This window comes from Vicia villosa, unplaced genomic scaffold (assembly GCF_029867415.1).
Source record: "Vicia villosa cultivar HV-30 ecotype Madison, WI unplaced genomic scaffold, Vvil1.0 ctg.000423F_1_1_3, whole genome shotgun sequence".
NCBI lineage: Eukaryota > Viridiplantae > Streptophyta > Magnoliopsida > Fabales > Fabaceae > Vicia > Vicia villosa.
This window is the reverse complement of record NW_026705202.1, coordinates 122,051-194,139: the sequence shown is the minus strand read 5'-3', so window position 1 is coordinate 194,139 and position 72,089 is coordinate 122,051. Positions and strand designations below refer to the sequence as shown.

General features: G+C 37.0%; 2 protein-coding genes across 2 annotated transcripts; one reads left to right on the top strand and one right to left on the bottom strand.

Moving 5' to 3' along the window:
- Positions 1-3,354: 3,354 nt before the first annotated feature.
- On the bottom strand, positions 3,355-4,233 carry LOC131628145 (protein BIC1-like). The gene has a single exon (XM_058899012.1). It carries the CDS (start codon positions 3,959-3,961, stop codon positions 3,566-3,568), a length of 396 nt encoding a protein of 131 aa, XP_058754995.1. The 5' UTR covers positions 3,962-4,233; the 3' UTR covers positions 3,355-3,565.
- A 30,112-nt stretch (positions 4,234-34,345) lies between these two features.
- On the top strand, positions 34,346-35,800 carry LOC131628147 (uncharacterized). Its single transcript, XM_058899015.1, has 3 exons — positions 34,346-34,879; positions 34,976-35,390; positions 35,502-35,800. The coding sequence occupies exons 1-3, from the start codon at positions 34,346-34,348 to the stop codon at positions 35,798-35,800; spliced, it is 1,248 nt and encodes a 415-aa protein (XP_058754998.1).
- The last annotated feature ends 36,289 nt before the right edge of the window (positions 35,801-72,089 follow it).

Below are 72,089 nucleotides of genomic sequence, written 5' to 3'. Positions count from 1 at the left end.
TACCACATCCTTTGATATTATAGGACAAATTTTCATGGAACTCCATTGATCTCCCTTTTCCCCAATGTTCTTCCTTTTTTTGTCTTTGTCATCCATAACTTTGATTCCTTTGATGTACACTTTATCTTCATCCACTCTTTTAAGTCCCAATTCCTTAGCCTTCTTCCATGTTTTAGTCGCCACTCCTTCTTCTCTACTGTCTCAATACCTTCAATTGTCTTGCATAACGTCTGAATCAATTGTTGATTCAGAACACATCTATGAACCCTTTGAGAAATTTTCTTTCAAATAACATGAATAGCTATATGAACAGTCTGGAACCCTGAATTGATTCTTTTGCTTAGGGATTTTTATAGGGACCAAAGTTAAAAAATATGAGGCTTTGAAAACTTTACACTCCTTACGTAGACCCCAATTTGAAATTGACTTCTGATTGGATTAATTGACTTGGGTTGTGACAAGTTGAGAACCTGACCCATCCATGACTACCTGGACTTTTTTTGTTGCATGTGCATTTCCTTGAACATATTAGTTGTATTACCACATCCTATGATATTATAGGACAAAATTTTCATGGAACTCCATTGATCTCCCTTTCCCCCAAACTTCTGCCTTTTTTGTCTTTGTCAACTGTAACTTTGATTCCTTCGATGTACATTTAATCTTCACCCATTCCTTTAATTCCCAATTCCTTTGCCTTTTTCCATCTTTTTGTCGCCACTCCTTCTTTTCTATTATTTCAAAACCTTCAATTGGCTTGCATAACATCTGAATCAATTGTTGATTCACAGTACAACGATGAACCCCTTGAAAAAATTTCCTTCGAAGAACCTGAATGGTTAGATGAACAATCTGAAACTCTAAATTGATTATTTTTCTTAGGGATTTTTATAGGGGCCAGAGCTGAAAAATATGAGGTTTTTAAAACTTTACACTCCTTACGTAGACCCCAACTTGAAATTAACTTCTAACTGGATTGATAAACTTGTGTTGTGACAAGTTGAGAACCAGACCCATCAATAACTACCTGGACTTTATTTTTTGTTGCACGTGCCTTTCCTTAAACATATTAATTGTATTACCACATCCTTTGATATTATAGGACAAAATTTTCATAGCACTCCATTGATCTTCTTTCCCCAATCTTCTCCCTTTTTTCTATTTGTCATCTATAACTTTGATTCCTTTGATGTACACTTTATCTTCATCCACTCCTTTAAGTCTCAATTCCTTCGCCTTCTTCCATGTTTTTGTCTCCACTCCTTCTTTTCTACTATTTTCAAAACCTTCAATTGTTTTTCATAACGTCTGAATCAATTGTTGATTCACAACACAACGATGAACCCCTTGAGAAATTTTCCTTCGAAGAACCTGAATGGTTAGATGAACAATCTGAAACCCTAAATTGATTGTTTTGCTTGGAGATTTTTATAGGGACCAATGCTGAAAAATAGGAGGCTTTGAAAACTTTACACTCCTTACGTAGCCCCTAACTTGAAATTGACTTATGACTGAATTGATGACTTGGGTTGTGACATGTTGAGAACCTGACCCATCAAGGACTACTTGGACTTTTTTTGTGTCATGTGCTTTTCCTTAAACATCAAATGGGTTTTCTGAGTGAGCCCAACTACCAACCCCTTCATGATTGTTCAAATGGTTGGCATCTATTTGAAGCACCATGTAACCAATCACTTCATATAAAGCCTTTTATGAATTTATTTTCCTTTGTCCCTTCTTGTCTCCTTTTGACTTTTACCTTTCCGAACACACCTCGTACATATTGGATGTTGTTTATATTCTCACCCTTTTGGATGACACCTATTTGATTTTGAGGATAGCTTTTTCCTTTGTCGTCTGACCATAAAGAATTATCACCCAATTTGACAATGCATTCTTCATCGATTCATGATTTCCGACCTATCTTCTAGTCAAACATCATTATCTTCATTCTCAATTTTTGCGCCTTCATCTTCTCCACACCACTCACCAGAAAAATTTTCTGACTCTAATGACTCCTAAGTCTTCTTTTTTTGATATGCTAACTCGTACAGGTCCATGAAAATGTTCTACCACTTTTAATCTAAAGACATCTCAGTTGATCTGCTCATTGAACGCTTCATTTAAAACCATTAGAGTTTTTTGTTCTTACAAGAATGTGAGCAACATCCATGAAGGTTTTGTTCCTAGTATTATCATCAGAACCTATGAAGTGCCAACACGCCATTCAGAAGGCGTGTCGCCAAGTCGGACACGGATACTCGTACGACACAAGTACGACACATATCTGACACATTTTTGCAGTGTCCAACGAAAAATAATAATTTAATTGCAGCGGACGCGGCTACGACACCTTCTTTCAAATAAAGAACACACCAAATTAAAAAAAAAAAATTTAAAAAAAAAAAAACCCAACTCAATAATTATCAGATTTTTATTTATAAAAATAATAGGATTTTTTTACCTTTAATATTTCACTTGGTCATTATAAAAATGACACAATTAGAGTTTCTTATTTTTTTTTTTCTTACTCCACGGTTTAGAGGTTGGTTTTATCAATATGATATGATATGATTCGTTTCTACAAAACTCAATTCTCTCAAGATCAATTCTGACCACCGTCAATCCAAACACACCTGGAATTAAAAACTTCGGGTTCCAAACATGAGATGATATGGAACACCATAGCAACATAACCATGTCACTCTTTCGTCATCCTCATCTGAAGGTCTCTCATTCCCGAATTTCCTTAAACCATTGTTTCATCAAATCACCTCCTTTTACCAATAACACTTCTAATTCATCCTCTTCCCTATCTTCAAGCAGCGCGCTCAATGGGGTTACTCTAATCACGAAGTAACCCTTAGTGCTGAAAATATCTTGTATATTGTAAACTATGTTTGGATTCTCAACAATCCCAACATACGCCCTTCTAAACCTTGCAACCCCACTCTCTTAGCATTGGGTCTCAGGTGCACGTTATTGTCTTGAACCACACGCACATATGATCTTGAGTCCTTACCCCGACCTTCTAATCCATTGCTTTCCAGTTTGCTTTCTAACTTAATTTACTTCCTGTATCTGACCTGCAGCTCTACTTTCGACTCCTCTACATCCAACTTCATGATATTGTTCTTCATTTTGATGGAATCCTTAATAGACCCCTCTCTTACCTTGTTATGTTCAAGGAAATTTTCCATCCATCTAAGAAGATGTTGTCAAGCTTTGTTGCTAAGAACTCCACATCCTTCACATTAAAGAATCTCACAAAATAATACCTAATTTAACTATTCTCTCATTAATTTAACCATTCTATAATCAAATATCAACTTATATATAGATCTTCTATCCAAATAGTTAAAACAAAATTACTTAAAAAATCTTAGTATTACAATATATTCTTGTGATGCATCAATAGCCTCCAAAGTCTAAATCCATACATGGAACATATAATATATGCAAAATAAAACAAAAACAAAGCAAAAAATAATGATGCATAAACCATCCACAATCAATATATGATAGTAACTAATCAACAACAAAAAAAATCATAGAAATACCAAAACTAACACCTAGCTGTAGCAGCAGTGGCTTCTTGAACCAAAGCTGTTCTTGCTGTCACAATTTTGGCAGAAGAAATCAAAGGAGGATCAAACGTTGTACAATCTATCCAATCCTTCAAAAACTCCTCCTGTCCCCACATATCTGGAATCCACACTCTCCCTGCCATTTCAACTCTATGCCTCTTCAACTTCTCTCTTCCACTTTCCTCTTCTGCCTCAACAGTTAATGTCCCTTCTGTTACATCCATGTTTGCGTGCTCCTTAAGATTGTTGTCTTTGAGTTGATGAGGTTTCTTGAACTCAAGATCCATTTGGTCATGTGGTTTAGTAGAGGATTGGTGAGTCATGGTGTTTGTGTTTGAGTTTGAGTTGTTCTCTTTCATGCAAAACAAAACCATATTGAAGAGAGTATATCTATATATCTATATATAAATATATAATTGCTAGTTGATGATGTTTTTCTGTGTGCTGTGTATATAGTTTGAGAATCTGAAACTTTTCTGTGGAAACTAGAATTGAAGAGTGGTTTTGGGTGATTCTGTGTGTGAGGGAGAGTAAATATTAAAGCATGATCTTAAGGAAAATGAGTGGGAAATTAGTTGACACGTCACTCCATAAGACAAGACTGCGAAAGTTTATTTTGTATGGTATGTGACAAGGGTACGTGTCATGTTTGATATGTGGCTTGGATTTTAGTTTCAACTTGCAGAAATAAGAAATTTTTTAGGAAAGTAAAGAGAAATTAAAGAGAAAATGAAAGAGAGTGGAGGGGGATGGTCGATTCATTGGGTGGATTTTTTTTAGGATTGTGAGGTTGATGTTGATCTATTGTGTTTCATGTATTCTTGGCCTCTATTTCAATCAATTGGAATTCAGAATTTGATTTTTGGTAGGGTAATTAATAAATTGATGTGGTCCATATTGTCTTTAAAGTGTGAATAATTTATCCTTAAAAGAATAGATACCAATAAAAAGAGTCATAAATATTTCTTTTTGTAAATGAAGATTGATTTTGTCATCTAAAAATTGGTTGCGGCGCATAGCTGAATTTCATGCAAATGGAAGAATGGTTAAGGGGGAAAACTGCTCCTTTGTAGTGCTGATCCCAAAGAAGAAAAATCCAACAAAAATATCGGAGTACCGCCATATATCTTTGATAGGATGCATTTACAAAGTGATTTCAAAGGTGCTGGCAAATAGATTAAAAAAAGTGATCGGAACAGTAATAGCAGAAACTCAATCAACATTTATTTCAGGAAGACAAATCCTTGACGGGATCTTGGTCGCCAATGAAATAGTGGACGAGGCTAAGAAAAGGAAGAAACAAGTCATGTTGTTCAAGGTGGATTTTGAAAAGACATATGATTCAGTTGAGTGGAATTTTTTGGACGTTGTGATGGCAAAGATGGGGTTTCAAGATAAATGGAGGAGGTGGATTTCAGAATGCCTAAGATCTTCAGCGGTGTCAGTTCTGGTAAACGGCAGTCCCACAAAGGAATTCATGATGAGGCGAGGTTTAAGACAAGGAGACCCATTGTCTCCATTCTTATTTCTTATAGTAGCAGAAGGATTTAATATGCTGATGAAAAGATCGTCAGAATTGGGGAAGTTTAATGGATTCAAATTTGACAAGGGCGAAGACCGATTCACTCATCTTCAGTACACTAACGATACCATCATCATTGGCGAAAAAGGGTGGTCCAATATCTGGATGATAAAAGCAAACTTGTTATTATTTGAATTGATGTCTGGTCTAAAGGTTAATTTTAACAAGAGTCTGTTAGTGGGGGTTAACATAGCTCAAAGGTGGCTTGAGGAAGCAGCAAATGTGTTACACTGTAAGCTGGGAAACAGTCCTTTCAAGTACCTTGGTTTACCAATTGGTGCGAATCCAAACAGAATTGAAACTTGGCATCCAATAGTTGAGGCAGTGAAATCAAGGTTATCAAGATGGAAGAATAAACTTTTGTCAATTGGTGGCGAGTGGTAATAGTAAAATCAGTCTTGCAAGCACTTCCAGTTTACGTTCTCTCCTTTTTCAAAGCTCCGACAGGTAAAAATATCAAAACTTGAATCTCTTTTTAAACAGTTCCTTTGGGGAGGGAGTGAGAATGAGAGAAAAATAAATTGGATTCATTGGGAAAAGGTGTATAGACCTCTTGAAGAAGGAGGATTGGGGATTAGAAATTTGAAGGTTTTTAATCTTGCTCTACTAGGTAAATGGCAGTGGAAAATAAGTTGTGAGAGGAGTGGAATTTGGTATAGGTCTTTGGTAAATAGATACGGGATGAGTGGTGATTCTATTACAATAGGGGATAGAGACAGTTCTAATTGGTGGAACACCATTAGTCATCTAAATAACGGGGAATGGTATTCTTCTAGCACATACTCTGTTAGAGAAGCGTATAAGGTGCTTTTGTCTCAAAAGTTTCGTGCTTAGCTTGGAGGTTATTCCAAAATAGGATAGCGACTAGAGATAATCTTATTCGGAGAGGAGCTATTGGGCAAGGATCCACCCAATGTGTTGGAGAGTGTGGATATGAAGAAACGGTGTCTCATTTATTTTTCGAGTGCCCGATTTTTGAAGGGGTCTGGTATGCTATTTTCCGCTGGTTAAACATTTCTTCGGTTCTGCACAATGACTGTATTTCGCAGATGGAACAGTTTGGAGGTCTGCTTGGTGGAGGTAACAAGGTATCACATCAGGCGATAGTAATCTGGTTCGCGTGTGTATGGTGTATATGGAAAGCAAGGAACGAAAAAATATTCCAAAACAAAGACTTTGAGGTTGAATCTTTGATAGAGGACGTGAAAATGTATGCATGGAATTGGCTGAAATTTAAAGCAATGAGCATGGAGTATAGCATAACTCTATGGTGCTTGAATCCGAGGGCCAGCCTTGGCGTCTTAGAGACGTAACTTGGCAGCTGCTAGTTTCTTCAAGTTTTGTAATTGGGTTGCAGGTGGCCGGTTGAATTCGTAGGCTTCGGAGCTCGTCTTCCATTGCTCTGCAGTTTGGTTTGTTGGATTCCTGAATATGGTGTTGTTTTTTTCTGGTGCTTCAAAAGAAATATTGTTAATGCTATTTATGACAGCTCTCTAGTTTTTGCTGAGAAGATGGGTGTGATTAGAGATTGACATAAGGAATTTCTCTTTTTTCTATTAGATGCTTTAGTAGTCGGTATTTACAGCATTACTCTAACTTTTCTCTAGTTGGTAATTATAGTAGTTTTTTTGGCTGGTGGCCTTTGTTATGTTGTTGGGTTTGTATTGTGAATGGGGTATAGGGTTATAAATATTGGCTGCACTTTATATTGTGCTTTGTACTGTTTATGGGCATGTCTTATGCCGATAAATATTGAATTTTATTTGGGCTTTTAAAAAAAAAGTTTGTTATCAGTTTGCCTGCTTATCTTAGATTTATCCTCATCATTTGCCTATATAATTTTGGTCTCTTATTATGATTGATCTTTTCGTCTCTTCGTTAAAATGATGTCCTTCATACATTTCTGTTAGTTCTCTGTTTTTAGGGTTGACTTAATTTTTGAAAAACAAATAAAAGGATTAGTTTGTATAATGTAGAAGAACAACAGGTACAGCAAAGAGTCTCATTGAAATGATAGAACATGTTATGTTAGAGTAATTCAACATCTGGAATAACATGTCACGTGGGATGTTACGATATCATGCCTGGGCTGAAGTAAAGAGTTCTAATTAAATCTGTGTGATTTAATTACTATAGTAGAATGCAGAATATTCAGGGATATTATGCAAATCAAATAAAGGCGTGATGTATTATTTAACATATCTGAAGAATCAATAAGAAGATTTGAGGGATCAATCAGAAGAATCAAATCAGAGTATTTGAAGATTATATAGTTTCTAAATATGGAGATATTCTTGGAAACTAACAGATTGAAGACCTTGTTTGTAGCAGAAGTTACTGCGATATTGTAACAGGAATTTAGATGTGATTGAAGGTCCAAATCAAGTTGGGTATATGTTATAATTAGAAGACTTTGTAACCTAGAAGAGTATCCAGCCAAGAATAAAAAAGATGTAATAATTAGGGCTAGGTTAAGTGAACCTCCCGGGTTGTGGGAAGGTCACCGTAATCCTTGAAGCCTGTAGGTAAGAGGAGTACGTACTGTTCTTGGAGGAAGCTTTGAAGTAACTCCAAGGTTGTGTTCATAGTCAAGAGTCTTAGCTAGGGATTATCATGGAAGTATGTCTTCCAAACTGTTTATCTGTGGGATCAGAATGCGTTGGGTATTAGGTCGTTGCTATAACTCCTGGGATTGGAGAACAGTATAACATTATTGTGGTAATAGGAAGTGGGATGGGGATATGCCGTATCTAGAGAGTATCTAGGTAGAAGGGTCATTGGGTAGGGATTAAGTGAGTGGTTGTAAACATAGGATTAGTTTAACTCTAAATTAATACTGCTAATAGTGGACTTCATTCCTGGCTTGGTATGCCCCTAGAGTAGGTGTGTTTGTCACCGAACTGGGTCAACAATTACTGGTGTCATTTATCTTCAGTTTGGCATAAGTCTGTGTATATACCTTGCTTATGTTTCTTGACAGATCACATGTCTCGACATCTTTCAATACATCTGTTACACCAGAATTTCAATTTCCTTTTGTTCTTCCTTGAGTTCAGGCGAATCAATAATATGTTCATCAGTCTCTTTTTCTTATGGTTATTTACTCAACGTCTCGTTCGTCTCCACCTTTACAATTTCCTCGAGATAATATTTTTCTCTTCAATTTTTTATTTATGTTCTCATTAATTTCTTTAACCATGGCTAACTTATGAAACCCAGACTCAAAATTTATGGACTTTTCTAGTGGGGATGATATAAGCAATGTTTCTTGATGCACATGAATGATTGATATTGAGGTATTGGAAGTTGTTCCTCTAGCGATGATACCTCCTCATATGAATTTTGCAGAGAATAGTTGTATCTATGATTCTATTGGGAGTTCTAATTTATAGAGATTAACATATATTTCCCTCTAAAGGGTAAAATTCTTCCTTGATGGAGTGGCATGTTCTCCCTTTTTATGGAGTGGTCGTTCTCTAGCTAAGCTCTCCTATTTCGATTGGGATGACGACCTCGTTCTTGTAAGTAAGCCTAAACGAAGTTTTTTTGTTGTTGAATGAGGTGTAGTTCGATATGACCAAATGATGTAAGGGGGTTCTGAAGGGAAATCGGGATATAAAACATAGAGGAAAATATAAATTTATCTTAAGTCGATCCTTATGAATGAGAATGATCAATGATAGATTGATTACCTCTTATGATGATTAACTGTTGGTGGAGAATCATAAGAGTAATCATGAGCAAAGAATAGCAATGCTTCTACTCAGTCCATACGAACAAAGTTCCTTCAATCTTAGTGCTAATTGCTACATTGAAGACGGAGAGAGAGAGAGAGAGAGAGAGAGAGAGAGAGAGAGAGAGAGAGAGAGAGAGAGAGAGAGAGAGAGAGAGAGAGAGAGAGAGAGAGAGAGAGAGAGAGAGAGAGAGAGAGAGAGAGAGAGAGAGAGAGAGAGAGAGAGAGAGAGAGAGAGAGAGAGAATAGATAGATAGATAGATAGATAGATAGATAGATAGATAGATAGATAGATAGATAGATAGATAGATAGATAGATAGATTGATAGATAGATAGATAGATAGATAGAGATAAATAGATAGATAGATAGATAAAGAGAAAGATAATATGGCTAGGATTTCATAAACCAAATTTCATAAAGTAAGAAATCTTCAACATAAAGGTTCTATTTATATAACCGCTTATGTGTGGTACAAGTTGAACAATCCCATTTAAGTGCATTGAACCTTACGATGTATTGTATTCCACTTAAGTACTATGTACCTTACGGTGTCATGTATTAAACTTAAATGCATTGTATCTTACGGTGTTTCGTATTCCACTTAAGAGCGTTGTACCTTACGGTTCTCCGTATTGCACTTAAGTACAACGTACCATACGGTGTATCATGTTTCTTTAGTTAATGATAGTAGTTTACAAGACTGAATAATCAAACAAGCTTCACTTATTCATTTTATCTTTCATCAATATGTCCTTATGTGTATGAATCTGTAGGTTCTCATGACATTGAAAAATATACTAAATCATGCATTTAATATAATAAACAGTGAGCGACATCTACCAATACAACATTATTACCCATGTCACGAAAATATAACATGATCTAACAAAATATTTTTTATGATAATGCTTATGTGTATAATTACCCTTTTCTCTCATATTTATATTGAAACAAGTCATAAGTGTTGTCACCCGTGTCTAGTTCAATATTAGGCCTTAGACATTTATCATGTTATGCAAGACGACTAGATGCGTAAATTCCATCTAGGTTACTCATGTCCCACAACATGATTTTTGGAGTACTCATTAACTATCTTTATAATAATCCTATTATGGACAATGTTTGATTTGAAATAAAATACTTGACTCCACGTCTAGGGTCTATAGTGGTTTCAGGTTGAGAATGACTTACGCCACTTGCATAACATTCTATGTAGTATATCATGGTTGGTCAATCAAGTATAAATGTTACTCCTAATATTGGTACCTATGTAAAGGCTTAATAATTCTTTACTTGTGACCCGTGAGATGTGACCATCAGCTCTTCTCCTAATAGTCATAATGTTTTAATGTTATCCCACTTCACAATATAACATGCTTAACGAGATCTCACGATTAAGTCACACTTAATGCTTTATCAAACAAAATAGTTATTCTATGGACTTTATTACTTTGGAAAAACAAACATAATAAAGAAATATCATATTATTAATAAATAATTCGGTATAAGTATCAAATTCTAATAAAACTATTGGCCTCTAGGTCTTACACCAATAATTTTTTCTACACAATTCCTTTAGATCCTTCAAGTCTCCTTTTCAAACCTCTCAACAGGACCAGGTTGGCGGCCTCTGCTTGTCCTTTAGTCTTAGAGGCGTTAAAACAGGCTAACTGGCCTTAAATAGGCCAACCCTAGTAGGCTTTGGGCTTTTAGATCCTGGCCAAAAAAAGGTTGTAAATGGGCTAAAAATATATTATTTGGTTCTGGCACTAGCGGAGTTGCGGGTTACCCGGTCCTAAACGCGTATTTTAATTATTATTTTTTATAAATAAATAAAATCAAAATTTCGTAATATTAATTATATACAGTTTTAATATAATATAGTTTTAAGTAGTGACTTATTTTTGTAAATAGTCTTTAATTTTTTAAATACAATATAAGTTTAAAATTGTTCAAAATAATATACATTTATTCATCATAACACAAATTAATAGAATACGAGAAAATTATAAAGTGAAACGTGAAATAATTAAATATTACTTCTATTATATCAGCGTATAATATTTAACAAAGAAAAATTGAATATTATTTAAGAGATAATTTTAGTGAAGTGTAATAATTTAATGTGTCTTATTTGAGTGAGACAACATAAACATTAGTATAATTTTTAATTATGCGGGCCAACGAGCTACCAGTGGCCCATACGGGCTAGTCCTAATGGGTAGCTATTTTTTTAGGGTCGGGCTAAAAAACCCTTAAAAATTTTGACTCTAATTTTAAGACTCAGGCCCTATGTTTTAGCGGGTTTTTCAGACTGCCCATATGGGTTATCCCATTTTGACGGTTGTAGTTAGTTTGAGGATGTTCTACCGAAGTGAAGTGATGCCTGGTCTTTAAACCTTTAAAGAACTTTCTCATATTCTTACCTGTGAGTTGTGTCTTGTTAACGATAATAACAAATTACGGAATCCCATACCTTGTCGAGATGCTCCGCTTGAAGAACTTCTATATGTTCGCTATGGTGATCTTTGCTAAGGGTTCTGCTTCTACCCACTTGGTAAAATCTATCATGATAATTAGAAACTTCAACTTCCTATGGGCCAAAGGAAAAGGACCGAGAATGTCCATGCCTCACTGGGAGAAAGGCCATGGTCTTATCAATAAACTAATCTCAAATAGAAGGACGACATGGGCATATCCTCCCTTCTAGTATGACTCACATTTTTTTACGCGTGCTTTTGCATCTTTGACCATGGATAACCAATAGTACGTAGATGTAAGAAATTTCTTGGCTATGGCTATATCCCTGAGGTTTTGTTCGGAGATACCCTCATGTTCTTCGGCGAGCATATATATGGCTTCCTCTACCTCAAGGCATTTCACCATAGGGGATAGACAAACCTTTTCTGTATACTGTCCCTCTTAAGATTGAGTACGAGTTATCCCTTCTCTTCACAAGACTAGCATAAATGGGGTTTGTGGGTAGTGCACCAAGTTAAATGTATTCCATAATTTGCGATATACAAAAATATTGCAAGATACCCTTTGTGATTGCCACCATAACTTTGGAGACTACTAGTACTTTAGAGTTGCGATGATGTAATCCTATGTTTTGTTAAAGGTCATGATATAATTCGATTCATTATAGAAATAATCTTAGGAATTATCACATCTAGGGATAGATGATTCAAAATGGGAGTTTAATCATTTTATTATATTTGACAATTTTAGTCAGCAATATTGTAGTTACTATAGATATAGAAACCAATCAATTACCCTCATCACACACACCCCAGTTATGTTACTCATACACCATTTTATCATCACAAATGTATTCACCTTGTTCTTGTGTGAGGATATACAAAATACTTGTGGATACGATAATTACACTCACCACATTGTGGTTTTTTGCTGGCACAATTACTACGACATTGTTTTTAGTCCAACAATTGTATAACAAAAATATTGGATGTATTGCATTCAATGTTTTTGGAAGCTGACATGTTTACATTATAGCTTACAATAAAGTATCCACAAGACAATGGGCAGGTAAGGGTCTTTAAAAGACATCAAGAGGTATCCATGAAGTGTTATTAGTATAGTCTCAAAATAAATAGGGTGGTAAGGACTATCAACTCACCACCTAAACCAAGTGTCTATAGTGTCAACTTTATAGACATGGGATTAAGTAAAGAATACTTGGAGGATAGGTTTCTCCCCATTGGATCTTAAATAAGTATAAATTTGACCCCCAAAGTTTCCAAACCAAAAATCTAGGCACCTCCAAAATGGAGGGCAAAGAGGAATAATTAGTTCGCCTACTCTAGGAAAATATGGGTCTATTCTCCTGAGGTCCTTTGATATACTTGAAGTAGATACAATTTTCATAAGTCGTTGTCTCTCCCTAGACACTACCATACAACAAGTCATACATACGAAACAAAAATTGGGAGAGGAGAGGATAATGGTTGTTGATGAGGAAGTGAATAAGTTTAAGGAGGCGCAGTTTATATGCGAGATTAAGTATCACAAATGGGTTTCTAATATCGTTATGGTGAAAAGTCCCCAGGAAAATGAATGATGTGATTAGATTTCAGTAATCTCAAATTTTTGTCTTCCAATGACTCATACCATCTTCCTAGCATAAATAGATTGATTTATGGAGCTTTGCACTGCAAAATGCTTAGTTTTAGGGGCGAATACTTAGGTTACAACCAAATCAAGATGAACCAACAAGATGTGCCTAAGACTTACTTCATGACCAACACTTATTATAAGGTGATACCATTTAGCCTCAATAAAGTCTACACTACCTACCAGAGATTAATGCACGCGGTGTTTGCATATCAGATATAGAGAAACTTAGAAGTATACATAGATGATATGGTGGTGAAGACACCTTACTATAAAAGTCACTATGATGACTTAGAATATGTCTTACAATTTGTTAGGAGGTTCAAAATGTGCCTAAATCCCATTAAATACTCATTTGGGTCCAATGGGGGAATATTTTGGGATCATGTTAACTATAAGAGGAATTTAAGATAACCCATACAATTTTCAAGCTATAATAAACATGTGAAGTACAACGGCAGTCATAGAAGTTCAACAGTTGACTGGACGGAGAGCTGCCATATCTCGCTTCCTAATACACGCACATGACAAGACCTTCAACTTCTATGCCACATTGAAGAAGAGCGATAAGTTTTAGTGGATGGAAGAATGTGAGTAGTCTTTCATAAAGTAGAGTAACTTTATAGATTAACCCCATATCCTAACTCTTTAGAAAGAAAATATGTTATTGTATCTATAACTCTGATTAATAGATAAGCATGTGAGTTATGTGTTGGTCCTCTAATAGTATGGCAATCAAAGACTAAACTATTTTGTAAGCAATGTATTCAAAGAAGCCAAACTAATTTATTTAAATATAAAAAACAACCTATAATTTATTTAAATATATACACTAATTTATTTACATATAGAAACAAACTAATTCAGTAGTAGTCATGACAGAGAGGATGCAGAGGCTATATTTCCAAGGCCATATAATACTTAAAATAAACTACCTAGCTCTACACGTCCTAAAGAAGCCCAACCTATAACGGAGAATAATTTCTTGGTCAATAAGGCAATATAAGTATGATATTAAATTTAATGCACATAGGAGCATTAAATCTCAGGTCTTAGCCAACTTTTTGGTGGAATTAGTTTGCTCGTTGGTGAAGACACTCTTTACGTGTAGATCTTGTTCATTGATAGAGCTTCAAATATAAAAAAGAGCGAAGTTAAGGTAATGTTGGAAGGCCTATGAAAGATATTGATTGAATAATTGATGCAATATAATTTTAAGGAAAAAAACTAGGCTTAATATGAAGTTATTATAGCAAGAATGACCTTAGCAAGGGAGATGGGTGTGTCTAACTTAAAATCAAGAAATTATTCAATAATAACCAATCAAGTCATTGGCGAGTACAAAACAAAACAAAAAAACTCAGTTGATAAAATATATGCAGAAGGCTTAGAAGTTGGCTAGGCGTTTTAAATTTTTTGAGGTAACATATGTGTGGATCGATGTGCTTATAGGTATGAAGTTGATGATCCTGCCGACATCCTTTCTAAGTTTTATGATGATGAAAACTCTAACAATTGTTGAAATGTGAGACTTAGAGTTGAGGTGCTTATGTAATCGATGTATCTAGAAAAAGAACTTTAAAGCCTCAGAGTGTGAAAAAAATGAAGTGTGAAAGCTCGTTTAATCGTGTATGTCGGAGTGACCAGAGTCTTGTAAAAATGAGAGAGTAACTCCTAAGATATTAAGGAAACTCACACACACTCAAAAAAAATTTAAAACCTCATTTTGCTTAACAAAACATCTAAAAATGTTTTTAAGCCCTAACTAGTTGATTAAGAAATTGTCGGGTTCATTAAATGAAACTTTTGAACTACCTAATTGATTAGATCATAAGGCTAAGTGATTATATGAAGCAAAATTGGTAATATAATCGATTATGATAGTGCCTTAATGATTGGTAACGATTTTATATCCAAACAATCTAAACTGGGCACAAATAATTGATTATTTGAGGTACCTAATCAATTTGTTAAGTGGTCCATGTCCATGGATAATTTCATTTTTTAGATAAATCTTCTCCTATATAAAGGGGTGCCTCTTCACTTCATTTCACACTAGAATTCGGGATTTCTTTAATTCTTTGCATTTTATATCTCTTCTCTCTCTCTCTCTCTAATTATTTTATTTTCACCAAATTACCTTAGTGCCTTGTGAGGAAAGAATTGTACTGGTGTCGTGCCATTGTTGATACTTTCAAGAGTACGATACTTTTGAAGAATAGAGTTTGGTTCTTGAGATTAATCAGTCTTAAAATTTATGTTTGGTTCTAGAACATAGCCTAGAAAATTTTTGTTTGGTTATTGAGATTTGCCTGTAAAATCTCTAATTAGTTCGTTAAATGGCCAGTGGAAAAGCTTTCTTTTGGTTGGAGATAAGCTAGTGTAAAATCTCTAGATTTGCTTGTATCAAAGATTTGTGGGCATAACTTGTAAAAGCTCAATATTATAGTCAAATCTCAATAAGATCTCTTGGGGATCAAAGTAGGCCAACGTTCGGCCGAAACTGGATAATTCTCCGGCGCCATTTTCTAACCCTTATCTCTTATTTTATGCTATTTACGTTATTGCTTTTACTTTCTACTATTCTTTATTTTTATCTTAGAAATACTAACACAGTTTGTTTCTTAAGTAACAAAAACTTGAAATTAATCATAAATTTTGAATACCACAATTCACCCTCCCCCCCATCTGGTGCTTGGAGTCACTTGTTCAACAAGTGATATTAGAGCATAACTCATGTTAAATGCTAATCGTCCCAAGAGGAAAAATGATTTCAATCTATTCACTAAACAAACCCACATCTTTTAATGGAGAAGGACGTAGTTTGTGGAAAGAGAAAAATGAAATTTTTCATAGAAGGAATGGATCGTTGTATTTGGAAAGCTGTGAAGTAAGGTCCATTTGTTCCTACACGTGATTTCGATGGTGTTGTAGTGATCAAACCTGAAAATTATTGGACCAAAGATGACAAATAAAATGTGTAGCATGGTTTGAAATCAAAAACTGTCATCACTACCATTCTTGGTCTTGATGAATTTTTGTGAGTTTTCCATTGCGAGACTTCAAAAGAAATGTGAGACATCCTCCAAGTTACCCATGAAGGAACTAATAAGGTAAAGAGGGCAAGTTTGGACACATAATCTCGTGAGTATGAACTTTTCAAAATGAAGTCTGAAGAGAACATTAATCAAATGGAAACATTATTTACCGATATCACGAGTCATATGAGAACTCTTGGAAAAACATTTTCAAATGAGGAACTGTAACGCCCGGAAAAATAATTATTTGCTTAATTTAGACATTTGTGATGTTTATTGAAATTTTCGCATTTTGGGACGATTTAGTCGGTATTAGTTCGGGATAGCGGGTCGAGAGTTAATCGAGAATTTTAATATTTTTAGTATTAGAAATATTCTTAGAATAATATTTGAAGTTTTAGGATTTTTCCGAGTAATTAAGATTAGACCAGAAATTTGAGACTAAGAGTAATAGGAGAGTATACTGTGAGTATCTTAAGTGGGCTTGTGAGAGTTATGTTACACGTAAGGTTTATAGGCCCAATTTGGAATAATGTGAAGTGAGGGATACACCTAGGTTTTGGAATACTCAGTAACGTGACATTGGAGGAAAAAAATAGAAGAATAGAAAAGGAGAAGGAAATAAGGGTTTTGAGAGCTTATGAGGAATGTGTAGAAATTGCAGCAAAGGAGAGGAAAAAGAGATACGAGAGATCTGCCGTGAAGAGGAAAACGGAGGAATTACGTGAAGCCGGAAATTGGAATTCAACTGGAAGTTGTAGAGCGGACTACGAATATAAGGTAACGGGTGGGGTTCTAACTCTATAACTGGATTTTATGATGGATGATATGTGGGAATTAGATTCGTATAAAATTATCTCGGTTTATTTGTGTGTGATTCATGTTGCAAAACGATGAATTTTATATGTTGTTGTGTCGAATCTTGTTGTTGTTAAATCGACAGTGTAATTGAATTTGTGCTGCAAAATAATTATTGGAATACTTGGAGACTGAAATTGGTGATTAATTGTGTAATAATGGAGAAGAGAAACTGAATCGGTTATGTAAACGGTCTAGAAAACACATCGAAAAGATAACAATTTACAGGTACCTAGGTGAAGGGGCCACACGTGGTGGCCATGAATTTTGGTGGAGGGACCCACCTGGTGAAAGGGCGGGCGCCTCAAGGGCTTGTGGGGAGGGGGCGGATGCCCTTCATATTGAATGAGGAAGGGGACGAATGTCCCTTGGCAATGTGGGCCATGCTACGTTCTTTTAATTTCTATATGTTCTTTTATTTGTGTGTTCCAATGAGTGATAATAGATATTAATATAACACTTGGTTTTAATAGGATAGTAACTTATGAAGGCTTTAGTTAATATTGGTAGTGGAATTAATTGGTAGCAGTGGCATATTACTTAGTTCCACGTGGAATGCTAATATATCTTTTGATAGATTAAAATGGACTTATTGCAGTAGAATTTGGAAATAATAAGTAGCAGTACTTCCTAGTGGCAGTGTATACATATGAATTAGCAGGAGGTTTTAAGTAGCACAATTTAGTAGCAGGTTCCAATTTGGTACAGGAATTAATATATATTGTAATAGTAGAATAAATTAGTGAAGAGGTAGTAATAGATTCAAATAGATAGTGAATTAACAGATTTTATTTAATAGTGGAAGAATAAATAAGGGACTAATATATAATAATTTTAACAGTTTGCTTTGTAATAATTTAATAATTGTGTTGTTCGACTGTGAAGTTGTTGTTATTGTGTTGTTGCTATATTCTGTTGTTTATTGTGAAGTTGCAAGAAATTGGCGACGATGTTTACCTCTAATTATTGGTAAAGTTTGTGATATATGCTTATGTCTGGCGACGTGGATTTGTGTTGTTGTTTAAGTGGTTTATATGTTGATGAGTTTGTAGGCTTATGGCCATTGTTGAAGTGACGATGAATACCTCTGTTTATTGGTACAGCGACGATATAGGTCGGTGCCTTTGTGACGATGATTGTTGTTGTTGTTGTTGTATGTGATTGTTGCATTCATACATATGCATTTTAGCGATGGCCTGGATTGGCAAATTATCGGCGAAGGCTTATGCCTTGATGCCTCTAGTAATTGGTAATTGGCGATGGGGGCTGAAGCCCTGGGTACCACATGCATATGCACTGTTGTGTCTCATTTGAATTGGCATAAGTTGATTTGTTTTTATTTTGAATAAGTTGTTATGCTAATGACTTGTTGTGACAGGTACTTTCTGGAAGATGTGAAATAGTTGTTATAACTACTAATATGTTGTTGTTGGCTTTTGTTATTATAACTGTTAATGTTAATTGTTGTTATAATTGTTGTCTGAAAGCTGTGACGTGATAATTTTGTATGATTTAATTCTAATATATTGTTTATCATACTTTTGTTTATATTGGAAGATATCTCACCCTTTCTTTTGTTTCGCCGTTACCTTTATACTGGTAACGTGTAGGTGATAGCTTGATGAAGATTTATACACTGTGAGTTGAGTCAGTGGTCGCTCTGATACGTAGCACTCGGGGGAATTAACGATTGTTTTAATTATTGTTTTATTTGCTTAACTTTATATGGTTTTGGTTTAAATTATAACTTAAAGTTACCGTGCAAGGATGCTACAACGTTAATTTTGGTTTAAATCATGAAGTTTGTTGATTTCGCTGCGAGTTAATTGTTTAATTTGAACAAGGTGATTTTTGATTAATGATTTAATTTCCGTTTTAAATTCCTGTGCTATGTATCTATGTGAGGGCAATTAAGCCGTAATTTTTTTGAATGACGAATGTGTGATATCCCAAATGATTGTATGTTTTAAATTTTATACTCTGATTTTCCGTATAATTATTGGGTAGATTTGGGGTGTTACAGGAACTATTTGTGAAAATTCTTAGATTCAAAAACTGTAGTTGGCAACCTAAAGTCATTGTGATTTGCAAAACTAGGTATTTAGCAACCATGGACACACACACACACACACACACACACACACACACTCACACACACACATTCTGGTAAGTTGCACGAACAAGAGATGGAGCTAAAGACATTTGTTGATGACGAAGAAATTTACATGAAGAGGAAAAGTATTGCACTAAAAGCTACTAACATTAAAGATATGGAATAAGAAGATGAATACTGTTAAAGTGAGATTAATAAATATATGAAACTTATGTTTGAAAAATTCAAGCATTTCCTAAGATACGAAAAAACAAAGTTCAAGTGTCCAAGAGCAAAATGAAGAAAGATACTCTTTCGTTCCCATATGTCACCAATGCATAAAGGAATGGTACATAAGACCAAATTGCTCTCAAAATCAGAGAAGATCCAAGAAATTAGAGAAGTCAAAATGGGATGAGAATGATGTGGATCCTTTGACAAAGAAGAAGCAAACATGCGTCTCATGAGAAATCATGAAGAAGATGAGGCAACCTCTTATTTTTCTTATCAAGACTTGTTTCTCATATGTAAAAAGCTAACTAAGAAACAAGTAAATTATAACAAATTGTCTTTATCTCCAAAGACATTATTTCTTCCCTCGAATTGAAAAATAAAAACTTATTGGAAGAAATAGAAAGTCTTAAAGAGAGACAAGACAATCTAATTCAAAACTCCTCTTCTCACAAAGTCTTAGATGAATCTGTCAAGTGTGATCAATGTGACATTTTTAAAAGTAAAATTGATGGTCTTAAAAACACACTTGATAGATTCACTAAAGGAAGAGACAACTTGAATCTTTTGTAAGGAAAACCAAAGGGTGTCTTACAATAAGGTCAGTCTTGGTTATGAACCTAAGAACAACAGTAAAAGCATTAGTAATATTTCCAATTCCCAACCAACGTCTAGATTCAAAACCCTAAATGAAATTACTATAATAAGGATGGTCATATTGATATGTTCCGTTTTATCAAAAAGAGTCATGAAAATAAACAAGGGTATCCTCCCTCACATTTTAATAAAGATCATTGTAATGTAGACGTGCTTGTCGACTTGATTCAAAAGATGATATCAATAGTTGTTCTTTAAGTTATACAATTCAAAAAATAAACATGTTTTATTGTTTCACTCCTACAAGAAGATAAATCATTTGGTAAGATCCATGATCTTACCTTTAAGTTGTTCTTTTGACTAAAGTTTTATAGCATAATTTACTTTTAAGTAAGTTATGTGACAAAGGTAATAATGTATCTTTTATATTTATGGTCTTTAAAAACCTTGAAATAAAATCCTTTTAAAACTTCTTCTTGGGAAGACCATGGCTGTAGAAGAACTCATACATATTACCTTTGGTGAACTAAGCCCTAGTAGGTAGAAGTTGAGGTTGTTAATTGTGCAGATATCTTTGAAAAATATCCTTGGAAGATGATAATAATGGAAAAGAAAAATATCAAAGACAAGAGGAAGTCTAAGTTCCAAAAGGAGAGACTCGAGTTAAAGAATTTAAATTAGACAATAAAATTCTATTCAAAGAATGGAGGACCACTAAGGATCATCCCAGTGAGAATGTTAATGGATAAATTTCTAATGGAATTACATCTAAACACTTCCTTAACAAGGTATGTAACCTTTTGGATTTGTTTCACAAGTTATCACAGGGAATTGATGAGCTATCATAAAATAACATTATTCTCTTGTTATGCTGGAAATGTTAAATCAAATTGAGTGAAACAATGTTCGGGAATTCGTTACCACAGTTTTAGCTAATATAGTGTTTGGTTCCTAAGTAGGTCTTTCGCAACAAGTTCGTTGCATATGGAATGCTTTGATAAATAAATCAAGACTTGTTGCAAAAGAATACAATTAACAAGAAGACATAATTTTTTTATGAAATGTATTCCCATGTAGCTCTATTAGAATCCATAAGAAGGCTTCTACCTCATGCACTAAACTCTTCCAAATGGATGTAAAGAGTGTTTTCTTAAACCACTACATCCAGAAGGAAATTTATTTTGATTATCCATCCATTTTCGTGAAACCTTTCTCACCCATGTTCTTAAAATGAAAAAGGCTCCCTACAGTCAGAAACAAGCTCCTAGGGCTTGGTTTGATAGTCTGAGTAAGGTTCTACTTGAAAACAAGTTTCTAATAAGGAAGGATGACATAATGCTTTTTCAAACTGAACATATTTTTTCTTTTGCAAGTGTTTGTCAATTCGGTGCTACTAAGAAATCCTAGTACAAGGACATTTGTGAAGTGATGCCAAACGAAATCGAGATGTCAATGATGGGGGAGATTTATGCTTCCTAGGACTTCAAATTCATCAAACTAAGGAAGGAAATTTTCTCAATCAATGTAAATATGGAAAAGAACTACTAAAGTGATTTAACATAAAGTTCAAAGTAATAGCAACCCCAATGTCAACATCATGCAAACTTTACAAGGAAGAAAATGGAAAACATGTTGAAAAAAACATATACTAAGGTATGATAGGCTTTCGTCTCTATCTCATTGCATCTCATCCTGATATCATGTTTATTGTATCTTTATATGATCGCTCTTAAACATCCCCTAAAGAATCACATATCTGTAACGAATCATGAGATATCTCATTAGCACACAACAAATGGGTCTATGATATCCCAAGGGAGTAGATTGTGACTTAATTGGGTACATCATTTTTAATTTTGATTGGTGCATATTGGATAGGAAATGTACCATCCGTACATGTCATTTACTTTGAAACTCTCTTGTCTCATGGCATAGCAAGAAATAAGCAAGTGACGTGTTGTCCACAACTGAGGAAGAATATGTTGTTGCGGGTAGTTGTTGCTTTCAAATCTTCTGGATGACAACAACTCAGTGATTAATGTGATAACTCGATAAGATGTGACAACACTAGCGCCATAAACCTCATTAAAAGCATGATACTTCACTCTCGGGAAAAATACCTCGAGGTTAGGAACCATTTTATTAGGGATCATGTTGAAATAGGGGAACACATACTTGAATTTGTGAGCTCATATAATCAACTCGCATATACTTTTACAAAACCTCTTCCTAAATAAAGTTTCTTCTTCATAAGAACTAAACTAGGAATCTTAAATAAATCATATATGGACTAGTATGCTTATGTGCCTTTTCTCCTCCTTCTTCTTCTTCCCTTTCTTTATATGATGTTTTACAATCTATGTGATATGTTTGTTTCCCTCCTTTTTGCTTATGACAAAGGAAGAGAAGTATACTCTCAGGGGGAGTAGAGTATACTCTTTACTCATGTGATAGGGAATTTAACAACCCCTAAACTTTATCTACCGTTTTTCTTTCTTTTAGCACCTCCTTAAGGGATGTATTGTAATACTAATAAAGGAGAAGAATATGGATCTATGTGCTTGCATGTATGAAGATGATGATCATATCGACAACCTTCCTAAGTTTTTTGATGATGACAACCCTAAGGATTTCTGAAGTGGGTGGTAGTATATTTCCAACTCTTTGAAGATGGTGATAGAATGAAAGACACCTCAACCCTCATAAAGTAGGAGACTAAAGATTCCATTTAAGTGCTTATATGATCGGTGTATCTGGAAAAGGAACTTGAAATCCTCATATTTATGGAAGAGAGGAAGTATGAAAGTTTGCTTAGTCGTGTCTGTCCCAGTGGCTAGAGTCTTTGTAAAAGTGGGAGAGTAACTCCTAAGATACTAAGGAAATTCACACACACACACACACACACACACACACACACACACACTTAAAACATTTTTAAAACCTATTTTGGCCTAAAAAACACCTAAAAATGTTTTTGAGCCCTAACTAATTGATTAGGAAAGTTCCACCCTCATTAGAAGAGAATTTTGAACTACCTAATCGATTAGATGAAACAAAATAAATTATATAATCAATTATGACAATCTCTTAATGATTGGTAACGATTCTCTATCCAAACTTTCCTAATTGGGCAGTAATAATCCATTATTTGTGATTATTTGTGGCACCTAATCAATTAGACTTAGGACCTAATCAATTAGGTGAGTTAATTGTCCCATGGATCTTTTCCTCTTTTATTCAAATATTCTCCTATATTAAGGAGGTGTCTCGTCATTTCATTTCATACAAGAATTCAGGATTTCTCTAATTCTTTGCATTTTATCTCTTCTCTCTCTCTCTCTCTCTCTCTCTCTCTCTCTCTCTCTCTCTCTCTCTCTCTCTCTCTCTCTCTCTCTTCTCTCTCTCTCTCTCTCTCTTAAAATATTTTCTTTTCTCCAAAGTTGCCTTATTGCCTTGTGAGTGAAAACCACTTGTGAGGAAAAAGTTGTACTAGTGTCGTGCCATTATTGATAATTTCAAGAGTGTGATACTCTTGAAGAATAGATTTCGGTTCATGAGATTAAGCAGTCTTAAAATCTTGGTTTGGTTCTATAACTTAGCCTAGAAAAGTTTTGTTTGGTTATTGAGACCAATCTATAAAATCTCTACTTGGTTCGTTAGCTCAACCCATGGAAAATATTTATTTTGGTTGGAGATAATCTAATGTAAAATCTCTTGATATTCTTGTATCAAAGACTCGTGGGCATAATATGTAAAAGCTAAATAGTATAGTCAAATCTCAAGAAGATTTCTTGGGGACAGGAGTAGGTCAACGCTAGGCCAAACCTAGATAATTCTCTGATGCCATATCTCTACCCCTTATCTCTTTTTTTTCTTTTTAATTTTCTACTTTTATTTTCCACAATTTTTTATTTTGATCTACAACATTTGAAAGTGCCTAGATTGCCTTGCGAGGGGCCCGGGATGTTACAGAGTCAAATATCACTACAGAAATAGTTAGGCACGTTTCTTGGAAGCGGGACATTTGATGGTTTGGGTTATCAAAGTGAATTGTTTCAAACAATGAAACTCAGATACCATAGTCAATATTTATTTTGAAGTGTGAAAACATTAAAGCATTGGGATTATTATGTGGTGGATGGTGATCACATTCCATGTATTAAGAGTTATCAAGTCTTCACATAGGTAGGAATATTATGAGTAATATTTATACTAGATTGATCCAGGGTGAGAATACTACTTAAAATATTATGTAAGTATCATAAGTTATTCTCAATGTGATAGTGGTATATACCACCCATTGACTTGAAACCACTATGGACCCTATATGTGGGGTCGAGTACTTTATTATCAATAAAACAGTGTCCATAACAAGATAACCATAAAAATGGTTGATGGGTACTCCACAAATCATGATGATGGACATGAGTGCGTAAATGGAATTTCCCCATCATGCGTAACTAGATATATGTTTAAGATCCAATATTAAATTAGACAAGGGTGATACGGTCTATGTCCTGTGTTTAATATAAAAAGGTTTTGTCATATCACATGACATTTTTGTGACTTGGCTAGCAGTAATGTTTTACTAGACACCACTTACTGTTCATTATATTAAATATGTGATTTAATATAATTGTTACCGTCACAATAACCTATAGGTACATACACATAAGGACATATTGGTGAGAGAGTGAAATACGGAACACGATAAGTATGGTGTACTTAAGAGAATCATAGAACACCATAAGGTAAAATGCGCTTGAGTGAATTTTAGAACACTGTAAAGTATTGTACACTAAATTAAAATACGAAATATCGTAAGATATGGTGCACTTAAGTGAAATACAGTACACCATAATATACGGTGTATTTAAGTGGAAATTTTTAACTTGCAACCCATACAAGCGGTTCTATAAATAGAACCCTTGTGTAGAAGCCTTCACACGATGAAATTTGGTTTTGAATCCTAGCCGTATTCTCTCTCCGAAGGTGTCATACCCCAAAATTTGCCCACCTCATTTCACCTTTCAAAACTCATACCAAGGTTCAAGACTCGGGGACATACTCTCCTGAACAATGACCTCCTAAACTAGGGTTTTGATTTCTCTGAAGAAATTAATAAATCAAGGTCTCCAATGGATTTCAGAGGGTTCATGATGTTTCAAATTATCTCTATGACAAAATTCAGGCTTCAATTCCAAGGATTGCTCAGTCAATTGCTCAGAAAGTCAACAGTCGACTAGTTTGACCTAAAAGTCAACTATGGTCAAAGTACAGTCAAAATTCCTGATTTTTTGTCAACATCCTTATTTTGAAGTATTATTCATCATTTGATCAAGGATTAATCATGATTCATCAAGGAAAGTTCAGAAATCAACAAAACCTAAAGTTTCTAAATTAGGGTTTTTTGACCTAAAGTCAACTGAACTTTGACTAGCCATAACTTTCACATGGAACATCAGAAATTTCACATCCAAAGTGCAATTTTAATTAAATTGAATTTTCTACAACTTTGTCTCTCACATGCCAAGTCTAAAAATGCTTCATTTGAGAGATATGGATCAAAATATTATAGGTCATTTTTGAAGGTCAACCAAAAGCAGTTTTTTGTCAAAGCCCATATCATCAAGATAAAATCTTCAAATGAAAAAAAGTTTCCAAAGTGGCTTGTAGTGGACATCTTGAGGTTTCCAAAAAGTCCTAGAACTCCTCCATATCTTAAAAATTGAGGGAGATATGCCTTGTCAAAGTTGGACTATTTTAAGGGGAAACATGTGAAATAAAAGGCCTCAAAATGAATTTCTTTGCAAATAGGCCCAAGTTTTTAAGATCCAATCTTTGTCCTCATGACAGTTAAGGCCCATATCCAATGCCACAAATTTTTGGTTTAGTATTCATATTTTTATTGAATTTAATTCATGAAAAAATATAATATAAATCAAATAATGTGAAAAATATTAAGAGGATTTGTTTCGATTCTATTTCCACTTGATTCCAATCATCAATTATACCATATAATCATTCAAAATTCGTGCAAATTGGAATTGGAGTGATTGAATCAAATATTGGCCAAAATTAAAAAGATTTCATGAACCATATTTGCAAGATTTCCAATCAATGATCTTTCAAGATTCTTTCTGAAATTATTTAACCTAATCCTTCTACTATATAAACACAATCATTCGAAACTTCTAGGGCACGAATTTTCTGGCCAGAAGAACCCTAATTGAGTTCTTAAAAATCCAAGGAAAAGTCAAACTCGAATTCAAGGTTGCAGGCCAAGGCAAGAAGTTTTGTTGATTCAATCACGTTCCTCAAGTCTCCCTGAAACTATTTGGATCATCATGCACGAGCAGCACCCCCAGAACCACCTCCAAACAACCCACGGTTTGCGTTTTTAAAAAACCCTTCGATTTCAATAATTCATGCATCATTTACATGTTTTAATTCTATATTTGTGTTTTATATGATGTTATGAGTGTTTCTGGAGATTGAATTGCATTTATAAGACTGTATGAACAAGATGCCATTGTTAGGGTTTAGACCTTCAAATTAGGGCTTCATGTTCTAGGCAAAATTAGGGTTAAAGATAGGTATCATTGAACTCGTGGCACCTGGACGATCGTATCCATGGGGGTGCGCCAAATTTTTGCTTCGTTTTGTGGGGTTTATGATTTAGCAGGTGTAGAAGATATGGCCTTTTTACAGCGTCTCTATAAAAAGCGCTGAAAAAGCGCATTCTGAAAGTCTTCAATAAAGAAGACGATGGCGTGTCACGCCATCATTGGTCCGTTTGAAACAAAAAGGGCGCACTGGTTTTTGGTTGCTGAGGGATTCATGTGCCACCGGTCCATGCACTCACGATGCAGCCACGATTCTCCACCCTCAGATCTCATTCGTTCCAGATCTGACGTTCCAGGAGCTTGTGACCACATCATGCTCCCTCAGCCATGTTACACTGGATCAGAGCTAAGTATTTTCTAATTTTTTTATTTTTAATTATACAACTCCTTATTTATTTTCATTCTTTTTTTATTTTATTGATTATCATAGTTTTTTTATTCTTATTAAAACTTATCACATAAAATTATATAATAATTTTATAATTATTTATTTTTTATCGAAAACTCGATTTTTTTAAATTCTACCAATAATTGTTTTTTTGTTGTTTTTTTAAACATTTAAATTTCCACATATACTTTTAATTAATTAAATAATTAGGATTTAATCCAATAATTATTTAATTATCATATTTAATCGAACTTTCGATTTTCTTAACCTTTAATGGTTATTTAAAATATTGAATTATTTACTTTCATATTTTATTTAAACCAGTTGTTTAACCCTGATTTATCCTGATAAATTAGGGTTGTCGATCTTCAATGCACTAACTTTTCTCTTCTTTTTCAGGGTTGATCAAGGATTTGATGAAGGCTCGAGACGTTTGAATTAATCATTTTGCGTCTTATTTTTCTTGCCTTTATTCTTTTTCTGCCTTTATTTCCCCTTCCCCGCAGGTGTTTATTGTAATAGCGTAGAACCATTAAACTGTTTTATTTTTCTGCGTGGTTAGTAATCCTAGGGAGTGCAAGCCTGTTAAATAAATTAGAATAACTAATTACAAGATAAAATATCTGAATTTACCATGTGATTATGCCACACACACACCTTTAGGGTAACCTCTCTTGTTGCCTTGTTGCCTGCTGCCTTATTATCTGTTGCCTTTAATTATGATTCTGAATAGTCAAGTCCCTCGATTCCGAGGATACCTAAAGCAAAACAAATGTTGCTCTCAGTTCATTCATCATCAATTTTGTCCCTCGAGGTTGCCTTATAAACGATGATTGTCCCCATTGCTAAGGTATCCTCGCCTGTTGCCTAAAAGATTAAATGACTATTATATCCTTCCCTTAGACTACCTGCCCTCTTTATGGCAGGGTCAGTCTTATGGCGAACGATAACTCCGATGACCCTTTACATCCAATGAAAAAACTACCTACCCTCTTATAGTATGGATAGTCTTCTTAAACTGAAAAGCTAGAAGAACAATTTTTCTAACTTAGGGTAGGTGCTCCTGATTGCTTGCTCTATTCAAATTCAAATTCAAAATTCCAATCTCTTTTTTCACACTCTCTTTTACAAAATACTTTCAAAACAAGGCTACGCTTATTTACAAGCTAAAGTCCTTAAAGAAAGTCTTTTCCTATTCACACACTACACTTCAAACATTTTTGAAAACCAAGTGAGCTAAGCAATTAAGAGCCCATGGATAACCATGGATACAAAGGGTGCTTACACCTTCCCTTTGTATAACCTACCCCCCAAACTCAAAATCTTTTTAAAAGCTCTTTTCCTGTTCTTTTAGCCTTTCTATATATTGGATAAAATAAAAGTCGGTGGCGACTCTTGCTATCCGCAACATTTCAAAAAAGTCAGTTCTCCCACCGTATTACAGAACTGGCGACTCTGCTGGGGATGCTTTCGAATTAAAAGAGGGGTTACCTTAAAGTTTAGGATTCACTTAAATGTTTTCAATTGTTTGTATTATTTGCTTTATATTTGTGGGCCTGTTTGGATTTACTTGTGTGAAAGATCCTAACCCGGATCTGAGTACCTTAGGTAAATGGCATGAGACCAAGGAGACTGCACAACGTATACTGATGTGGTTGGTATGGTGGCCATCGTTAGTGTGACACATCGGTGTGTCCTGGTGTTCCTTGGGATCCGGCTTGAGGAGAAACTTGGCAGTTGCGTGGTGTCATTAAGCACTAATTTGCCCTTAGAACCCTAGTTGAACTTGACTTTAGCCTATTAGAAAGTAGCGAGATGGCTGGCTTTGGTTCCGACTGATGTTGGTTGATACTCGAAGCTACACTCATATGGACTAGACTTTCAGAACATTTTCGGTCGGTGATTCGATTGCTGAATTGAAAATAAGTGCCTTCGAGAAAGGTCAATGATATGAGCTCCATAGAACCCGATCTTTATATAGGACAGGTTGAACCAACTAAATTTCAGTGGGAGGGTATGCACCTTGGGACTACATGCAAGCCTAACCTTAAGGCAATTGTGTGACTTGTTTGTGTTCGTTATCTACCTGACATCATAACATCATAAGCATCATGACATCATATCATTTTACTAACCGTTTCAAGGACCAAGGAATTCATCTTTGTTCTATTTTGTAGGTCATGAAGACTAGAAACACCATTCGAGTTAACTTTGTGAAGATACCTTCCGAGCTGAAAGAATTGGTATTAGAGATTCCTGGAGGTTCCCGCTTCACTGAAAGACATGGTCACTTGCCCAGTTTGGTTACATCAGGTTTCAAAGAAGAAATGATGAGTGTATTGTTTCAATTCTTTGATCCCGAGCACCATTGTTTTACTTTCCCAAATTATCAGCTAGTACCTACTATGGAGGAGTTTTCGGACATACTTGGCCTCCCTATCCGAGATCAAATTCCGTTCACTGTTTTGGAAGAGACTCCGAAACTGGAAATCATTGTCGCTGCTTTGCATCTCAAGAAATCTGAAATTGAAGGTCATTGGGAAACGAGAAGTGGAGTCAAGGGTTTCCTCGCTAAGTTCTTATTCGGAAAAGCTCGTATGTTTTTGAAAACCATGAGTTATCAAGCCTTCGAAGACATATTAGCTTTACTCATTTATGGTTTGGTGCTATTTCCTAATCCTGATCAGTTTATAGATGTGCATGCCATAAAGATATTTCTGACACGTAACCTAGTGCCTACTTTGCTTGGAGACATCTTACACTCTCTTCACACTCGTACTATGAAGAAACAAGGGACTCTTATGTGTTGTATACCTTTGCTATCTAAGTGGTTTATTTCACATATTCCTCGCTCAGTAATGAGGAATGACCAAGGGCTGAAATGGCATAAAAGAGTAATGTCACTTTCTCATTCTGATATCCGTTGGCTTTCCTTATCCAAGAAGAATGTTACTATAATCGACCGTTGTGGACAATATCCTAATGTGCCTTGCTTGGCATAAGAGGGGGTATTACTTATAACCCTTGCTTGGCCTTACGTCAGTTTGGTTATGCTCGAAGAGATGGTCCTCATCAGATGCTCATACAAGGGGTTGTGTTTGATTATGAAGATGATGCTCAAGGTCACCGCCGGAACTTTGTACGTGTGTGGGATATGGTAAACAGAATTGATAGCAAGAACTTGGGGCAAAGGAATTCCATTCCTTTAGGGCCTTACCTCAGATAGGTACGCACTCGTGCTCAACGTTTCATCATGCCTTATCCATATGTCAAACTTGTAATTGTGGAACCCGAGTGCGAAGAAAAGGTTCTTCAAGTTATTTCTCATCCAGACATGCCAACTGACATCGAGGAACTAAAAAGATCATGGATTCAGCTGAAAGAAGAAAGAGATACTTTTGAAGCTCAATTCCGCGCTAAAGAGAAGAAAGTGTTGGAGCTTACAAGGAAACTTCAAGACGAACAGAAGGTTAACGCTTACATTGGTGCAAAAAGGAAGCGTCCATGGGATACTTGAAGACTTTGTGTTATCTTTATTGTTTTATTTTTATTCCTATTTTAATTCTTTCCTTTTTGTAAAAGATGATAATAAAACAATTTACATTTTTTCTTTAAGCATTATTAATAAAGTTTCTTTCTTGTTTGGTTTAAACGAATTTGAATTCCATGGTCCTTGAAAACATTGCATACGCATAAACATATCATTCATAAACATTACATCACATGTTTCTATAAGCAGGTCTCTCATCTTTCCACTGTTTATTTCAGTAAGGAAATGGATCTTGAACAATCCGTCAAGAATCTCCAAGCTCAGAATGCTGAGTTCCAAGCTTTGATCCTGAATTTGTCCAAGGGGCAAGATGAGCTGAAATCTCTTCTAACTAAGAAGGAGAAGAAGGCCAAGAAGCAGGTAGGTGTCTTCAGCTTGGGAAGAAGGTTCAGAGGCCCTCTCACAAGGGCCAAAGAAGTTGAAATCCACGAAAACGACGAACATGAGGATAGTGTTAGTGTCAAAACTGACGTAAAAAGTAATCATGATTCTGTCAAGCCCTCTGAGGAAGAAGGAGACTACTGTCGCACGCTCGCGAAAATGAACAGAGTCGCCACTAATATATTTATCCCAAAGAGGGAAAGGAATATCAGAAAACCTGGAATAAAGAAAGGATAAGAAAAGGTCTTTCGACCAGAGATAGGGTACGGGAGTCGGTTACGCGAGGGGAAGGTACTAGCACCCCTCACGCCCATCGTACTCGATGGTATCCACCTATGTTTGTTGCTATCTAAAGGGTGTGTAAATCTATAGCTTAATGCAAAGGGAATGCATGCAAAGGAAAGAAGAAGAAACACGGGGAAAATAAGGTTATAAATAGTTGTGCTCGCTTAGGCCCCGCGACCTAATGCCTACGTATCCTTTTCAGGAATCAGAGCGTCGTAGTTCGGCTCTTTAGTTTTTGTTTGTTTTTGTGTTTTTTAGTGGACGAAGTTACATTCGCAATCTAGCGTCAGGATAGCGGCTCGTTGAGTGGAGTCTTATGCGTTACCAGTCTGCGATCGAAAGGAAGCAACATGTCCGATTAAGGGAAAGAATGCCTCGGAGGCGAGATGAAGAGGAGATTTTGAGCGTTTCGAGCGGAACCCTAAAGCAAGGGAGACTCGAGTTGCTCTTTGGTTTGTGTTTTTTAAAAATTGGGAACTTACGCTCGAATGGTTCCCTTAAGCAAGGGAGATCCAAGCACTCGAATGATTCCCTTAAGCAAGGGAGATTCAAGCTTCCATTCCCTATTTAATGATTTTCACTTTTTTATTAATGTTTTTTAATATTTTCTTGGTATTTTTTATGGGGATTTAATTTGGATATTGTTAGGTGTTTTAAAGTTGAAAAGGATAAGAAACTAGCCTAAGTATGAAGGAAATTTCTACCTAATGTTATCATGGTTTCTACCTAAGGTTAGGAATAAAAGAAAATGAAAATAAAGATCACAATTAGAAGTCAACAAGTAGGATACATGAAAATAGTACAAGAGCATGAAATAGAACAAGTCAAAATATAGCACAAAAGTGAATTAAAAGTACTATTATTTTTATGTTGATTTTTATGAGAGAAATTGAATTACAAGTCAAGTAAAAAGACTAAAAAACAAATAGCCTAAAAACTAATATTTTTTATGGTTATTTTTATATGCCACAAATTGAATTAAAGTCTAAGAAAATAATAGGAAAAAATGTCATTTTTATTACTAACAGAAATGATAAAAAATCTAGTTAAAACCTAAATTCAAGTGATTAAAAAAAGAGGAAACAGGGGGGTGTAAGTTGAAAATGAAGGTGTAGGTAGCAATATGGGCGCAAGGCCCAGTCAGATCAAGGTCCATGAATGTTTGTTTTGATTTTTGTAGTGAAAGAAAACGGTACGTGGGCCAGTGGGGGTGTGACTTAGCAATTTCGTGGCCCAATATTTCATGTTCAGGTTCTTAATCCAATTATTATTATCAGAATTATTATCAGAATTTATTAAGAGTAAAAAAATTAACAATTAATTAATAAAAATAAAAATAAAAAAAGGAGCAATTGAGATTGGGAATTAGGGTTAACCTGGTGTGACTCCTGAGCTACTCAGACTTGTTCTTCTTCACGCCAATTCTCTCTTGCACTCAGACGAACGACGACGACGGCGATGAACCATCCACCACCTCAATTCCGATCGCTTCCGTTCCATGGCGCCACCGTGATTGAACGAGGTATCATCGCTATGGATCTCTCTTACCTCTCATCACTCATCTCTCGGCTCAATCTTTCTCGCTTCCGTCTCAGACATTCTCTTTATCGTTCTCAAACGGCGCCTTCTTCTTCTTCTTCTTCACTCGTGGTCGAAGACGGTGGCTTATCTTCAGCTTCTCCGACGCAAATCCCTGGCCATCGTTGTAGACATGACCGGAATGGATTCAACCTCGCCTCAGTTCCCTTTCTCTCATCACTCCTCTCTAACACGGTGTTGTTGTTGCGGTTTGATACGATGATGAGGCGATGAAGATATCAAAGTAAGTTCTTGATCCCTTGGCTTCTTCTTCTTTTCGTTTTCGGATCCGTTCTTCTTGATTGATGGCGCTGCGCCTTTGATGTGATGATTACGGATGTTATTTGTTGAAGTTGCTGGATCAGTGAGAGTGGATGATGCCGAAGGATGAAGTGAAGATTACAGTGATTGAAGAATTGTTCTGGAAGCAGAGATGGTTTTGAAGATGATCAATGAAGTGTGAACTCGAAGAGTGAAGAAGATGAAGAGGGTGAAGAGTTGGAGATGAAGATGATGCTGAGGTATGAAGGGTGAAGGTCGAAGTGAAGAGGTGGAGATGGAGGTTTAGGAAGAGAAGGAAAATGGAAGATGAATGGGAGCAGAGAAGAGTGAAGAGGATGAGAGGGTGAATGTGATGAATGATGAAGATGGAAAATGGTGGAGGAACTTGATGAAGGTGATGAGAAGCTTGATGAATGGCTAAGGGCCTCAATGAAGAAGGGATCAATCTGTTATATAGAGTTCTCAGGTAACTAATCTCTGAAGTTTCTGTTAGATTTCTGTTGAATTCTGTTAGAGGTTAGACTTCTGTTGAGAATTGGTTATAGGCTTTAGAAGTTGTTATGAATTGGTTAGGATTGGTTAGAGAAATCAGTTAGGTGGTTGAAAGTTAGTTAGAAATTGGTTAGAAGTTAGTACTAGGTTGTTGGATGTTAGAAGTTTCTGTTATGGTTAGTTTGGTTTAGAAATAATGATGAGGGTTTTGTTATGTATATAGCTAAACTAGTTAACAAATATAATTAGGGGATTGTTAGAGGTTTGGAAATGTTTGAGATCTGTTATTGGTTTTCTTTGACTGAATTTGGTTTTTATGTATTATGCAGGGTATTGGCAGCATGTTGTTTTTACAGCATTTGGATGCATTGGAGACTACATGAAAGTTTGGGGTGGTGATGCATATGGTGAGGACCTGGTGGAATGAAGATGACACAAGCAAGATGAATTTTGGATGACATTTGAAAGTAAACTATGATGGGAACAATGAGCTTTAGGAAGTAGGAATCTAATACACTTTTGTGTAACTTTTCTCCTTTGCATTTACATTTGGAATTTGTAATGAATTTGTAATCTTTTAATGGAATTTGCATAAATGTGAATGATGTTGCCTTTGTATCTTGAATCTTCTTTTCGAATTTACTAAGAGTCGAGTTTTAGTATCACGACCAAGCACATGTCTATGGATAATTAGATTCACGAAATTGATTGAACAACCATGAATCAAGTAGCTTTGATAAAGAAATTTGAATAAATGCCCCAAATTCAACTTTAAATCAATAGGATCTCAATTCTTCAAATTAGGTTAACTTGCTTGATAAGCAACATATGATTGAAAGAATGATTATCAATTCCATAGCAATACTTTGAAGAACAGACAGACCTAGAAGACAGTTTACCCCGATCAACATGCCTTTGTCTCAAGTCCTGCAACATCTATTGAAGGCTAACTTGATCACCACGAAAGATCCTCCAAAGATTGTCAACACTGCAAATCCAACTTATGATCCTAAGGTTACATGTGCTTATCATTCCAATGCTCCTGGACACCATGCGGACAATTGTTGGGCACTGGGAAACAAAGTCCAGGATATGATACAAGCTGGTGAAATCGAATTCAACGCTCTAGAGACTCCTAATGTCATCACTGCTCCTATGCCAAAACATAATACGACTATTAATGCTATCATGGATGTAGTCTATGTCCATGATGTGAGAGATCTGTCAACTCCTCTCCCGGTCATCAAAAGAAAGTTGTTGCAAGCCGGTTTATTTCCGGGTTGCGATGTGGGTTGTTATTATTGTGCGTCCCAACCCAATGGTTGTGAGAATCTGAAAAGAGGAATTCAAGGTTGGAGGGATCGTCGCACTATCATGTTTGAAAAGATCCCTTCTGTAGAGAATTTGTGCGAAGGTTTCTCCCGTGGCTTGAAGATTGAAGACGTATCAGCAACTTCCAAAACTCCGTTGAAGATCCCTACTAAGGCTCCATTCAAGATTTCTGCTGAACCCCGTGTGGCTCCTGTGATCGTCCCTAAGCCTGGCCCAATTTCGTATTCTTCTGATAAGGCTATCCCTTGGAACTATGGTGCCGAGGTCTATATTCAAGGAGTTAAACAAGAACTTGTAGCTGATAAGGTTGCTGAAGACACTAATCCTGACGTGGGTAATATTTCCGGAACTAGTAAAGTAACAAGAAGCGGAAGAGTGTTTTCTCCAGAAATCTCTCCAAACACTGCTGCACCTACTGGTACCCCTATTCCTAATCAGGATGCTGATACCAGAGGTAAAGGGCCGTTGCTTGAACCCATCCAGACACCGGTCGAGATTGTTACTGAAAATCCATCTCCTGAAGAAGAAAATGAGTTCTTGAAGATCATTCGCAAGAGTGATTATGACATTTTTGAACAGATGGGGCATACTCCCTCCAAGATCTATATGCTGTCACTCCTAAGTTGTTCCAAGACTCACGCTAAAGCTATGATGAAGTTTCTAGAGGCTGCCCATGTGCCACAAGAGATTTCTGTCACTCAACTTGAGAATTGTATTGCCAATCTAACAACAGACAATTACCTTGGGTTTTCCGATGCTGATCTAAGTCCCAGTAGAAGGAATCATAACAAGGCTCTTCACATCTCCATTGAATGTGGGGGCACCACTCTAGCCCATGTATTAGTTGACAATGGTTCATCCCTGAATGTGCTACCCAAGATGGTATTAGACAAACTCAACCCCAGAGGAATCGTGCTGAAATCCAGTGATGTGATAGTAAAAGCTTTCGATGGTTCGATGAGTACGGTATATGGCGAAGTTGAGCTCCCAATCAGAGTAGGTTCTCAGAATTTCAACACTTGTTCTATGTGATGGACATCCATCCCGCTTATTCTTGCCTGCTTGGACGCCCTTGGATACATGAGGCAAATGCCGTGACTTCAACTCTGCATCAAAAACTGAAATACCCGGCGAAAGGCAAGATCGTCACTGTGTATGGTGAGGAAGAATGCGTGGTGAGCTTCATAGATGAGACCAAGTATGTTGAGTTTACTGGAGAAGCCTTTGAATCTCCCCGTCAGGCGTTTGAGTTGGTCCCTCAAGTGGTTCCTGAGGCTAAGGCTGCCCACACTGTTCCTAAAGTTACCAGAATTCCTCCTACAATGGCTTCTCTGAAAGATGCTAGGGCTGTGGTTGAAGAAGGTGGTTGTACTATCTGGGGGCAACTCCCTGATATTCCTTAAAAATCCAACAAATGGGGTGTAGGATGCACTATCAAAGAACAGAATGGAGAACAACACTCTCGTCAAGAAGGTTTGAAATATCGTTTCATAAGCAAAGGGGTCAATGCCATAGGAGAAGATGAAGATGATTACAACTTGGACAAGTGGATCTTTCCTACATCCGACAAAGGGCTGGACAACTGGAAGACTGAAGACATTGTCTCTACCTCTTATAGTCAGGAGTAATTGCCATTTCTAGTTTTTGTTTTGCTTTCCCTTATGTTTTCCTAGTTTTGTTTTCTGTATTTCAATAAACAATAAACTTTAACGCCATGTGTCTTACCCGGGGCACAACGGTCTGTTTGTTAGGGCTTGTCATTTCATAAGCATATTTTCATTCAATAAAGCATTGAACATTTCATATTTGAAATTTTCTCTTTCTTTCACTTTTATTATTTTCAAAATAGCTATGTGTTCTTATACACACCCACATAATACACTGCAGATCCATATCCACTCTGGATTCCATTGATAACGAATCTGCTATTGCCAACTATGACTTTAAAAATCCGATCTACCAAGGTGAGGTAGATTGTGAAGTGCCTAGAGAACTTGCTAGATTACTAGAGCAAGAAGAAAAGACTATACAGCCGCATGAAGAGCCAATTGAGGTTGTGAATATAGGTGCTGACAAAGAAAAGAAAGAAATCAAGATAGGGGCTGAGCTAGAAGAGGGTGTCAAACAGAGATTGATTCAGATACCACAGGACAATGTTGAGATATTTGCTTGGTCTTACGAAGACATGCCTGGGCTCGATACTGATATTGTGGTACACCGTCTACCTATCAAAGAAAACAGTCCTCCGGTTAAGCAGAAATTACGAAGAAGCAGGCCTGGCATGGCTCAGAAAATCAAGGAAGAGGTTGAGAAATAGTTCAATGTCGGTTTCCTGAAGGTTGTGAGCTATCCACCATGGATTGCTAATATATTCCCGGTACCTAAGAAAGACGGAAAGGTCAAAATGTGTGTAGACTACAGAGATCTAAATCGAGAAAGTCCCAAGGATGATTTTCCCCTATCACATATTGATATCCTAGTTGATAGTACTGCGCAATGCAAAGTGTTTTCCTTCATGGATGGTTTCTCAGGCTATAACCAGATTAAGATGGCACCCGAAGATATGGAAAAGACAACCTTCACTACTCCTTGGGGCACCTTTTGTTACAAAGTCATGCCGTTTGGGTTAAAGAATGCAGGGGCAACGTATCAGCGTGCAATGGTAGCTCTATTCCATGATATGATTCACAAAGAAATAGAGGTCTATGTTGATGATATGATTGCAAAATCCAACACTGAAGAAGAACATCTGGTCCACCTGCAGAAATTGTTTGATAGGTTGAAGAAATACAAGTTGAGACTGAATCCAAACAAGTGTACTTTTGGAGTGAGGTGTGGTAAGCTACTAGGGTTCGTTGTTAGCAGTAAAGGTATTGAAGTCGACCCTGCAAAAGTAAAAGCCATATACGAGAGATGCCTGCTCCACGGAATGAGAAAGAAGTTAGAGGGTTCTTGGGACGTTTGAATTACACTGCCAGGTTTATTTCCCATCTCACCGCTACTTGTGAGCCAATATTCAAGTTACTGAGGAAAGATCAAGCAGTGAAATGGAATGACCAATGTCAAGAAGCTTTTGACAAGATCAAGAAGTACCTTCAGGAACCTCCGGTTATGATACCACCCGTTGAAGGAAGACCTCTAATTATGTACTTAATAGTGTTGGAGAATTCAATGGGGTGTGTACTGGGGCAACATGACGAGTCTGGTCGAAAAGAGAATGCAATATACTACCTTAGCAAAAAGTTTACCAACTGTGAAACAAGATACTCACTGCTCGAGAAAACTTGTTGTGCTTTGGCATGGGCTGCTCGCCGACTGAGACAGTATATGTTGAACCATACCACTTTATTGATCTCTAAAATGGATTATATCAATTATGTGTTTGAGAAACCCGCTCTCTCTGGACGAATAGCAAGATGGCAAATGATACTAACATAATATGACATTCAATACACAACACAAAAAGCAATCAAAGGAAGTGTGGTGGCAGACCACTTAGCTCAGCAAGCTGTAGACGACTATCAATCTATGAGCTTTGAATTTCCAGATGAGGATGTTATGCTTGTTACTGATTGTGAACAACCTAGTCCGGATGAAGGACCTGAACCAGGATCCCGATGGACCATGGTTTTTTATGGAGCTTCGAATGCACTCGGTAATGGTATTGGCGCTGTGATTATCTCTCCAGCAGGTGGACACACTCCATTTACAGCAAGACTGTGTTTCGATTGTACCAACAATATGGCTGAGTATGAAGCATGTATCTTAGGTCTCAGATCTGCTATTGACTTAAGAATCAAGTCCTTGGAAGTATATGGGGATTCTGCCCTAGTGATTAGTCATATCAAAGGAGAATGGGACACAAAGCATCTTAATCTCATGCCTTACAAGGATTTGGTGTTATCTTTGATTCCTTACTTCGAAGAGATTACTTTCGAACACATTCCCCGAGAAGAGAATCAATTGGCAGATGCATTAGCCACTATGTCATCCATGTTCAAGGTCAGATGGGACAATGAGGCTCCTATAGTTATTATTGAAAGGCATGATGAACCGGCATACTATTACGAGATAGCTACTGAAGAGGTTGAGGAAAAACCATGGTTTTACAAAGTAAAAAGATATCTCAAAGCTCAGGAATACCCCGAAGAGGCATCCATCAACGACAAGAAGTTCTTAAGAAGGTTTGCTTCCAAATTCTTCCTGAGCAATGGAACCCTATACAAGCGCAATCATGATTCAACTCTGCTTCGTTGTGTGAACAAGAAGGAAGCAGAAGAGATTATGGAAGACATGCATGACGGTATCTTTGGAACTCATTCTAGTGGACACACTATGGCTAAAAAGATTCTGAGAGCGGGTTACTACTGGTCCACTATGGAAACTGACTGCCATCAGCATTCCAAGACTTGTCACAAGTGCCAAATCTACGCCGACAAAGTACATGTACCTCCAGTTCCGCTGAATGTCCTGACTGCTCCTTGGCCTTTTGCAATGTGGGGCACTGATATGATTAGGGAAATCAAATCTACTGCTTCCAACGGACATCGCTTCATCCTCGTGGCCACTGATTACTTCACCAAATGGGTAGAAGCTGCTTCATTTGCTTCCGTTACCAAGAATGTGGTGGCCCGATTCATTAAGCACAACCTCATCTGTCGGTATAGCATCCCCGAAAGGATCATCACAGACAATGGTACCAACCTGAACAACAAGATGATTACTGAGCTCTGCACACAGTTCAAGATCAAGCACCACAATTCTTCTCCCTATAGACCAAAGATGAATGGTGCAGTGGAAGCCGCCAACAAGAACATAAAGAAGATAGTGCAGAAGATGATAGTGACTTACAAGGATTGGAATGAGATGTTACCATTGTTAGAACAAGATTTGTTCTGATCAATATTCTTAGTTTTGAAGATAACAAGGATATGAATTTTGTGTGAGATAATGTGGTACTCTAATACATTGCAATTTCCATTTCAGGAAATATATAAAGAGTATGCACAAATCAGCGCTCAGAAGCTTTGTCTCAGAAGGTTCAGCATGCAACATCAGAACATGGTCTGGCAAGACATCAGAAGATGGTCAAGGCAGAATCAGAACATGGGTCTATGAAAGCATCAGAAGAACTTGAGATCAGAAGCAGAAGCACTGAAGTTCTCATGGTATCACGCTCAGAAGCACTTCAAGGTCAGAAGACAAGAAGATGCTATGCACCAAGCTGTTTGACTCTGATGATATTCAAATATTATATTCACAAACATCAGATCAGAAGAAAGTACAGGTGGCAGGCTACGCTGACTGACAAAAGGAACGTTGGAAGCTATTAAAGGCAACGTCAGTAGACACAGCGTGAACAAGGCTCGAGGTAGTTGACAAAAGCGTAAAACATTAAATGCAATGCTGTACGGAACACGCAAAGCATTAAATGCTCCCAACGGTCATCTTCTCAAACGCCTATAAATATGAAGTTCTGATGAGAAGCAAGGTTAACAATTCTGAACCAAATTCTGTGAATATTAACTTGCTGAAACGCTGTTCAATTCAAAGCTCAGAAACTTCATCTTCATCAAAGCTCACTACATTGCTGTTGTAATATATTAGTGAGATTAAGCTTAAACATTAAGAGAAATATCACTGTTGTGATTATAGCTTTTCAGAAGCAATTGTAATACTCTTAGAATTGATTACATTAATTTGTAAGTAACTAGAGTGATCAAGTGTTGATCAGGATACTCTAGGAAGTCTTAGCTTGTGTCTAAGCAGTTGTAATTAGAGTGATCACGTGGTGGTCAGGATACTCTAAGAAAGTCTTAGCTTGTGTCTAAGCAGTTGTTCCTGGAGTGATCAGGTTGTGATCAGGATACTCTAGAAGACTTAGTCGCGGACTAAGTGGAAAACCATTATAATCTGTTGCGATTAGTGGATTAAATCCTCAGGTGAGGTAAATCACTCCGTGGGGGTGGACTGGAGTAGTTTAGTTAACAACGAACCAGGATAAAAATAACTGTGCATATTGTTTTTATCGTTCAAGTTTTTAGACTACACTTATTCAAACCCCCCCTTTCTAAGTGTTTTTCTATCCTTCAATTGACATCAGAGCGCCGGTTCTAAGGTGCAAGCACTTAACCGTGTTTAGAAAAGATTCAAGAAGAGAAAAACGCTTCAGTAAAAGATGGCTGGTGAAATTCCAACAAATCCAGCTGCATCTACATCTGGCTCTGCTGAGCAATACAATGGTAACAATGGTTATACTAGACCACCAGTATTTGATGGTGAAAACTTTGAATACTGGAAAGATAAACTGGAAAGTTACTTTCTTGGTCTAGATGCTGATCTATGGGATCTTCTGCTGGATGGTTACAAACATCATGTTAAAGCTACTGGTGTAAGGCTCACGAGAAGCGAAATGAATGATGATCAAAAGAAAGATTTCAAGAATCATCACAAATGCAGGACTATTTTGCTGAATGCTATCTCTCATGCTGAGTATGAGAAGATATCTAACAGGGAAACGGCCCATGACATATATGAGTCCTTGAAGATGACTCATGAAGGAAATGCTCAAGTCAAGGAGACCAAAGCTCTTGCTCTAATCCAGAAATATGAAGCCTTCAAGATGGAGGATGATGAAGACATTGAGAAGATGTTTTCAAGATTTCAAACTCTGACTGCTGGATTGAGAGTTCTCGATAAAGGTTACACCAAGGCTGATCATGTAAAGAAGATTATCAGAAGCTTACCCAGAAGATGGGGTCCAATGGTAACAGCATTCAAGATTGCCAAGAATCTGAATGAAGTTTCTTTGGAAGAGCTTATCAGTGCCTTGAGAAGCCATGAAATAGAGCTGGACGCAAACGAGCCTCAGAAGAAAGGTAAGTCTATTGCATTAAAATCTAATATTAAAAAATGCACTAACGCTTTTCAGGCTAGAGAAGAAGATCCTGAAGAATCAGAATCTGAAGAAGAAGATGAACTGTCCATGATCTCCAGAAGGGTGAACCAACTCTGGAAGAGCAAGCAAAGGAAGTTCAGAGGCTTTAGAAGTTCAAAGAGATTTGAACGTGGAGAATCTTCTGGTGACAGAAGATCTGACAAGAAGAAGGCTGTCTGCTATGAGTTCAATGAGCCTGGACATTACAAGAATGAGTGTCCAAAACTTCAGAAGGAGAATCCCTAGAAGAAGTTTCATAAGAAGAAAGGTCTTATGGCAACATGGGATGATTCTGAATCAGAATCAGGATCAGACTCTAAAGGAGAGCAGGCAAACTTTGCGCTGATGGCGACAGAAGATGATGGATCAGAATCTACATCAGAATCAGATTCTGAAGAGGTATTTTCAGAACTATCTAGAGAAGAGTTAGTTTCCAGTCTAACAGAGCTTCTTGAATTAAAAGCTCATCTTAGTATCAAATACAAAAAGCTGAAAAAGCAATTTGAATTTGAAACTAAGAAGCTTGAGTTGGAAAATTCTGAATTAAAAGAAAAAGTTTTAAAATTATCCAATAATGTTGGATCTCCTTCTGATTCAGAAAAATCCACTCCCAGTCTGAATCATATTCTGAAAGAATATGATTTAAGTTTCAGGAAGTTCTTATCTAGAAGTATTGGCAGAAGTCAGCTAGCTTCTATGATATATGCTGTGTCTGGGAACAAGAGAGTTGGCATTGGTTATGAGGGTGAAATCCCATACAAGCTTGAATCTGTGGATGATATGAAAATATCATACAAGCCTCTGTATAACCAATTTAAATTTGGCCACTCCCATGATATTAAGCACACATCACATGCACAAATTTTTCACTTAACACACACCAAGAAGCATGTGACACAACCTAAGAAATATCATGGAACTCAGAATAAGAAGTATCATACTGTTCCTCCTGCTAAATATTTTGCTAAACCCAAGTTCAATCAGAACTTGAGGAGAACTAACAAGAAAGGACCCAAGAAATTGTGGGTACCTAAGGAGAAGATAATTTCTGTTGCAGATATCCTTGGCGGCAAAGAGGACAGAAAGCAAAATGTCATGGTACCTGGACTCTGGGTGCTCGCGACACATGACGGGAAGAAGGTCTACATTCCAAAACCTGGTGCTTAAACCAGGTGGAGAAGTCAAGTTTGGAGGAGATCAGAAAGGCAAAATCATTGGCTCTGGAACCATAAGTCTTGGTAACTCTCCTTCCATAACTAATGTACTTCTTGTTGATGGATTAGCTCATAACTTATTGTCCATAAGTCAATTAAGTGACAATGGTTATGACATAATCTTTAATCAAAAGTCTTGCAAGGCTGTAAGTCAGAAGGATGGCTCAATCCTATTTACAGGCAAGAGGAAGAACAACATTTATAAGATTGATCTTTCTGATCTTGAGAAGCAGAAGGTGACTTGTCTTATGTCTGTTTCTGAAGAGCAATGGGTCTGGCACAGAAGATTAGGACATGCTAGTTTGAGAAAGATTTCTCAGATTAACAAACTAAATCTAGTCAGAGGACTCCCAAATCTGAAATACAAATCAGATGCTCTTTGTGAAGCATGTCAGAAGGGCAAGTTCTCCAGAACTGCATTCAAGTCTAAGAATGTTGTTTCTACCTCAAGGCCATTAGAACTCTTGCACATTGATCTGTTTGGCCCAGTCAAAACAGCATCTGTCAGAGGGAAGAAATATGGATTAGTCATCGTTGATGATTATAGCCGCTGGACATGGGTAAAGTTCTTGAAACACAAGGATGAGTCTCATTCAGTGTTCTTTGAATTCTGCACTCAGATCCAATCTGAGAAGGAGTGCAAAATCATAATGGTCAGAAGTGATCATGGTGGCGAATTTGAGAACAGATTCTTTGAGGAGTTCTTCAAAGAAAATGGTATTGCCCATGATTTCTCTTGTCCTAGAACTCCACAGCAAAATGGAGTTGTAGAGCGAAAGAATAGGACTCTACAAGAAATGGCCAGAACCATGATCAATGAAACCAATATGGCTAAGCATTTCTGGGCAGAAGCAATAAACACTGCGTGTTATATTCATAATAGAATCTCTATCAGACCTATTCTAAATAAGACTCCTTATGAATTGTGGAAGAACAGAAAGCCCAACATTTCATATTTCCATCCTTTTGGATGTGTATGTTTTATTCTGAATACTAAAGATCATCTTGGTAAGTTTGATTCTAAAGCACAAAAGTGTTTCCTTCTTGGATATTTTGAACGCTCTAAAGGCTACAGAGTATACAATACTGAAACATTGATTGTAGAAGAATCAATCAATATCAGGTTTGATGATAAGCTTGGTCTTGAAAAACCAAAGCAGTTTGAGAATTTTGCAGATTTTGATATTGATATATCAGAAGCAGTAGAACCAAGAAGCAAAGCTGCAGAAGCTGGCAGTCTCAGAAGAAATGGATCAGAAGATCAAGTTGCCGCATCTTTAGAGAATCTTAGGATTTCTGAAGAACCAACTATCAGAAGATCACCTAGACTTGCATCAGCTCATTCAGAAGATGTGATCCTTGGAAAGAAAGATGATCCCATCAGAACAAGGGCATTCCTTAAGAACAATGCAGAATGTCAATTAGGTCTTGTTTCTTTGATCGAGCCAACTTCTGTTGATCAAGCTCTAGAAGATCCAGACTGGATAATTGCCATGCAAGAAGAACTAAATCAGTTTACAAGGAATGATGTATGGGACTTGGTTCCTAGACCAAAAGGATTTAACATCATCGGTACTAAGTGGGTTTTCAGAAACAAGCTAAGTGAGAAAGGTGAAGTGGTAAGAAACAAAGCCAGACTGGTTGCTCAGGGTTATAGTCAGCAAGAAGGGATTGATTATACAGAAACCTTTGCACCAGTGGCCAGGTTAGAATCTATTCGTCTATTAATTTCTTTTGCCACTCAACACAACATCACTCTTTATCAGATGGATGTCAAGAGTGCCTTCTTAAATGGTTATATAGATGAAGAAGTGTATGTTCACCAACCTCCTGGTTTTGAAGACTCCATGTCTCCAAATCATGTTTTCAAATTAAAGAAATCATTATACGGATTGAAACAAGCTCCCAGAGCTTGGTATGAACGTTTGAGTTCTTTCCTTCTGGAAAATGATTTCACTAGAGGAAAAGTGGACACTACTCTCTTTTGTAAAACATTTAAAAAGGATATTTTAATTTGTCAAATATATGTTGATGATATTATGTTTGGAACATCTAATGCTACACTTGGAAAGGAGTTTGCTGAGTCTATGCAGGCTGAATTTGAAATGAGCATGATGGGAGAACTCAAGTATTTCCTTGGGATTCAAATCAACCAAACTTCCGATGGAACCTATGTTCATCAAACGAAGTATGTGAAAGAACTTCTGAAGAAGTTTAATCTTTCTGAAAGCAAAGAAGCCAAAACTCCTATGCATCCAACTTGTGTACTGGGTAAGGATGAGGTAAGTAAGAAGATAGATCAGAAGTTGTACAGAGGTATGATTGGATCTCTTCTATATCTAACAGCGGTTAAGAAGGTAAGTAAGAAGGTAGACCTGACATTCTCTTTAGTGTTTGTTTGTGTGCTCGATTCCAATCAGATCCAAGAGAATCTCATTTAACAGCGGTTAAGAGAATTCTAAGGTATCTGAAAGGTACTACTAATGTTGGTTTAGTTTACAGAAGATCTAAAAATTACAACTTAGTAGGATTCTGTGATGCTGACTATGCTGGAGATAGAATAGAAAGAAAGAGCACTTCTGGAAGTTGTCAATTTCTTGGAAGTCATCTGATCTCATGGTACAGCAAGAAGCAAGCTACTATTGCCCTCTCAACAACAGAAGCAGAATATGTTGCTGCTGCTGGTTGTAGCACACAAATGCTCTGGATGAGAAGTCAGCTGGAAGATTATCAGATATATGAGAGTAACATTCCTATTTTCTGTGATAATACTTCTGCTATATGTTTATCTAAGAATCCTATTTTACATTCAAAAGCTAAACATATTGAGATTAAACATCATTTCATAAGGGACTATGTTCAGAAGGGTGTTATATCTTTAAACTTTGTGGATACAGACCATCAATGGGCTGATATCTTTACAAAACCCCTTGCTGAAGATAGGTTTAAGTTCATTCTGAAGAATATCAGTATGGATTTATGCCCAGAATGAGAAGATGAGAAGATCTTATGTATGAGTATCTTCTGAAATGAAATTGGATTATTTTTTTTAAGAAGTTCTGATTGAAATCAATTAGAAATTGTGATTCAGTTATTACTAACGTTTCATTGTCTAAGTTGATTCAGAATCTCTTTAATAGCAAAACAGCTGTAACTGGCTATCCAGATGGTAAACACATGTTCACTATTTCTGGACAAGCGTGCGTGCAGTTGAGGGGACGTCTACTTAGGTAACTGTGCAAATCTCGTCTTTTGTCATTATTATCTCTCCTCACGTCACATAACATTAAATGCCATTCATCATTTCTTTTATCGTCCTTCTTTTCTTTTTTATATTCCTCGAACGTTTCCCTCTTCTTTTTCCCTCTATTTATTCCTTCATTTCGTTGCATTTTTTCAATAAGTCTTGGCTCTCTTTCTCTTTCTTTTTCTCTCTTGTCCAACAAAGTTTTTCTTTGGCATAAACCCTAGTTCATTCATCTTCAACCTAGCGTTCATCATGAATCCTTTCAACTCAATGAGAACGGATGGAAGGGTTAATCAGTTACAGGATGTGAAGCATACCTTGGGATGGCTCTCCAAGTCTCTTTCAAGACAGATCTCTTCCTCAATGCTGTTATCAACATTTATCCAAAGGAAGAAGACCTTCTTGAGTCACTGGAGCCCATTTGCAACATTAGCTCCCTGTCTATGAACTGTCCCTCACTTCCTCTTTGGTCTCTTGGATCTCTCCTACAGTGGAGGTTCTAGTCTGGACAGGCATGAAGAGTTTTCAAGCTTCCATGGCTGAACAAACTGAAGACCAGAGGGTTCTTGAGTTGTTTGCGCAGTCTTTGCGTAGGATAGAGTCTTAGGCTTTGTGTCCTTGTAGTTTTCTTTCCTTGTTGCATCTGTTTTCCTGCATTCCTCTTTTGTAATCCTTCTTGTTGAAATCAATGAAAAGTTATTTATGTTTCTTTCCTTTTGTCTCTTGCTTTACATCTGAATCTTTTACATTCTTTTTGATGATATGAAAAAAAGGGGGAGAAATATGTGATAAATGATTTGATTTAATCAGTTGCTTTACTAACAGAAGCTGCAAGCTTCATATGTTTCTAAGTTGTGTTGTTGCAGGAATCGAAGATTCAAGATCAACATAAGAAGCAACAAGATGATGAATCAAGCTCTTGGATTCTTGAAGCAAGCTGAGTGCTAGGAAGCTTCAGAATCAGAAGCAAGAAGGAAGAATGATCAGAAATAGCTCTTGGATTCTTGAAGCAAGCTGAGTGCTAGGAAGCTTCAGAATCAGAAGCAAGAAGGAAGAATGATCAGAAATTCTGATAATAGAATATGATTCAAATCACTGTCTATTTGCTCTGATACATTGTCTATTGGATCTGATATATTCTATATGGCTTATATGGCTCTGATACATATTTTGTGTTCTGATACACATTTTATGTTCTAACTCATTCATGCTGACTTTTGTCGTTTAGTTTTGTTCTGTAACATTTCAGGATGTAGAGATGCTCTGATGATGCTCTGGTACATTCAACAATGTTCTGATACAACCTAGCATGAAGTGATGTAAGAAGAAATTCAAAGCTCTGAAGCTATCCGAGGGAAGCAGAAATCAGAAGCTGTGAATGTTCTAGAGATCCAGAAAACTCAAGTTCTGAAGCTGTCCTAAATGGAAGCAGAAATCAGAAGCTGTGAATGTTCTAAAGATCAAAGAAATTCAAGTTCTGAAGCTGTCCTAAATGGAAGCAGGAATCAGAAGCTGTGAATGTTCTGAAGATCAAAGAAATTCAAGTTCTGAAGCTGTCCTAAATGGAAGCAGGAATCAGAAGCTGTGAGTGTTCTAGGGATCTAAAGAAATTCAAGTTCTGAAGCTGTCCAATGGAAGCAGAAGTCAGAAGCTATGAATTATCAGAAGCAGGAAGCTTATGTGATCGTCTCTACCAAAATAATCAGGGAAGTCTTTTATTATTAAAAGTTCTTCGAGTATTTATTTCAGGGGGAGATTATTCATCTCAGGGGGAGATTGTTAATCTCAGGGGGAGACATATTCACATGCTTATGCTATAGCTGTGTAATTTGTCTTTAGCCGTCTGCTCTTTCTGATCGCAAATTCATATCATTTATATATGTTTTTGTCATCATCAAAAAGGGGGAGATTGTTAGAACAAGATTTGTTCTGATCAATATTCTTAGTTTTGATGATAACAAGGATATGAATTTTGTGTGAGATAATGTGGTACTCTAATACATTGCAATTTCCATTTCAGGAAATATATAAAGAGTATGCACAAATCAGCGCTCAGAAGCTTTGTCTCAGAAGGTTCAGCATGCAACATCAGAACATGGTCTGGCAAGACATCAGAAGATGGTCAAGGCAGAATCAGAACATGGGTCTATGAAAGCATCAGAAGAACTTGAGATCAGAAGCAGAAGCACTGAAGTTCTCATGGTATCACGCTCAGAAGCACTTCAAGGTCAGAAGACAAGAAGATGCTATGCACCAAGCTGTTTGACTCTGATGATATTCAAATATTATATTCACAAACATCAGATCAGAAGAAAGTACAGGTGGCAGGCTACGCTGACTGACAAAAGGAACTTTGGAAGCTATTAAAGGCAACGTCAGTAGACACAGCGTGAACAAGGCTCGAGGTAGTTGACAAAAGCGTAAAACATTAAATGCAATGCTGTACGGAACACGCAAAGCATTAAATGCTCCCAACGGTCATCTTCTCAAACGCCTATAAATATGAAGTTCTGATGAGAAGCAAGGTTAACAACTCTGAACCAAATTCTGTGAATATTAACTTGCTGAAACGCTGTTCAATTCAAAGCTCAGAAACTTCATCTTCATCAAAGCTCACTACATTGCTGTTGTAATATATTAGTGAGATTAAGCTTAAACGTTAAGAGAAATATCACTGTTGTGATTATAGCTTTTCAGAAGCAATTGTAATACTCTTAGAATTGATTACATTAATTTGTAAGTAAATAGAGTGATCAAGTGTTGATCAGGATACTCTAGGAAGTCTTAGCTTGTGTCTAAGCAGTTGTAATTAGAGTGATCACGTGGTGGTCAGGATACTCTAAGAAAGTCTTAGCTTGTGTCTAAGTAGTTGTTCCTGGAGTGATCAGGTTGTGATCAGGATACTCTAGAAGACTTAGTCGCGGACTAAGTGGAAAACCATTGTAATCTGTTGCGATTAGTGGATTAAATCCTCAGGTGAGGTAAATCACTCCGTGGGGGTGGACTGGAGTAGTTTAGTTAACAACGAACCAGGATAAAAATAACTGTGCATATTGTTTTTATCGTTCAAGTTTTTAGACTACACTTATTCAAACCCCCCCCCTTTCTAAGTGTTTTTCTATCCTTCAACCATTTGCTCTTCATGGTTACCGCACTTCGGCACGTACTTCAACCGGGGCAACCCCGTTTTCACTAGTCTATGGCATGAAAGCAGTATTACCGATTGAAGTTCAGATTCCATCTCTGAGGATCATGAAGGATGCAGAGTTTGATGAAGATGAATGGATCCAGACTCGACTAGACCAGATAAACCTGATTGATGAAAAGAGGCTTGCGGCTGTCTGTCATGGGCAGTTGTATCAGAAGCGTATGATCAAGGCATTCAACAAAAAAGTCAAGCAACAAGCATACCAGACTGGTGACCTGGTAATAAAGCGAATCATTCTACCACAAGGTGATCCTAGGGGCAAGTGGACTCCCACATATGAGGGACCATTTGTAATCAAGAATATATTCTCTGGAGGAGCTATGATACTCACTACTATGGACGGCGAAGACTTTCCACACCCTGTGAACGAAGACATAGTCAGAAAATACTACGCATAAGTAAGACCTGCTAGGTCGATGTACCTAGGAAAAAGTAAGGGCATCCCGGCGAACCAAAAGGGTTCAGGCAAAAGTTAGGGATATATATGTAAAAATGTACACCCAGCAAGTTGAAATCCCGAAAGGGCGACTTGGGCAAAAAAGGGTATCCTGGTAGGCTGGAAACCTGAAAAGGAGGCCTAGGCAAAAGTTAAGGATTGAAGCGTACGACTATGTCTCATTCAGATCACTCATCATTCAGCTTTATTACCAATATCAAGTTCAAAAGGCACCGACCAATTCAATCACCTTTCTCCAACAAGCAAGGGATGAGATGCTTGAAGACATAGTAGCAATAGCGGAATTGAAACTAAATAGGATCATTTTCACACAACTATCTTTCTTTCTGTTTTTACTTTATACCTTCTTCAAAAAAAAAACACACAACGTTGTTCTTTTATCATTTTTTCCTATTTATGGCTCTTTCTTAATACAAATCAGTTTCTTTTCTACTCTCTTGAGTGTTTATTTTTTTCTCAAATGCGCAAACGCCCAATGATAATCTTGAATGAACATATGCATATGAACATGATTAATATTTATCTTTTCCTTTGTAAAATATCTGTATATTTGTAAAATACAGGAAAGGCAACCATACAATGTATAAGTAATCCAGAAGAGTCAACAATCTAGAGGGATCCCCACAGAGTAATCATTAAAAGTTATCTTCCCAATAGAGACTCAATTCCCCAACAAAGTTTACATCTTTGACACTGCCGGCTCGCCGATACTTCTCTTTTCTCCAAACAGGGTTATTCATCTCCCTTATACCCAGTCAGGGTACATCAAGATCAATCATTCAAATCGCTTTCATCCCCAAGCAGAAATCATAAATCCCCAGCTGCACATCTTCAATACAAGATCAGGCATTAGGATCCCATTACTATAGAGTTGAAAGCTCTCAGAAATACTCCACGCAGCATAAATCATAATCATACATCATACATACTTCCTATACATTGCATACAGTTCTAATTCATACATAACCTACAAAGTTCCTCATTTATTTTGAGGACTTCAGCTCATACATTACATGCATCATAAACATTGCATAAAACTGACATTGTTACCAAGTGAATGTTATTTTACAGGTACATTACAGAGGTAATCAAAGATTCAAATATGAAATTCATTCAAGGCAAAGCCTAACGTACGGCTCATTCTGACAATTATTGGATTTGGTCTAACATACGACCCATCCTTGGCAGTCTAACGCATGGCTCATTCTGATACTCCTCAAAACGGTGGATCCAGTCTAACGTACGACTCATCCAAGTTCAGCCTAACGTACGGCTCATTCTGTTACTTCTCAAAATAAAGGATTCAGTCTAGCGCACGACTCATCCTAGGGTACAACCTGACGTACGGTGTATTCTGACAACTATCAACACAGGGGATTCGGTCTAACGTAGGACCCATCATTCAGCCTAACGCAGGGCTTTCCAGACATTTATCAATGCAAATTGGATCCGATCTAACATACGACCCATCTATCAACCTAACGTACGACTTACTTTGACACTTATCAATATGGTGGATTTAGTCTAACATACGACTCATCCTAAGTATATCCTTAAGATACAGTCTAACGTACGACATATTCTGATTCTCAAGTCTATCAAGCTGGATGGCATCGTTAAGCCCATCTCCAGAAAAGGCCCCTACATCAGCAAGGGCAAGCTGGATGACAACCCTAAGGATTACTGAAGTGGGTGGTAGTATATTTCCAACTCTTTGAAGATAGTGATAGAATGAAAGACACCTTAACCCTCATAAAGTAGGAGACTAAAGATTCCATTTAAGTGCTTATATAATCGGTGTATCTGGAAAAGTAACTTGAAATCCTCATATTTATGGAAGAGAGGAAGTATGAAAGTTTGCTTAGTCGTGTCTGTCCCAGTGGCTAGAGTCTTTGTAAAAGTGGGAGAGTAACTCCTAAGATACTAAGGAAATTCACACACACACACACACACACTTAAAACATTTTTAAAACCTATTTTGGCCTAAAAAACACCTAAAAATGTTTTTGAGCCCTAGCTAATTGATTAGGAAAGTTCCACCCTCATTAGAAGAGAATTTTGAACTACCTAATCGATTAGATCCTAAGTTCAATCGATTAGATGAAACAAAATAAATTATATAATCAATTATGACAATCTCTTAATGATTGGTAACGATTCTCTATCCAAACGTTCCCAATTGGGCAGTAATAATCCATTATTTGTGATTATTTGTGGCATCTAATCAATTAGACTTAGGACCTAATCAATTAGGTGAGTTAATCGGCCCATGGATCTTTTCCTCTTTTATTCAAATATTCTCCTATATTAAGGAGGTGTCTCGTCACTTCATTTCATACAAGAATTCAGGATTTCTCTAATTCTTTGCATTTTATCTCTCTCTTCTCTCTCTCTCTCTCTATCTATCTATCTATCTATCTTAAAATATTTTCTTTTCACCAAAGTTGCCTTATTGCCTTGTGAGTGAAAACCACTTGTGAGGAAAAAGTTGTACTGGTGTCGTGCCATTATTGATAATTTCAAGAGTGTGATACTCTTGAAGAATAGATTTAGGTTCTTGAGATTAAGCAGTCTTAAAATCTTGGTTTGGTTCTATAACTTAGCCTAGAAAAGTTTTGTTTGGTTATTGAGACCAATCTATAAAATCTCTACTTGGTTCGTTAGCTCAACCCATGGAAAATATTTATTTTGGTTGGAGATAATCCAATGTAAAATCTCTTGATATTCTTGTATCAAAGATTAGTGGGCATAATATGTAAAAGCTAAATAGTATAGTCAAATCTCAAGATTTCTTGGGGACAGGAGTAGGTTAACGCTAGGCCAAACCTGGATAATTCTCTGATGCCATATCTCTAACCCTTATCTCTTTTTTTTTTTCTTTTTAATTTTCTACTTTTATTTTCCACAATTTTTTATTTTGATCTAAAACATACTAACACAATTTTCTTCTTAAGTAACAAAAACTTGAAATTAATCCCAAATTTTGAATACCACAATTTACCCCCTCCCCCCTCTTGTGCTTAGAGTCACTTGTTCAACAATATATTCTTAGAGAATATAACTTTTGAGCAAATCTCCTATCCAAGCTTGCCAATACAAAGAAGCCAAGGCATAAAAAATAATGATACTGTAAACATTTTCACCCCAAGTACTGAAGCTTTTGTAGTTAACACCATCGATAAAGATTACGACACGGGTTAGATCATGCCTATAACCCAATAGTTGACAAGCAAACATTTACCCTAAACTGAAGAAGAGGCGAGAAAAATTAAAAATGTGTCTATGACATACACTTTGGTTGCAAAAAATTTATACAAGATGGTAAAAGCTATGCCTATGTTCACATGTATTGGAGAGAACTATATAGGATTAATGCTAATGGAAGTGAGCAAAGACGTTTGTGGTAGCCACATAGAAGGAGGAGTGTTAGAAAAACAAGGTATTAAAGTATGAATTATATTGGCAAACTTTAGTAAGGGACAACTGGTACTTTGTCTAGTGCCAATGATTTTCAAATCTACATCATGTCTTTGTCGAGGTTCTCCACTCAATACCCTCTCCATGACCATTCCATATGTGGGGAGTTGACATTCTAGAACCATTCCTATTGGTCCCAAGTCAATTTAAATTATTACTTATATGCGTGGATTATTTTACTAAGTGGATAGAGGCATATGTGGTGTCCGTAACATCCCGAGCCCCTCGCAAGGAAATTCAGGCACTGCCATGTCACAATCTTCTCTACCCCCTCTCTAGTAGAGTTTTTGCCTTTCGTGGGAAAGGAACCTCGTACCCTGGGGTTCAATTACATGTTCAATCCATTCCCACTACCAATTGAGCTAGTAGCTCAATTGGTAGTGGGAATGGCTTAAACATGTACTTGAACTCCAGGGTACATGATTAGATTCCCAAGAAAGGCAAAAACTCTACTAGAGAGGGGGTAGAGAAGATCGTGAGGTGGCAGTGCCTAGATTGCCTTGCGGGGGGGCCGGGATGTTACAGAGTCAAATATCACTACAGAAATAGTTAGGCACGTTTCTTGGAAGCGGAACATTTGAAGGTTTGGGTTATCAAAGGGAATTGTTTCAAACAATGAAACTCATATACCATAGTCAAGATTTATTTTGAAGTGTGATAACATTAAAGCATTGGGATTATTATGTGGTGGATGGTGATCACATTCCATGTATTAAGAGTTATCAAGTCTTCACATAGGTATGAATATTATGAGAAATATTTATACTAGATTGATAAAACAGTGTCCATAACAAGATAACCATAAAAATGGTTGATGGGTACTCCACAAATCATGATAATGGACATGAGTGCGTAAATGGAATTTCCCCATCATGCGTAACTAGATATATGTTTAAGATCCAATATTAAATTAGACAAGGGTGATACGGTCTATGTCTTGTATTCAATATAAAAAGGTTTTGTCATATCACATGACATTTTTGTGACTTGGCTAGCAATAATGTTTTACTAGACACCACTTACTGTTCATTATATTAAATATGTGATTAAATATAATTGTTACCGTCACAATAACCTATAGGTACATACACATAAGGACATATTGGTGAGAGAGTGAAATACGGAACACGATAAGTATGGTGTACTTAAGAGAATCATAGAACACCATAAGGTACAATGCGCTTAAGTGAATTTTAGAACACTGTAAAGTATTGTACACTAAATTAAAATACGAAATATCGTAAGATATGGTGCACTTAACTGAAATATAGTACACCATAATATACGGTGTATTTAAGTGGAAATTTTTAACTTGCAACCCATACAAGCGGTTCTATAAATAGAACCCTTGTGTAGAAGCTTTCACACGATGAAATTTGGTTTTGAATCCTAGCCGTATTCTCTCTCCGAAGGTGTCATACCCCAAAATTTTCCCATCTCATTTCACCTTTCAAAACTCATACCAAGGTTCAAGACTCGGGGACATACTCTCCGGAACAATGAACTCCTAAACTAGGGTTTTGATTTCTCTGAAGAAAATTAATAAATCAAGGTCTCCAATGGATTTCAGAGGGTTCATGATGTTTCAAATTATCTCTATGACAAAATTCAGGCTTCAATTCCAAGGATTGCTCAGTCAATTGCTCAGAAAGTCAACAGTCGACTAGTTTGACCTAAAAGTCAACTGTGGTCAAAGTACAGTCAAAATTCTTGATTTTTTATCAACATCCTTATTTTGAAGTATTATTCATCATTTGATCAAGGATTGATCATCATTCATCAAGGAAAGTTCAGAAATCAACAAAACCTAAAGTTTCTAAATTAGGGTTTTTTGACCTAAAGTCAACTGAAATTTGACCAGCCATAACTTTCACATGGAACATCAGAAATTTCACATCCAAAGCTAAATTTGAAGGAAATTGAATTCTCTACAACTTTGTCTCTCACATGCCAAGTCTAAAAATGCTTCATTTGAGAGATATGGATCAAAATATTATAGGTCATTTTTGAAGGTCAACCAAAAGCAGCTTTTTGTCAAAGCCCATATCATCAAGATAAAATCTTCAAATGGAAATAAGTTTCCAAAGTGGATTGTAGAGGACATCTTGAGGTTTCCAAAAAGTTCTATAACTCCTCCATATCTTAAAAATTGAGGGAGATATGCCTTGTCAAAGTTGGACTATTTTAAGGGGGAAAATGTGAAATAAAAGGCCTCAAAATGAATTTCTTTGCAAATAGGCCCAAGTTTTATGATCCAATCTTTGTCCTCATGACATTTATGGCCCCATATCCAATGCCACGAATTTTTGGTTTAATATTCATATTTTTATTGAATTTAATTCATAAAAAAATATAATATAAATCAAATAATGTGAAAAATATTAAGAGGATTTGTTTTGATTCTATTTCCACTTGATTCCAATCATCAATTATACCATCTGTCATACCCCAATTTTTGACCTAAGATACCACCTCATATCATTGCATATGCATCATTTGCATCTCTAACAAATTGCATAGCCTGTGTTTGTTACTTGTGACTCAGCAGGATTTGATCAGGAAATCACTCATCAGTACAAGTAACAATCAATTAGGGTTTCGTTCTCCCTTCATTTCAAATGAATCATCTTCATCAACAATCAACATTTGGTCCTCAGAGATTCATTTCAACAAGCTCAAAGGCTTTGAATCAACCAGATTAGGGTTTTGACTGAAGATAGCATACCCCTGACTTTTGCTCAGGATTTGACCTAATGACTTGGGACATGACCTCAAGACCCCAAGTGCATCATTTTGACCTAATCTATTGGCTCAGAACATCTCCTACACAAGGATTGATCAACAGTGAAATTTCAAATCATCAGATTAGGGTTTTGAACTATCAGGGACTAAAATCAGGGATCACATTTGGGAAACCCTAAAAATCCCCAGGAAGTCAATCAAGGGTTTCAATCATCTTTAAATAATCCCTATGACAACATCCAATGGAAATTACATCTCAATTCAAGATCCACAGTCATCAATTTCATCAGGTCGACAATTAGGGTTTTTGACCTAATTCACTGAATAACTGACTTTTTAATCAGGACAAGTTGTCACAACTCAAACTATGATTCAATATCCTCCAATACCTCAATATGATCCATTCATACCATTCATTTGATGAGGATAGCCTGTTTCATTTGAAATCTCCAGAAACGCGATTCGTCTGAAAAAGTCAACTGTACAAGATCACCATTGACTTTTGGGGAAATTTTGGTCAACCATGACTTTTGAAGTTTTAAATCATCAATATATGATATGAGAAGTCATTTGATTAAGAAGAATCAAGAAAATCAATCAAGAATCAAAAAGTCAAAAGTTTGACTTTCCATACTTAGAAAAATTTCTAAGTGTTTTTCATGGTGTTTTTCATGGTTTTTTTCAAACTTTGGAAGGGAATAACTCAAAATTTCACCTACAAACTGAAAAAAACTTCCAACATGAAAGTTGTAGATTTTGATCCAATGAACAACTTTGACACATATAATTTTTTTCCATAAGATCAACCATTTAAGAGATATGGAGCTTCAAAGTTGGAACTTTATGAAAATTTCACTTAAAATCTCATTTTCTTCAAAGTTCATGGATCTTTTTCACCCACTTCCTTAAAGGTCTTGAAGAAACTTTCAACTAGGGTTTTGAAGTGTGCAACATGAGCTTTCCAAAATGTCCAAGAGCATGAAAAAATATGGAGTGTAGCCATGGTTTTGAATTTTGACATTAGTGACCATTATGCTTGAATTTTCACCATTTTTCTCACAAAGTTCTTATACTATATGACCAATAATGCAAGATATGATCAAATAAAATGATGCAAGCAAGAATCTTATCTTTATGATCAAGTTAGAAGAATTTGTGAAACACTTGAAAGCTTTAACCATGGTTAAGCTTTGTAATTATGAGAAAAATATTCCATGCCATCTTTTTCCACAAAATTCATCATGGCATTTTCAATTTGCAAGCAATCCAATTCATAATCTTTGCCTATAAATAGAAGGCCTCACTTCATTGCAAATCACTCCAAAACTTGTCCAAGAACTTGTTTTCTCACTTCTTCCATTTTTACCAAGTTCTTAAGTTTTCAAAGAGGTCAGAATGCCAAATTGCCAATCTTTCAAGTTCTAACCAAAGGAGTCATCCAAACTTCTTCCAAATACCATTTAGAAGTTGTTGGAATACTAACAGAACCCATTCACGAGCCAAACAGCCTAAACACAATTCAAACTTTTTCAAGAAAACTTGAAACTCGAATTTTAGGTTACAGGCCAATTCAGTGAGATCTAAACACTCAAAAACAATCCTCCAGCATCACTGAACCTAACCCGATCATTTCCAAGCTTTGAAGCTTCAAGAACACTCACCCAGAAGCCACGTTTGGTGCAGACAAAAACCAACACGAATTCCATCATACCTGCATCTTTAACAAGATATAACTTCATATTTGTGTTTGGTTAAGTGCTCTGATCATTTCTGGAGCTTTAATTTGAGTTTAATGGCCGTTTGAAGCATCTACCATTTTAGGGTTCTTGAGCTCAATTTTGGGATTATTCGTTTTAGGCAAAAATCTGGAAAAACTAAAGGCATATTTGAACTCAGAGGCAAATTTTAAGTCGAACCATGGTCTCATAATTGATTTATATTGCGTTTTCCTTAACGTTTGATTTGCAGGACCTTTACTCACGGAGAAAAACTGTAGCTAAAACCTTTAGCTACAGTTACAGAGCTAAAACGATGGAGAAAGCTTGAAGATGATGGCGTGGCGATGTATGATTGGGTCATTCAAATACTGCGCGCGTTTTGTTTTGTTCTAGGTTCATGTGCTTCGCTTTCCACGCCACTTGCCATGTACCTCTCCTCTGAGCCATCAGATCTCATTTAAACTCTCATCCAATACTCCTGAAAGCGCCAGTCCACCATAGAGCTTCAGCCTCGCCACACAGGATCCTGGTTTAAATATTTCTTTAACTAATTTAATTTTCTTTGCAAAATTAATTAAAAATACTTTCAAAAATCCAAAAATCATTTTAATTTCACTTTTAGGTTGATAAAATATTTAATTAATTTTTAACATGAAAATATTTTAGTTTTCTTCATAATTAATTTATTTTGTTAAATTAATTAGTAATTGTGTGAATATTTGCTATTAATTAATCTTCAACCAATCAAAAACTCCAAAAAAATATCTTTGATGCATATTTAATTTTATGTTTTCTAATTATTTTCTTTCTTCATGAAAAAATCACAAAAAAATATCTTTTCTTTTAAGATTTAATATTTTCATATAATTTTGTGTAGATAATCATTTAAATTTTTATTTGATTACTGTATATTACTTGAATTTTCTAACTTTATCCAAGACTTCGAGATTGTTTCTCTGTTGTCTTTTGGATTTGTCTGTTTTGTTTGGTCTTCCATTTGCTGTAGGAGTCCGTAAACAATTACTGGATGATCAAAGAATGCTGTAAGCTGTGAACTTATCTGACGTTCTTTTCTGCTGGTATGGATGCTTAGCACATCACTTGAAGATCACGGTAACACCTCAAACTCAGAAATCCATTTTCTCATTCTTCGAGGTAAGCCTAAAACTCAATCAACTGTTTTCACAACAGTAATCGATTCACTTTCAAATCATCCATTGTTTTTCAAAACAGTGGGGCCTCTCGAATATTAGAGAGTATAAGACCCACTCCTTTTTCTTTTTACACAGTCTTTTTGTTCAAAACAAATAAACTTCTTTCAAAACATACTTTTCAAACTGTTTTCAAAACGACGAAACGACGCGTTTGTAAATAAACAATCAACCATGTTTTATGAAATAAAACACGGGCCTCCACGTAGGTATAAGTCCCAAGCCCCTTTTGTACATACCCATTCCTGTACATGAAATTAGGTATTTCATTGTACACCTTTTTGTACATATCTCGATCAATCTGTTTTTTTTAACTTTGAATAACAAACCAAAAAATGAAGGTTTTCTTTAAACCTTCCCAAAAAATACCATGGGCCTCCATGTAGGTATAAGTCCCAAGCCCTTTTGTAAATACCTGTTTACATAGCTTTGAATAAATTCAAGTGGACCTCTCCTCGAGTATAAGTCCCGAGCCCCCGTGTATACAAATGGATCATGCTTACAGGTATATTTCCTTCATAAACTCCATTATATACACACACTTTGTCATATATGTATAACTGTTCATATTTGTTCATGTACTTGTTCATGTTTGTTCGTACTTGTTCATACTTGTGATTGTGTTATATATGCTTGTTCAACTTAGTACAACACTAGGTTCCCCATAGCCTCCTATTGGGCTTCGTGCAAAGAATCTCCCTAGTTTAGGTTAGGACATAGAGTATGGTTTCCCGGTGAAATCGCTCTAAGAGCTCAAACCAACTATACCATGCCTCCCCTTGGGCTTTGTACAAACGAGTGACCCTCTCATAGCCTCCTCTTGGGCTTACAATGCAAGGACCCTGGATTGTCCCTCCCATAGCCTCCTCTTGGGCTTACAATGCAAGGACCCTCGGATAGCCTCCTCTTGGGCTTCGTACAAGGACCCACGGGCTTCTTATAAGCATCCCCAATATCCAAAACAAATACCCTAGGAGATTAGACATTTATCATCTCTATGATAGGAGTATCTCATCTATATCATCACAAACAATCAAACAATCAAACAATCAATCAATCAATCATTGAAACTTTTGCCACAAGGCTGGCTAATCAATCAAACTGTTTTACCACCGTACTGGATGATTAATCAAAGTTTTTGTCACAAGGCTGACTTCATTGAAACTTTTGCCACAAGGCTGGCTGATTAATCAAAACTTTTTGTCACAAGGCTGACTTCATTGAAAGTTTTTGCCACAAGGCTGGTTAAACAACAAAAACATCTTTATCATTCTAAGCGCCATAAGTGGCACAGCCCAGGGCTTATAATGAAAAGATTTTCAAACAAAAATCAAACAGATGTATGTGATGATATAGATTAGATACATCGAACATTTAGATGACATTTGTCTCTTTTCCTTTGCTTCCACTAGCATAAGTGGGAACTACGATTGCTCTGACTTTCTCAACATCCCTTTGAGAATACGTAGGCACAAGGTCGATCCTTGGCGAGCAAAACAAAACAAAAAAAACCATTCAAACCTTAGCACCCGTAGACCCCGAGCTACAGATGCTCTGATTCCCTCTAAGGGATATGTATGTAGAGGATCGCGATGATCTTTGCGAGCATAATCAAACAAACACCTTAGGTCCCACCTATTTCACAAGAACCTCCACCACAACAAGAATGGAATAAACAAAACAAAGAAACCTATAGAGTACTATAGATACGTTGGGTGCTAATACCTTCCCTTCGTATAACCAACCCTCTTACCCGGAATCTCTCCCCCACTTTTTAGGTTATTGCAGCTTTTTTCCTTTTCCTACTTTGGAAACAATAAAAAGTTTGGTCGGTACAAAAGAAAAATCATTTTTTGAGCACTCGAGCCCAAAGAAGGCATCAGGTGTCTCATCCCGAAAAAGGACAAACGATTTTTCCCCGCGACAGAAAAATGGCGACTCTGCTGGGGACTAAACTTTTTGTTGTTTCCAAAGAAAGGGTTATTTCTATTTGTTTTGTTTTTATTTACATGTGTGGTTCCTTGGTCCTGTTACTTGTGTGATTCTGTTACAAGTGATACATTATGGACAAATCCTAACCCGGATTAAGTACACATAAGAATTAGGTGGAGGGTATAGTCATGTATGGCATACAAGGAGTTCAGTCCTTAAAAAGTCAGCATGAGAATCCTTCCGCTCAGTGGAGGTTCCTTGTTGGTAGTATATGTTTAGCAAGTTCAGTTGCGAAGACATTATTGCTTTCATTGAACTGTAGAAGCTGAGTTGGCTGTAGAACCCCAACCCATCCTGGCCTTATTAGGTTGTGGTGCAGAAACTATTCAGGTGTAGACTTGGATTAGTTGTCATGCGGAGAACCACACTCAGACGAGTTTTTCTTGAGAATATTGCTGGCTCACAAGTTCAGTTGTGCAAGCCGGTAATATCCGAAAGAAAAATGTGGACTCTGACGTATCAGTAGAACATGTTTTGCAGGTGATAAACCCTAGTACTATCCCATGTTTGGTTCTCTGACCTCATGCTCGTGACGCTGGACCGTTGAACTTGTGTGTACCATGTTTGTGTTACCATGTTTGTAGTACCATGTTTGCGTTACCATGTTTGAACTACCATGTTTGCTTTACCATGTTTGAATATGTGGCATCCATGCATCCATGCATTCATACATTCATTAAAAAAACCCATCTTTTTCCATAAAAACATGATTTTTCCAAAAAAAAATTAGAAATTTTCCTTGCAAACATTATAGGATTAAGTTATGGAGTGGGTAAAAAGGCATACCAAGAAGTACGGTTTCAAAGCTCCTAATGTAGAAAGACTGAAAGAGTTAGCATCTTTTGTACAAGATCCTTCCGATTTTAGGAAAAGCCATGGAAAGCTTTTGCCTATCTTGAACACTCATGTTGATGAAGGACTTCTCAAAACTCTGGTTCAGTTCTATGATCCCGTCTACCGGTGTTTCACCTTTCCAGACTATCAGTTGGTACCAACCTTGGAAGAATATGCCAATCTTTTGGGTATTCCTGTGTCTGACAAAATACCTTTCAATGGTTTGGAAGCCATTCCTAAGTCACCAGTCATTGCAGCAAGTATCCACTTGAAGAAATCTGAAATAGAAAGTAATTGGACTACCAAAGGAAACCTTCCGGGTTTGACTTCGCAGTTTCTAATAAAGAAAGCTTTTGATTTCATTGACACTGGTAGCATGATAGCTTTTGAAGTTGTATTAGCCTTGCTCATCTATGGGTTGGTTCTGTTTCCCAACATCAACGACTTTGTTGATATCAACGCCATAAAGATCTTTCTGAATGGAAATCCTGTTCCGACTTTGCTTGGTGACATGTATTTCTCTATTCATCACAAAAATCGCCAAGGTGGTGGAATCATTGTATGTTGTGCACCTCTTTTGTACAAATGGATTGTTTCACACTTACCTAAGTCTCCTATTTTCACGGAAAACCGAGAAGGTTTGCATTGGCCTCGAAGACTTATGTCCCTTACTAATAATGATATCCATTGGTATGCTCTGGCTCGCTGCGGCACAGAAATCATTGATAGTTGTGGAGAATTCGCCAATGTACCCCTCATTGGTACACAAGGAGGAATTAACTACAATCCGGTCCTAGCCCGACGACAACTCGGGTATGCAAATTCAGCTAAACCCATTGGTCTCGCAGTGGAATGCTACTTTTACCGAGAAGGGGAGGATCCTCAAAGGTTGAAGACAAGAATGGTAAGAGCTTGGTACGACGTCCGATGGAAAGGAAAAGGTGAGATAAGAAATTGCATTGCTACGAACGCCTATACCTGTTGGGTGAAAAAAAAGAGCAAAGGAGTTTCAAATGCCTTATGATTATGAAAAACCCATGTTCTCTGTGGTGTCTCAACTACCCAATGTTCCCATTAACACTGTAGAAAAGTACCAGGAAATCTTAGCCAAGATAAGGTTAGAAAAGGACTCTTGGGAAGAAAAGTTTCGTAAAACTGATGAGGAAAATAGAAAGTTGAAGAAAAGGGTGAAAGATCACGAAGAAACTCTCTATTATCAGGATGGATGGCTCATGAGCAAAGATGAGAAGATCCGTCGGAAAGACGCCGCAATCAGAAGATACATCAAAGAAAGCAAGAAAAATCCTGAAGCCTCGACAAGCAACGCTCCGATGCCTGACAATTGGAAGAATGTTGTTGACAAACTGAGGGCTGAAAAGGCCGAATTGAAAGCTTACTATGGGAAAGAAATCCTGAGGCTCAAGCTGCACAACGCATTTGGTTCTTCGTCCGATGAAGATGCTTAGGATTTGTTTAGTTTTTTTTATTTATCATTTGCTTTTGTAAGGAGCTATGCTCCAATGTTGTAACATTTCCCATTTATTCAATAAAAGAATTGTTTGTGTTCAAATGTTTGCAAGGAAATAATCTTTAAAATGTTTGGAAAAATCATAAATTTCTTTTTGCATACATCATTCTGCATATCGAGTCTGTTGTATAGAGTCTCATCTTTTGGATCTTTCTCCATTAGATCGTCAAGCTGTCGCGTCTCAAAGTTTCTCGACCGCGCTCGCAATCAGATCACAGATACAATACTCGTTCAAGCAGAAGAAGAGTAATGGAACACTCTGAACAAGAGAATATTGAGCTCCGTGGTACAGTGACCACCCTTCAGGAAAAATTGGAAAGTCTCACTACTCTGGTTGACTCCTTAATGGCCGCACAGAATCAGCCGCCGCCACCTAACAGTCAAGCAACGGTAACATCTGAAGTCATTACTCCAGTTTCTACGGTTGCATTCACCATTCCATCTTTCTCCATGCCAGAAGGTTGGGGCACGCCTTTCAGCTTTGGTGCAGGTTTCCGCCATAATTTCTCTGGGGTTCAAACAGCCACAACTGAAGCGCCTGCTGCACAAAGTTCACAGTTCACTCCAAATCAGGGGGTAACTTTTTCCCAAATCACTATGGCACTTTCTCAACCCACTATGACAATTCCGACTCCTACGATTCACACTGTTCCTTATGATGGCAATAAGATTTATCATGATCAAGGTGATAGCACAAATCCGCGTAATCTTGTGGAAGATCTCCAAGAACAGTTCAACAAGATTCAATTGGAAGTCAAGGCTATTCGTGGGAAAGATTTGTTTGGAAAGAATGCCCAGGAGCTATGTTTGGTTCCCAGTGTACAAATACCGGCTAAGTTCAAGGTCCCTGACTTTGAGAAGTACAAAGGTAGTTCTTGTCCGCAAAGTCATCTCGTAATGTATGCCAGAAAGATGTCTACTTATGCAGATAATCATCAGTTGCTTATCCATTACTTTCAAGACAGTTTGACTGGTGCCGCACTGAAGTGGTACACAGGTTTGGATAGCACCAATATTCGAACTTTCAACGATCTAGGAGAGGCCTTTGTCCGACAATACAAATACAACTCGGATATGGCTCCCGACAGATATCAGCTTCGATCCATGGCTCAGAAAGATCATGAAGCTTTCAAAGAATATGCCCAACGTTGGAGAGAAACCGCTGCTCAGATTAATCCACCGTTAAAAGAGAAAGAGATGACAAAAATCTTCTTGAATACTCTCAGTCCCTTTTATTATGAACGCATGATTGCTAGTGCTCCAAGTGATTTCACCGAAATGGTAAACATGGGGATGCGTCTAGAAGAAGGGGTCCGAACCGGACGTCTGACTAAAGAAGGTGGATCTTCGAGTGGAACCAAAAAGTTCGGAAGTGGTTTCCCAAAGAAGAAAGAACAAAGTGTTGACATGGTGTCCCAAGGGAAGCCAAGAGCAAACGTCAATCGTCGACAACAGATTGCTGCTATTGCGCCAGTCGTTAATACAGCACCGAATCCGGGATTTACCCCGCAGTTTCAACAACAACAGCCTCGACAACAGGCTCAACAACTTAACAACAATCAGAATCGTGTGCAAAGAGCTCCACAGTTTGATCCGATTCCAATGACCTATACAGAATTGTACCCTGCTTTGATTGAAAAAGGTCTCGTTCAAACTAGAGCACCACCCCCAGTACCTGAAAAACTCCCATGGTGGTACAAAGCTGAGGTCTCATGCCCTTATCATCAAGGAGCGCCTGGCCATGATCTCGAGCATTGCATAGCTTTGAAATATGAAGTCCAGAGGTTGGTTAGATCTAATCTTCTCTCTTTCAGAAATTTGAATCCAAATGTGCAAGCAAATCCGCTGCCCAATCATGGAGGGCATGTTGTAAACATGGTATATGGATGTCCTGGCCAATACCGAGTCTATAATATCAACTTCTCAAGAGCAGATTTGGTACAAATGCACGCTACTCTTTGTCGGGGGCAGAATTTTCGCCAGCATCAATACGGTTCCTGTAGAATATGTTGTGTGGATCCTCACGGGTGTTCGATTGTGAGAAGAGATCTCCAAGTTTTGCTAGATAATGGTACTATTGAGATCTACAGAAATAGGGATGAAAATGAAGTTAACATGATAGGATGTTATCCGCATGAGCTTTTAGTCTCAGATATCAACTCGGAAATGCCTACAGTTAACGTCATCGTTCCTCATTTCAACATGCCTGAGCGCATAGAAGTTACTTATAACAAGCCAAGGGTTCCTATTGCTCCTTTGATCATTTGTCTACCTGGACCTGTTCCTTATGACTCTGACAAGGAAGTTCCATACAACTACAATGCAACAATGATAAAGGATGGACAAGAAGTTCCTTTACCAACTCTCTCATCTGTCATAAACATCGCTGATGTGAGTCGAGTAACAAGAAGTGGACGTGTGTATACTCCACTACCTTCAAAGCAGCCTGTTACTCCTGCAACCAGGCAAAATCCTGTTAATACACCAGTGGGGAATCCTGTGGAAACTCCTGTCAGTAATACAAACACTGATATTGGTCAATCCAGTGGAACCAATGTCAATCTAGATTTTGATGAAATTTTGAAGCTTATCAAAAGAAGTGAATACAAGATTGTGGATCAGCTTATGCAGACTCCTTCAAAAATCTCAATACTTTCATTGCTGTTAAACTCAGAAGCCCACAGGGAAGCCCTGATGAAGGGCTTGGATCAGGCTTTTGTAGATCATGATGTGACTGTTGACCATTTTGATGGGATAATAGCCAACATAACTGCTTGCAACAATTTAAGCTTCTGTGATGAAGAACTCCCCGAGGAGGGCAGAAATCACAATCTTGCTTTGCACATTTCTATGAACTGTCAATCAGACTCTTTGTCCAATGTGTTGGTAGACACCGGATCTTCCTTGAATGTGATGCCGAAGACGACTCTTGCTCGTTTGTCTTACCAAGGAATGCCTATGAAGTTCAGTGGTGTAGTAGTCAAAGCATTTGATGGATCGCGAAAATCTGTTATCGGCGAAGTCAACCTTCCCATGACAATTGGTCCACATACATTTCAAATCACTTTCCAGGTCATGGACATTCAAGCTGCTTATAGCTGCCTGTTAGGACGACCATGGATCCATGAAGCAGGGGCGGTAACTTCTACGCTCCATCAAAAGTTAAAGTTTGTAACAAATGGAAAATTGGTAATAATAAGTGGAGAACAAGCCTTGATGGTGAGCCATTTATCCAATTTCTCTTTCATCAGTGCTGATGATGTGGAAGGAACTCAGTTCCAAGGTCTCTCTTTAGAAGACGAATCTTCCAAAAAGAAAGCATCAATCTCTTCTTACAAAGAGGCAGTAAAAATAGTAAAAGATGGAACTACCACTGGCTGGGGGCAAGTTGTGATCCCTACCAAGAATGAAACTAGAGCAGGTCTCGGATGTTCACCAACATTCTCAAACTGCACCAAGAAGGATGAAACCCTTCGTCCAATCAAAGAAACATTCATTAGTGGAGGATTCCTTAACCCAATTCCTCAAGAGGTTAATGTCCTTATCGAAGAATGCATTGAAGAAGGTCTACCTGATCCTGAAGAAGAATGGAAATGTTATCTCAATGACTCGGGATACATATCTCAGGAAGAACCATATCCTCCTTCAGAGAAAACAAGTGCTAAAGAAATTCCGCCTATTCCTGCAGAGGTTTGGGACACCTTGGGACAACCAAGTGGAAAATTTGATTATATGGTAAAATACATTGCACCTGAAAGTTACAAGATTGCGATTGAGGATATCTGTAACACGGTGAACTGACTTTTTATCGATCGAAATGTCGCGGTTAAGCAAGAGTCGCCACCGACTTTTATTTTATCCAAACTAAATCGGAAAGGCAAAAAGAAACAGAAAAAAACCTTTAAAGAAAATCTAAGTTCGGGGGGTAATTTATGCAAAGGGAAGGTGTAAGGCACCCTTTGCATCCATGGTTTTCCATGGGCTCTTAATTGCTTTGCTTGCTCGTTTGTTTAGAAAAAGTAGATGAAAGAGATAGGGACTTTAGCTTGTGAATAAGCGTTGCCCTTTTGAAAAATTATGAGAAAGAATATAATAAAAAGGTTTGAGCATTGCAAGGCAATTAGGGGCAATTACCTTAAACTCAGATGATAGGTCTCTTTTTGCCTTTCAGAATGAAAGGGTCTATCCTTGCCATAAGAGGGCAGGAAGCCTTTCGTTTGGAGGTTGAAGGGTCATCGAAGCATCCTTTGCCATAAGACTGTCCCATGCCATAGAAGGGCAGGTATTCTAAGGCAAGGATCAGAATAAGCCATTTTCGTAGGCAGCCAGAAGATACCTCAGCCTTTTTCCGTAGGCAACATCCGAGGGTCGAGGTCATTTGTGTATCGAAGGCAGCATCATTAGGGTCGTGACCTTTTTATCGAGGCAACATGGCTGAGGTATCCTCGAATTCGGGGGACGTGGCTTATTCTGCAAACACACAAAGGCAACAGGCAACAAGGCAACAGGCAACAGGCAACAGACAACAGGCAACAGAGAGGGTTACCCCAAAAGGGTGCGTGTGTGCAACATTCACGTGATTATATTCAGATATTTATCTTTTAATTAGTTATTCTAATTCAGTTTAAGGCTTGCACTCCCTAAGATTACTAACCACGCAGTATATAAAGCAATAAAGGGAAGGGGGAAAATGAAACCAGCGGAGGAGAGGGGATTTGTAACCAGCGGATCCCTTAATAGGGTTTGATACAAGTAATAATAAAACAGAAAAATATTAAAGTCAGGGTTTAGGGTTACCAAACATTCGTAGCTTTGGCAATCATCGAATCCTGAAAAGGCAAACAAAATAAAAATAGGGTGAGTGTATGACTAATTCGGAGGCGAACATCTCCAACCCTAAAATAAGAAGGTTGAGACAATAAATTAAAATGAGCAAATAAATGAAAGGTACTTAGCTTTTTGCATTTGATCTGATATGGTTAAAGTCGGAGGAAACCTCGGAAACCTCGGAGGTAACCCTGAAATAAGGCAGAAAATATGTGAAGGCAAGGCAAACCCTAACCACAAATCAATTAAAAGAATAAGATTAAATAAAGCAGCACACTTATCTTCGAGGTTTGTTGAAGGCGCGCATTTGGGACGAATCATGTTGCTAACCCTGATAAACACAGAAAAGAAAACAAATCAGTGTATTATCAATCCTGGTTGGGATTCAAATAGAGTATAATGATGAATTGATTTAATTAATTATTGGTCTCGCGACCTAATTAATTAAATCAGGTTCAGAAAATTAAATCGAGCGCAAAATTGTATCTACGAAGTTTTTTGGAATTTAAATGAAATAATTATGATTTTTTGAATAATTTTAACATGGTTAATTAAATTAAACAAATATGATTTATAATTAAAAAAATAGAATATTAAAGGAAAATAAAAATAATTATTAGATATAAAATAAAAAGTCTTAAGAAAAAAAATATAGAAGTTTTTTATATTATATATATATGAAATAATATGGATTAAAAGAAAGAAAAAAATAAAATAAGTATATATATATATTAACGTGGCTGTGTAAAAAAAAATAAAAAAAAATTAAAAAAACTTAACTTTTAATCAGGTGTTGCAGGCTATTGAAGGAGCATGATGCGCCAGCCTTCCTACGCGCGTTGGATTAATCTGGATGGTGATCTGACGGCCAAAAGGGTGAGGGCGCATTGTAGGCGTGCACGCGCGAAGCAACAGATTCGAATGGATTTAAAATCCAGACGCGCGCGCTAGTCAGCCACTCAGAGGGAGACGCGTCGTCGTCTTCTTCGTTGGAATTTCAGACTGGGACTTTTTATAGCGCTTTTTCACATGTGTGCTATAAAAGCTTGCACATATTACATCTGCAAAATAGCGAATAGGGCAAAAACACCATAGAAATTTGGCGCGATGGTCCCGTTGAGTTCGTCTCAACCACACGACTCCAATGGTACTTGTTTCAAAGGCTAATTTTACCTTATTCAAAAAGCCCTAAATAGAGCTCGAAAACCCTAACTATGGCATACCTCTTATAACAGCATATAAACGCGATTAACTTTCCAGATTCAATCAACACATCATAAACAACAGATATATGCAATTAAAACATGTGAATGATGCATAAAATGTCGTAATCGAAGAAAAGTAAAATCGGCCAAACCGTGAGCAATTGGAGAAGATTCTGAACGTTTGGCTTACGCGTGATAACTGGAACCGCTTCAGTGAACCTCCAAGAACGCTTTAGAACACTTAAAACGCCTTGAATCTGCTTTAATCTCCGGAACACTTTTGAAATTTTTCCTCCCTTTTTGGACTCGGGTAAGGGCTCTCCACTGCACAAAAACTTCAACCCTTGCCATCTGAATTTGTTTAGTACTTATAGGAGAAGGGTCTAGGTTAACAAAATTGGAGGAAATCTTGTTGAATCTTGTGATTGAATTTTTGAGAAATTTGATTGAAAAATCTTTCTATCTTTGGCCAATTTCAATATTTTTCTTCACCAACTTGACTTGCACGAATTTGGGTGATATATTGAGATATTATTTGGATTAATGATGATTGAAATTGATTGGAAATAGAATCAAATCATATTTCATGTAATTATATGATTTATTTTGACTTTTAATATGAATAAAAATTCATAATAAATCACATAATTCAATAAAATTCGTGGCAATTGATTCTTGGGCTTGGGATGGATTATGGATCAAGTTTGAATCAAAATAACTTGGGCCTACTTGCAAAAATACTTCAAATTTTTCACATTTTTCCCTCCAAAATAGTCCAACTTTGACAAGTCCTATATCTCTCATTTTTTGAGGTATGGAAGTGTTCCAAGACTTTTTAGAAACCTTAAAGAGTCCTCTAACCAGTGTCTTTGGTCTCATATCAAAATTATTCTCCATTTTCATTTTATGTCCTTTGAAAAAAAATGTCTTTTTGTTGACTTTTAAAAAAGACCTATAATGTATGAAGCCATATCTCTTAAACCATTGACCTGTGGGCTCTAATTCTTGGACAATTGGATAGAGGAATGAATTCCCTTCAACATGAGCTTTGGTGGGAATTTTTCTGATGAAGTATGAATATTTGGTGAATTTTCAAAGTTTGGTTGACTTTTTCAGTTCATGCCCAAAATAGTAACTCTTGACTTTTGACTTCTCTGATCTTTCCTTGCATCATCATGATCAACCCTTGATCAAATGATGATTTTAGGGATATGAGAATGTTGTTGACCAAATATCTTGAGTTTTGACTGTATAATGACTTGAAATGACTGTTTTGCCCTTGAGAGTCGACTGTTGACCTAATCAGGATTTGAGGGACTAAATTTGCTCTGTTTGACTTGGAACTTTATATGGAGATACCTTGGGATGTTATTGACCCTATGGAACCATCTTGAGCCATTGATTCAATGATTTTCCATCGAATTAATCAAACCCTAGTTCGGAGCTTGTGTATAGGAGAGTGTGTTTAGAAGCTTTGTGTATTGATTTGAATGTGAGCAAGAGAAATTGTATGGGCAAATTTTGGGGTATGACAGCTGCCCCTGTTCAATTTTCTTAAACCTGAAGATGTAAAGTGGTTTGTGTGCCAGTCGGTATCTGAAGGTGGAAGATGATTGAACACTAGAATACCAAGAAATTTGCCCTAGCTGAAATAGGGACTTTTGCCGGAGATGGGCTTGAAGATGCCATCCAGGTGTTTGGAGAAGATGTGTGATGGAGATGGGCTTGAAGATGCCATCCGACTTGATATACTTGAGAGTCAGAATGTGTCGTACGTTAGACTGTTTCTGAGGAATAGACTTAGGTTGAGTCGTACGTTAGACTGAGCCTAGTTTGCATCAGCAGATGATGTCTGGAAAAAAACCGTGCGTTAGGTCGAAGAATAAATCGTGCGTCAGACTATTCTCAATTGCATCCTTAGATGTCTGGAAAACCGTGCGTTAGGTCGAAGAATAAATCGTGCGTTAGACTATTCTCAATTGCATCCTCAGATGTCTGGAAAACCGTGCGTTAGGTTGAAGGATAAGTCGTGCGTCAGACTAATCCAATTTGCATCCTCAGATGTCTGGAAAACCGTGCGTTAGGTTGAAGGATAAGTCGTGCGTTAGACTAATCCAATTTGCATCCGTAGATGTCTGGAAAACCGTGCGTTAGGTTGATCGATAAGTCGTGCGTTAGACTAATCCCAATTGCATCCTCAGATGTCTGGAAAACCATGTGTTAGGTTGCTTTGAATAAGATTCGAACTTTTGTAATGTACCTGTCAGATAACATTCACTTGGTAACAATGTCAGTTTTATGCAATGTGTATGATGCATGTAATGAATGAGATGGAGTTCTAAAAAATAACTGAGGAATGTGTATGTGATGTATGATTTATGATGTATGATTATGATCTGTGCTTCTCGGAACATCTCGATTGAGAAGATAAATCTCTATATCATTGTGAGTTTGATGTTTGATCTTGTCTTGAGGATGCTCAGCTGGGGATTCATGGTTTCCGCTTGGGGATGAAAGTAACTTGATGTATCCCGATTGGGGGTGAAATATACTAGTAAGCCATGTTGGAGAAGAGCAAAGTGTTGGAGAACCGGTAGTGTTGAAGATGTCAACTCTGTTGAGGAGCTATGTCTTTTATTGGACAAGAGCATTTGGAGATATCTTCTTAATGATTACTCTGTGGGGATGTGATTTTACGAACCTGGCTCTGTGGGGAGACATGGG

Coding starts and splice junctions, on each gene's coding strand:
- LOC131628145 (XM_058899012.1), bottom strand. CDS start 3,961: ATGGTTTTGTTTTGCATGAAAGAGAACAACTCAAACTCAAACACAAAC.
- LOC131628147 (XM_058899015.1), top strand. CDS start 34,346: ATGCCTTTGTCTCAAGTCCTGCAACATCTATTGAAGGCTAACTTGATC. Junction 34,880..34,975: donor GTGGCTTGAAGATTGAAGAC/GTATCAGCAACT, acceptor ATCGTCCCTAAG/CCTGGCCCAATTTCGTATTC. Junction 35,391..35,501: donor CTATATGCTGTCACTCCTAA/GTTGTTCCAAGA, acceptor ATCTAACAACAG/ACAATTACCTTGGGTTTTCC.